Raw genomic sequence first — 72089 nt, forward strand, 5'->3', positions numbered from 1 at the left:
CGTATCGCTCGACGGGCCAAATCATATGTGATCTATGGTGAAGACAACGAGCTATATCGACGGAGCCCGACGGGAATCTTACAGCGTTGCATCACCATAGAGGAAGGCCGAAAACTCCTCGACGACCTGCACTCGGGGGCTTGTGGCCACCACGCCGCCCCACGGACCCTTGTAGGAAACGCTTTTCGGCAAGGCTTTTACTGGCCAACGGCCGTGGCGGATGCCGTCGAGCTCGTACGCTCGTGTCACGGATGCCAATTCTACGCCAAACAGACGCACCTGCCCGCCCATGCTCTTCAGATGATCCCCATCACCTGGCCGTTTGCGGTGTGGGGGCTCGACTTAGTAGGGCCTCTACAAAAGGCGAAAGGAGGATATACACATTTGCTGGTGGCTATTGACAAGTTCTCTAAATGGATCGAGGCTCGACCCATCACTAACATCCGCTCCGAGCAGGCCGTCCTCTTCTTCTCCGACATCATCCATCGATTTGGGATCCCCAATGTCATCATCACTGACAACGGCACCCAGTTTACTGGCAGAAAGTTCTTGGATTTCTGTGATCGGCATCACATCCGTGTGAATTGGTCCGCAGTAGCCCACCCTCGAACTAACGGCCAGGTCGAGCGTGCCAACGGCATGATTTTGCAAGGACTCAAGCCAAGGATCTACAATCGATTGAAGAAATTCGGCAAGAGATGGGTCGAGGAGCTTTCCTCGGTCCTATGGAGCCTAAGGACAACGCCGAGCAGGGCCACCAAATACACCCCGTTCTTTATGGTCTACGGCTCTGAGGCTATCCTTCCCACAGACCTCGAGTATGGGTCACCTCGACTCAAGGCTTACAATGAGCAATCGAACAAAGAAGCTCAAGAAAACGCGGTCGACCAACTCGAGGAAGCTCGAGACATGGCCCTCCTCAATTCTGCTAGATATCAGCAGAGACTCCGACGCTACCACGACAAGCACGTGCGCAAGAGGGACCTCAACGTAGGCGACCTTGTCCTACGACGCCGGCAAAGCAACCAAGGACGCCACAAGCTAACCCCACCTTGGGAAGGCCCGTATGTGGTGGCCGAGGTCCTTAAGCCAGGAACGTACAAATTGGCGGACGAAAAGGGGGCAGTCTTCACCAACGCATGGAACATCGAACAGCTACGTCGATTCTACCCCTAGAAGTCCTAGATTTACGATCCTACTTTTTGTACGAAGACTTTGTAAATGAACGCATGAATAAATAAAGTCTTTCCCTCGAGCAGTTTCTTTCTGTACCAAAAATAGTTACGAATTATAGTCTCGACGTTAAAGGGGGATGCCGACCATGACCCATCATAGTCCGCACCCCCTCGGGGGCTACCAGAGGGACGACCCCTCCCCAAGCGTCGAAAAAGCCAAAAAGTTTCTCTATTTCCTACTTAGTAAACCTTGAACGATCGAGTAGTCGAGGCGCCTCGAGCCCCTCGACGACCGGAGGATAGCGAGCCTGAGAACACCTACCGTACTCCCGCGGCCGACAACCCTACCGGGATGTACTCCCGCGGCCGGTCCGTCTTCCCCGTCTTCTGCACCAGATTGAGGCAACCCGCTCGCACGGGTTTCCTCACGCCCGTGGTTCCGGTGGAGGCGTGAAACAGCTCGCCCCTGTAGAGGTGGAGCCACAGCTCCCAGTGCGGCATCATCCCTAGGAAGCCCTCACACACGGCGGCGAAGACCGCCGCCACGGTGATGGCGTTCGGGGAGAAGTGCTGCAGCTCCACCCCATAATGGAAGCAGAGGGCCCGCATGAAGCGGCTTGGAGGCGCGCCCAGACCGTGGCGGTGGAACTTGGCGAACGACACCACGTAGCCCTCGGGTGGCTGAGGCGCCCTGTGGCTCGCTGGCGGCGCGATCCACTCTGGCGACGACAGCGAGGTGCGGCGGCGCAGCAGTCCCTCCTTCTCGAGCTCTAACAGCCGGCGCTCCGTCATCGACGACGGGCGCCAGTCATCGGCGGCGACGAGTCTTACAGGCATCTTGGCTAACGGGACGGTGGGTTCGCTACGACTCGAGGGGGCGTGTGCGCGTGAGATGACGAGAAAGCAAAGGCAGCAGAGGAACGAGGGCGAGAAGGCGGAAGGGAGAGGAACGGCGGTGACGCGACAACATATTTATAGGCAGCTGCCCGCCAACGGACAGATCCGAGAAGTAAGGTAACTCCCCCCATAAATGCGCCGCCTGACAGCTCTCTCTCTCTCTCCTCACAGGCCGGACTCTCCGAATTCCTCGCCGATACGGTGTCGTAACGTCATCCGCCTAAAAAGACGCGCCCAACGGGCAGAAATGCGAACCGCCACGACCGTTTCCTTCCCTCGTAAGCCAAGGGACATAACCGCAAAAGTCTCGGGAGGTCGATGGCTGGCCCGCCGAAAGGGTTCGACAGCCGATCTCGAGCGCCAGAGTCAGGGATCCCCAGCGAGTGGTCGAAAATCGAGGCCCGCCTCGAGGACTTGCTGGCGATGTTCAAGGTAGGGTCGAGACAGTCGAGAGGAATCCCCCCGAAGGGAGGCATCGAGCCGCTGGACTCTATCGAATGAGACCGGTATCCCCGACCACGTCGACCCTGCTTTATGAGGACGCCTCCGGGCTACAGCTGACCCCCTCGAAAGGGGCACAGGTTCTCACTTGGACTACCCGCTAGGAACTCAATTTGGGATGAAAGACGCTCGCTCTATCGAGAGTACGTCGAAACCCACGGGCAAAAACGAGCCAGTCAGAATCTTCCACCACTGGTGTCGAAAGCGTTTTTGCGAATTAGACAACATAACCCTCGAAGGAGTCAAAAAACTCCTCCGAGGGCTCGGGGGCTACCCCGCGGGGTCGCTCGCGCGCCCCCACGAAAATTCGATCGTAAATCAAAACCTCCAATCGAGCGCTAGCGCTCGAGTGAAGGCTCGGGGGCTACTGTCGAGGGTATCGGTTAGGGGTACCCTCAGTAAGGCACATTATGAGATTGCCCGTACGAAGGTCGAGACCCTTAATTCGACGCTCTCATCTTACGTACGTGCCGCCATCGACAGTCGCAGCCTCGAAGACGGAAATAGTCTCAAGCGAATCGGTTCAGGACTCGAACGACGACTGCCCTCGATGACGGAAGCGGGCTCGAGCGAACTGAGAGGTCCCAGGCGTGAGGACACTGTCCGCCGCCCGACGCGCGCACGCGAGCCGAAGCATTAAATGCACCTGACGCTTCCCCACCTAACACACAGGCCACGGAAGGCGTGATAGGGAGCAAGCTTCTGTCCCATCGTTCCTTTTGCAGCCTTCCCACCGAACGACCCAGGGCGAGTCAGGACACAGGAAACAAGGATGGAACGTCTAATCGGGACCCCCTCGAGACACCCAAGGTCAGCGCTCCAGATATCGGCATATTACGCGGCGCCCGACCCTCGACCGAACAAGGTCCCTTCCCAGGGACAAGTCGGGCGTCGACTGACAACGCCACAGCTACTCCGCCGGATCCGCCACCATACCATACGAGCGTGCGACCTCAGAACCAGCACAAGGCGGCTGGCAGGGCAGCACGAGGGAGCACGCGTAATCATCACCAAGCTATCAAGATGGGACGGCTCGAGGCCATGCCGTACGGAAGCCTCGAGTAGGTCAGCGCTCCATGCGGCTATCGATCCCTACTCTAACATCTATGCATGTACCCTGTGTCTCTCCTTGGAGCTATAAAAGGAGGGACTCAGGAATAGAAGAGGGGGACATCACAACGCAAAAACACACACACACACGTAGTAGAGCGATACATTTCATTCCACGCTTGTATTCGCCCCTGTACAAGCACTTAGGTGCAAGATAATACAAACTCTCTCCCCCCGCTGGACGTAGGGCCTTCTCTTGCCCGAACCAGGATAAATCTCTGTGTCTTCTTGCATCACCATCCGGAAAGGGGAGCACGCATACAAATTTACTCGTTGGTGTGACCCCCCCCCCGGGAAAAAAACACCGACAAGAACTGCATTCAGAACACCCATAGGCATGTCACCTTATCAACTTGTATATGGAAAAACTTGTCACTTGCCTGTGGAAGTAGAGTTTAAGGCTCATTGGGCACTCAAGAAATGGAACATGGATCTCCACCTTGCTAGCGAGAATCGTCTGATGCAACTATTTGAGCTAGAAGAATGGAGAGAGAAAGCCTACCACAATTCAAGGATCTATAAAGAGAGAACAAAACGATGGCATGATAAGAGAATCAAGCACAAGGAGTTTAAGCCTGGAGATAAGGTTCTACTATTCAATTCAAGAGTTAAGCTCTTTGGGCATGGTAAGCTACGAAGTAAGTGGGATGGACCATACAAGGTTATTGACACTTCCACTCATGGAGCCATTACTATCCAAGACAACATAGGTAACACTTTGAAGGTAAATGGTCAACGCTTGAAAATCTATCTTGAGCCACAAAACAACCTGGTAGAGGAACTTGATGTGATTGAGTTCATTGAATTCTCATATTAAGCTCTAGACAATTACCTAAACCTTAACATGTTCCACGAGTTTTGTTGTCTATTAGGGTTGTGCAGGATTTTGAGGCTTAAGAAGAGTGAGACCGAACATGCAGGCCACAAGTAAACGATTATGTCAACATCTAGCTTGGGGGAGGCACCCCCACGTGTATATAGATAAGTATTGCTTCTCTTTCCTGGTTTTATTTACTTGTATTCGGAAATAAATAAATAAATAACTGCATAATCACGAAACCAAACAAAGTTTTTCTTTTGAGTAATATACAATAGTTTTGTGTAATCCTCAGTTTTAAATAAAATAAAAATAAAGTTTGATCCAAGTCTAGGTAATTCACAAACATGATATGAGAAGGTTTGAGCTACTATTTAACTTGTTCCAAGTTTTGCTAGAGTTCTGGAGATTTTATCTTTTGAAAATCTAAAAATTCAAAAAAAAATGATGAGATCCTGTTTGACATACTTAAGATATGAATATTAAAACTGTGGGCACTTGCTTTTTTCAAGGCATTGTTAATTCTTGTAGTTTTGGTTGAGAGAATTATCATGCTCCCAAGATCAAGATCTTTTTGTTTTAAAAATATAAAAGGTTCACTCTTCCGAAGTATTATTGCGTTAGAGGCATGGGACTATGCAAAAATTTGATTCGAAAAAAAGAAGTGAGACGAGAGGTAAAAATGGACAAGTGTTCGAAGTAGAATTAGGGGTACAAAGATACCCACCTGAGTGGAAAAATGGACATGTGTCCGACAGTACAATTAGGGGTACTTGCTGCCCACTTGAAAAAAAAGAGAGAGAAAAAGAAAAAAAAATGATAGCACATGGTCCCTCTAATAAGCAATATGCCAGTAAGAGATGACAAACTTTTCAAAAAGGTCAAAGGTCTTAATCTAGGAGTATGACATCCCTCTCCCTTGCTTGGAGCATTGACATAGGAAAATGCAAAGTAAGTATGCTAAAACTTTTAAAGCTCTACTTATATATCTTTCAAGAAGAAGGCAAATGCCTCAGTTTTATTTTGGTAACTTACATAAAAACTCCAGAACAGAGGTAAGACAGAAGAACTTGAGACATAGTGCTTGACTTGATCGTTCTGTTTTTCAACCACTTAAGACCTTAGTGATAACTTTAAAAAGCCCTGTAGTAAGGAGCATAAAAGTAACCCATGTTTTCTTACTGATTTTAGCTTTGCTCAGGGACGAGCAAAGGTTAAGCTTGGGGGAGCTTGTTGACGGTCCTTAATGCTCACATTTAACCGTCAACTAATCATGGAAAAGGATCCAAATGCAACCAACACCTAGACTTAGGGTTTTATCTGACAGAATTCCACGAGTTTTGGTGTTTGTCTATTTCTGTAGGGGGTTATCAGGAAATATGGAAGAAAGGCCCACATGTGAGGATTACATAGATATATTAACGCAACGCGTAATTTTCCACCATCTAGAAGACTCCAGAAGCCACGGGAACGAACGGGAAGGCAATCAGGCTTGGAGGCAGGGCACTCGCCCTACTCTCCTAGGCGCCCGCCCTGGAGTTGTAACCAAACACGTCCAATCTCACGGATTACGTTCCACCGACCTAAAGGATCAAGGAAAACTGTGCGATTAATGTCTGTTTGATCCGACGGCCCAGATTCATCTGAAAAGACTATTTAAGCAAGGCCCCCTGGCCCTGGAGAGCATACCTCTTCTATAGAATCAAAGCTAGGGTTTCAATTCTTCATCCAAGTAGAGAGGGTCCCTCTAGTTCTTCTAGTTCTACCTCTATTTCATCTAGTTCTAGTTCTAGTTCATCTAGTTCTAGTTCTAGTTCCTCTAGTTCTAGTTCTAGTTAGTTCTAGTTGTAATCCAGAAAATAGGGAGAGAGAAGAGGAGAGCAGAGGAGGAGGAGCCAGATCTGTTGGATCTTCCTCAACATTGTACTTTTGCAGCAACTGGTTCGTTCTTCATCATTCTCCAGGTTTTTCAATTCATAATTCCTGAGTTCTTTAATTACTTTTATTTACATTCAAGTTATTTATTGGATTCCCGCTTGCATCAAGTGCTCTAATCTTTGCAACATTAGAGTAGTAATTAATAGATTAGACGTGGTGTTTAGTCTTGCAATTACCTGGAATTGCACCCAATCCTGCGGATTGTTGTGGTAGCCTTAGGGTAGTGACAGCCCTAACGGTTGACGTATTCCACCTCATTCGGATCGGTGTTTGTAGGACCGTAGTCAGACCTTCGTAGCCCCCTTCTCATCTCTTTTTGTTGTTAGTGCTCTGATGTCCCGATATAAATAATCTTTGAAGTAATTCTTGATTCTTAGATCAACTAGAGAACTCTCAGGAAACTTCCTCTCTTCCCACCAAAAATAATTATATAGTTATCCTTGGGCGATCTTGATTCTTAATTAGTACACTCACGTTCCCTGTGGAAAATCGATACTCTGGAATACTCCCGGGTGAAAGCTACATCGGTATCCGTGAGCTTGCGGATTTTTCTGTTTGCGCTTAAAATACCGAACAGGATCCAGAGCCAACTGAGCTATCTGATCGGGAAAATCCGCCTCCTCATCATCACTGAAAGGCGCAAGGAATTCCATCGGCAACATGAACACCATATTAACGTCTGTCGATGGACCTTTTCCTTTAGAATCTGACTACTACCGATCTTCAGTCTTAGCAGAATTCTCTTCTCTACTCAGCTCTTCTCGTCGTTGTCGCTGCAGCCTTCTTTTCGGTGTCCTAGTTAATCCCTTTGGACACCATGGAGGAAGTTGTGGCTGTCTAACCGACTAACGACGATTTTCCCTTGATTCCACCCGAAAAATATTAGCATCTCTGCAAAATATGAACTCATCAGAACTCGTGCATCTGCCATCTCTTCAAGTTCCTCTTGGTTTCTAGGAAAATAACCAACACGATCACCAAGCCTATCATGCACCCTGAGTCTGCCCCCCAACCGATCATGAACTGAGGCACTTCCCCTAATCGGCCCATCGAAACGCCGATCATTGTTCTGATACTGCCGATTTGGTCTATCGTACCGATTATAGCCATTGCATTCAGGGCAGTCTCTAACAGTTGGTAACTTGATGTTTTGCTCCCAACAGTGGATGAAGAACGGGTAGTTCCAGTGATCTTTATGCTGATTCCACTCCTGTCGGCGTCTTTCTTCTTCCCAACGACGATCCTCCTATTGGCGCCGATACCGATCTTCACATTGCTGCCAGGTCTCCTGATGCCTTCTATGAGTAATCACAATGCCAGATCAGGGAGGCCTTCCTAAACTGGTTCTTCCTGGATCAAGCCCTTACCTTTAGCATCATCGGTAGTAATCTGGTGCTAAGGATCAACCGATGCGCTTCTTTCAGCTGCCTCTGAAGTCAATACATTGGTCTTTCCCTTAGCATCCAACATGTTTGTACGGAAAGGATGTTGGTTGATCTTCATCGGCTTTTGAGTTTTGGAGCTATCGAATTTAATTCTCCCAGACTCTATAGCCAATTGCAGTTGTTGCCTGAAAACCTTGCACTCATTTGTACTGTGAGATGTTGCATTATGCCACTTGCAATATTTAATCTTCTTTAATTCCTCTGCCGATGGAATCACATGATTGGGCGACAACTTAATTTTCCCTTCTTGAAGTAGAAAGTCAAATATCCTATCGGCTTTGGTGATATCAAATGCAAACTTCTCTTGTTCTTTGTGCCCAAAAGGGCAAGACATCGGCTTCTTGTTTTCACCCGTTCTGCCAAGCCGATGACTGGTTCTTCATCAGAATCTGAACTTGTTGCCTCATCGACAAATGACACCTTTTTGTTCCATGCCATCTTAGGTTCAAAAGCTTTGATATCTTGGTCCGAAATCCTTTGCACTAAATGGCTCATACTTTCAAACTCTTGAGAAGCATACTTGTCTCTGATATGTGGCAACAATCCCTAGAAAGCCAAATTGGCTAGCTGCCGATCATCTAGAACCAGACTATAGCATTTATTCCTAACCTCTCGCAACCTTTGCACGAAGCTTTCAACCGATTCATCATTGCGTTGCTTTAGCCAGATTAAATTCGTAATCTTCTTCTCATGAACTCTAGAAAAGAAGTATTTGTGAAACTGTTTTTCTAGATCGGCCCATGTGATCACTGAGTTTGGAGGTAATGAAATAAACCAAGTAAAGGCCGATCCAGACAAAGATGACAAGAATAAGCGAACCCTTAACTCATCTCTGTTAGCAGCTTCCCCATATTGGATGATAAACCTGTTACCATGCTCCATGGTTGATGTATCATCCTGCCTAGAAAACATGGTGAAATCCGGCACATTGTACCGATTTGGAAGCGGAATTAAGTCATATGCGGGAGGATACGGTGTCCGATAAGAGTAAGTGTTGACTTTGCGTTTTATCCCGAATTGGTCCCTCATCACCTCAGCTATCTTATCAGCCCAATAAGCATCAGCATCTTGCCGTTGAGCTAGTTGTGGATCTTGCATCTGCTGGTAAGCTTCCACATGTCTATACGGTGCACGATCTCTAGGGAACATAGGATTTGCCACTGCCTGTTGGCCGCCAACTTGCTGGCTAAGATTCATCGGCTGGTTGATCAACCCCTGATTCTAAAATCCAGGTTGCATTAGTCCCTGTGGAAATCCCATAGCCTGATGATTCTGCTGAGGCATTTGTGGAAAAACAAACTGTCTTGTCCATCCATTGTTAACATTCATCGGCGTAGGCCCTGCCGATGGCTGATAATTGGGCATCATCATTGTGTTGACATACTCTGGCTGTGTCATGAACCTCTGTTGCGTCGGCATTAGATCTGCCGATTCGTTAGGCATCTGGAACGTTGGCATTTGAGACTTCCCAGTAAAAGGTCTTGCAGTTGTAGTTGTAGAATACCGGGGATTCTGATTCATCGGCGAGCTTGGGGGTGCCGATGCCATAGGAGCCTTGCCTGTCATGTTAGCCGCTTGAGACGTCCCAGAGCTATTTGCCATAAACTCTGGGGGCATACCATATCCCCACCAATTAGGAGGAACAGACCCTGACATTGCCGATGCCAATAAATCTGTATCAAGTTTGACTTGTCCCTCTGATGTTGATGGATTGGTCGTCATCGGTGTAGATTGCGCATTAGATATCCCTAATGTGCTTGGAGGAGAAGTAACTTCTGTACCCGCAATGGCCGTAGTAGCCGATGGAGCCATAACCAATGACGCTCCTGGCTGATGATAGGCTGGGCCCACATAAGATGGTGGTACTTGTCCTTCTTTGAAAGTTCTAGCCACAGCATTGAAAACTGTATTGGACAGCACACTAGATTGATTGATTAGAGCACGATTAATAGCATTGTGAACCATCTCTTGAAGTTTACCAGGATTGGCTTGAAAAGTGATTTGCCGAGGCATCGGCAATGCTTCCTTTTGGATCACCTCGCCACTTCTGTTGATGCTGAAGAATTTTAAGCATAGCTGCTTGTAGTCCTCCATAGGTTTTGCCATAGCTTGCTTCTGTTCATCCCTGAGATTGGCTTCCGTCACGGGGATGACGTTCTCCAAGTCGAAATCGGTGTTCGACATGTTGATCTTGATGTTGAATCTCTGTCCCACTAGGCGTGCCAAAAGATGTGTTGATGCAAAAGTGGATCTGCAAACACAAAGGGCTAATACCTGATTCAACGTTTAGGCGTGCTAGCCGATTTGACCTTACAATTGACAAAGGTGGTAACTCGAATATTTTGGTCCCGACAACAGCGATGCGCCCGGATGTCACGGCCAAGAGGTATTCACGTGGAACTCGAGAACTCACCGAGGTTGACTCGAAGAATTCCAAAGAATTCGTAGTAAAAGGAAAATATGCAAATTGATGAAGATGTCGAAAAAATAGATGCTGGAATAGATGTACAAACTTGTGTTTGATTGATTGTGTCTTACATTGCTACAGGGTCTCATATTTATACCCTGCCCAAAAGGGTTACAATCAGACACGACTAGGACTCGAATTCCAAATTAAACAGAATTCGTATACAAAACAAACTCTAATAACTATGGAAAGCATAAATTATCTTCCACAACCGATCGGTACACCACCATGAATCGATTGACAACCCCTGCGCTCTCCTTCATGACCATCGGCAAATCATCTCCCATAGCCATCGGCAGCCATTAGCACCAGTCATCGGCACGAATCCATCACTACTCCTGGACTTGGCCATACCTTGTCTTTTTTTCATCGGCAACTCTTCTACAGACTAGTCACCACATCTCTGCCTGCTGATCTACACCTCATTAACTCTAGATACACGTCCAAAGATACGTGTCCAAAAACTGTGTCAACAGGAGGTCCTTGGTGGTTTATCAACATGTGGCTCAACATTCATATGCACAAGCGCCCTCAGTGGGATTTCTTTGCACAACGGTTCCCACGAGATATTGCTGAGGACCATGAACTAGCAGAGGATGAATCAGCAACACGCTCGCCCCTCAATTACGGCGAAGCCATCATAGTTCTCCCCGGTACCAATGCAAATGTGAACCAGACCGGCCAATTCTTTCAAACATTGTATGACGGCCTCTCCAAAGATTAAGGAGCCTGGATGCCTTATGAAGATCCAGAGTCCAGATTTCCACTCACTTTCCACCCTGCCAATGATGCACTTAACAAGGATAATGATATGATGATGGCAATCATTACCCCAAGAGCAATCCCAGTGAACAACTTTGACAGCGGAAAGAACACCAACACTACTTACGAGTTCTACAACCCATCGGCACTAGCTCGCCAACTGGCTTTTGGTCAACTACCCATTAAACTTTGCTATGCCGATGTAATTAAGCCGAGGGAAGTGATAACCAGTGGACTCGAGTGGATCAGAATAGCTCAGCTCCAGCCAGATGCCGATACAACAGATATTGATCTATCGGCTTGGGTTCCAGCCCTTTTCATCACTCAGTCATACAAATAGTGGTCGGAAGAATGGAAAGAGCACTTGTTCAAGGTATCGGCTCATATGTACCGTAACATGATCGACCCCTAGCACGAAGTTCCCGATGATGTTGTAAGTCTCTTTTCCGATACTCGGTCTTTTCTGTTAACTTCAATTCTATCGGTAAATAACCCCTTTTACTTCAACAGGTTGATAACCCAGCGCCAACAGTAAGCAGAAGTGGGAGGCTGATCGACCTTCTCCCATCAGGCCCAATATCTCTGATTGGCCACAACGTGCCAAGCCTAGCAGTCCTGATGCACCGAAACATCCGCTTCAAGAAGACGACCACCAAATGGTCGAAAGTTTCTCCATCGGTAGCTGCTGCCACTCTGGCACAAGCTTTTAAGGTAAATTCTTAATTTTCCCTATCATACCGATTTAATCCCATACTTACACTATCCTTACAGGGTGCATCGGCTGCAACTGGAATGTCATTGGTAATTTTGTTTTGTACCGAGTATTCTACTCTTTCAAATTCCAACAATGTTTGTCTGCTTTTATGTCTAACCTGTAGAACCTTGATCTTTTGTAACAGCAGACCAGTGCATCGGCAAGAACCAAGAGCACTCAATCATCGGGTGCCGATGCCCCCCAGCCCAGTCAGGCTCCACCTAAGAGAAAGGGTCCAAGCAGTACCAAGACCCAGCCAAAGCGACAGAAGACAACACCATTGTTGACACTTGCTAACACCACTTGAATACTAGGTTGTCATCCCCAGCATGGCACTAGAGTGTACTATGGTATTTATACACACACAGATGAATCCGCAAGCGCACAGATACCGTTGTAGCTTTTACCCGGTTAAATGTTTTATCGTATCCACAGGGAAACAGGAGAACTGATCTACGCTCTAACTTAACCTAGATAGATAGGTGTAAATAGGAAAGATGGTAGAATTGAATAAGAACAATATTAAAGGTAAGATAACAATGGGTGATAATATGGGAATAGAGAGTAGAGCAATCTAGTATATGGGCGATGGTAGGAGAATAAAGAGGATAACTATGGTTTCTCTACTTCAAAGGGGTATGTCTATGTCTGGGATGAACCACGTGATAAGAATACATCACAAAGGATGCTTATCCATAGGCCGATAAACCCTACCCATCCTGTTAACAGGAGGTGGACTACATGGGACCAACGTAACTGTCACCTACGCGGCCTACCACACGATCCGGCTAGACACGGGATATCCACAAGTAATCTAGGTCTAAGCACCACGCTCTACCTATACTACAACTCTCACCTATAGCGTCCTATAGATTAAAGTACTCAAAAGAGTTGTGAACCAGAACATACATGGATAGTAATTGCATAATGAAATAAGAAGTAGATAACAAGAGTCATCCCATGAGCAAGCTTGATTAGAGCTTGATCATGGCGAAGTACAACTAGAGGAAGAACCGAGAGGCTGGCCTCTCCTCTAATCCTCCCTCGCTCTCCATCTCGCTACTATCTAGATCTACTCTAGTTTAGAGATGAGAGGAGAGCTCTCATCTCCAAACCCTAGCTTTTGCTCTGTCTATGTAGAGGAAAGGTTATCCTTCGAGGGCACCTCTCAACTCTATAATGAACTTGTTCTCCTCCAGGGGCAGGGGGTCTGCTTATATAGTCCCCTCAGGTGAACGTGGGCCGTCGGATCAAACTGACAATGATTGAACGGTTATCCTTGATCCTTTAGGTCGGTGGAGCATAATCCGCGAGATTGAACGTGATTGGGCACAACACCTGGGCGGGCGCCCAAGGGAGGAGGGCGGGCGCCCTGCCCCCGAGCCCGCTCGACTTCCCATTCGTTCCCGTCGCTTCTGGAGTCTTCTAGATGATAGAAAATTGTGCGGCACGTTAATATCTCTATGTAAACCCGACATGTGGGCCTTTCTTCCATATTTCCTGATAACCCCCTGCAGAAATAGACAAACACCAAAACTCGTGGAATTCTATCAGATAAAACCCTAAATCTGGGTGTTGGTTGTATTTGGATCCTTTTCTTTATTTATTTGATGTTTATATTTGGTACTTAAGGACCGTCAACAACTCCCCCAAGCTTACCTCTTGCTCGTCCGTGAGCAAGGATGGACTCAAGAGTTTCTACAGTGGTTTCATGCCTTAAAGGTACACATGCGTTCAAACAAGATCTCATCTCTGGGTTAGGATAAACTATTAAGATTTAAACTTACTCATATTACCTTCCACCATGGGGCTTGTAACCGTCACTTGTGTCTTGAGGAGTTAAAAGATAGAACGGTCAAGTCAAGCGCCATGTCTCTTGTTCTTTGATCAACTATAGCTCTGGAGTTTTTGCAGATTTTCAAAATAAAACTCAGAGATTCATTGTATGACTCTCTCAATTCTCTCTTTTGTGGTATTTCTGGATCCTTACCAAGGCAGTGATGGTATATGCCTTCTCTCAAAGTATGTGGTATTTGTGGTATGAGGCATAGTGACATTGTCTTCTCTCTCATCCTTCTCTAATAAGGTTTTGATATCTGGAGCTCATAGGTGGGAGATAAAGTATACATACTTACAAGACATTTATTGCATAGTCAAACCATGGATCCAGAGAAACAAGTCAATAAGTCAAATCAAGATGTGCATGTGTGGCGAATGAATGGTGTATGGTGATGATGGTGATAATGGTGAAAGCAATGGTGAAAGTCTAATTCTACTTTTGCTCTTTTGAGGGGATACATACCTTTCTTGCACTTTGAAGCTTTTTGAGGGGAATGAGATGCTCTATATTTTCTTTTTCTTTTCTCTCAAGTGGGTATCTTGTACCCCTAATTCTACTGTCGGACACTTGTCCATTTTTACCTCTCGTCTCACTTTTTCTTTTCTTCGAGGTTTCGGGCACTTGCCCCTCTTTTATTTCCTTGTTTTCAATTTTTTCAGAGCACTCACCCTCCTGGAATAATGTAGCAAGTGGTAGTAACCAAAATATCTTGAGCATTTATTTAATGGGGAATAACAGGGATAGGATAATGTTTTTTTGGCTATTCTCTCCTAGATAGGAGTAGAATAATTTTGGGTGAATCTGGAGATGGAAATGAATGGATGTATGTAGATGCGTACTTCTGGAGTAGAAGCAGCATGTATGAGTGAACGTGCAAGTGAATCTTGATTTTAACCGCATGACAAGCTCCTAAGGGTCTACACAGCTTGACCACACTCAATGCTCAAAAGCAGTAAAAAGTAAATGTATGGTTCATAGTCTAATAAGCATGTATATGTGGCTGTGGTAGGAATTTAAACTCTCATCATACAGGAACTCATCATGCAACATTTTTAAGATTTTCAAAGATAAAATTCTCCAGAATTCTAGCATCTCTAGGAACAGATAAATAGCAGCTCAACATTCCCATATCATATCCGTTAACGACTTAGACTTTAGATCAAGTACTCTTCCCACAAGTTCAGATTTAGAGCAAATCTTAATTCATAACAGTCATGCCTAAACTTGAGAGAGAGCTCAAATTTGAAAACTAGGTAATTGGTAGAGCAACTATTCATCATTTCTATGTGAGAGCTTATCATGAGGGTTCATAGCAAACTTCATTTATTTATTTATTTAGCAAACTAAGCAAAGATATATATATAAGTACAAAATCTTTATTTGAGTTTTTAATATTATGCATCTTTTTATTATTTGAGTAAAGTATAAACGCGAGTAGAAACACTTAGCTGGATAAATGGGGATGCTCTCCCCCAAGCTGGATTTTGACGTAATTTCTTTCGATGTAGCTAGCAGGTGACGGAGGTGCATTTGAATGTCAGCAGCACCCTGACAGTGATTAGGATGTCCTCCGTCTGTTAGTCTTCTTTGATCCTTGAATTTTGTGGAGCTCAAATAGACAACAAAGCTTTGTGGAACTAGTTAAGTGTTAGCATAAAATCTCTTAGCCAATATCATGTTGAGCTTCCTCTAATAAATATTACTCTCTTTGGTAGGATCATAAATTTATTTTTATATTTTCATTTCTATAAGACAGGAATATATTTATTTTATTTTTACGCCACCACAGTGAATGTACTTATGGGTTTTATGCCACAAGCATACTCACATGGGGCTTACTATTTTTAACATTTTTATTTTCTTTTCAAGATAGCATGATTAACTAACAAGCCATTTAAGGAAAGTAAATAATTTAAGGGAAAAGGGAATGCAGAAAGGATAAATATGGATAACTACCGATTTTTACATTTCGGCGAGCGATCAATGTTTTAAGTCTTCTAAACAAGACTTCTTACCGTGTTCACTCTTCAGGTGCGTCATTTGATTCAGGTGTGGACCTTGACGTCTGCACCTCTTGATACGGTGTCACCCATGTTCTTCATTTGCCCAGGAGTTCGAAGTGCGGTGTTGGCAGTATCTTGCTCAGTGTGTTTGTGCTCGTAGATCCAGGTCCTTCACTTGGTGGAGTCTGGGAGTTGCAAAACTCCTCCATATTTTGCTCGAAGTGTACCTGCTCATAGAGACAAGGTAGAGATCAAGTGCATGGGCCCTGTTGGTGGAAAACACCAACATAACCAAAAGTGTATTTGTTGTTCTCTAACCTTAAGCATAGGGAGAAAGACAAAGTTGATGGATAATAAGGTCATGAGTGAAGCCTTTAAAACATTTGTCAGATCAGATCGCTCAACCTTATGGAAAGGTAATCTATCTGTGTATATGTCTTATTGTTTATATCTTCCCAAAGATTGAATGTGCAACATTTTAGCTTGCATGATTAGGAGTGTGGGATCACAAAGGTGGAAGGACTAAACATGTTGAATCGATTGGGTTGGTTAACCTAGAGTTGTAAATCATATATGTTTGTCTCTTTTATTCATATGAACGCCAGAACCAAGGAGAAGCTTATAAAAGTGATAGTCAAGTACCTTAAGATGTTACCTTACTTGAAGAGTGATGGTACAGTATCACCTTGTGGAAGCTTTCCTTTCTTAGCGGTTGTGCATCGTGTTTGTGGCACCCTCCATGGATCATCTCTTACGAGCTACATCTTCCTTGTGTAAATTGTTAAACTTGATGTGTCTCTCTCTTTGTCTCCAATGTGAGTTTATCTCAGGACTTCCCAAATCGATATTGAAAGTTTTTATACAGGGGTTAGTCCGACAAAATATACCGATGTCTACACAAGCAGTTTTAAGTTCAATAACCGAACTAGACTCCATGTCTAATCAGATTAAGGAAGGCTGTTTAACATAAGCACCATGCTTAATTTAAAAGCCAATAGAAGTATATGCAGTACTTCCAAACTAACACTTACTAGGATAAACAAAGGTAGCGTGATGTTATTTATAGAGATCTACTCAAGTGGAGATGAAGTAGTGTGATTAGTATTTAACAAATTGAGCATGTCTCAAAGATAGGGACAATCAACATAGCAACATGGCAAATGATGTTTTTATGTAAGGTACTCCCCAAGCTTGAATTTTGCAAAATTCAAGTTTGGATGGATTTAATTCAGTGTTGCATGATGATTGGTTGGACATACCTTGTACTTGCTTGTCGTTCATCCGATCTTCTTGCTCCAATCCTGGAAAGGTTAGTGACAAGAATACCTGAAGGAATATTTTTACAATTATCCTTATGTGCTCAATATACCAGGTAATGTTGCAAATAATTAAAAGCTCATGTTACGATCTGATCAGTGCTTATTTTAGGACACTAAGCTTGTCCTTGGGAAACCATCAGTTTATGTTGGCGAAGTGGTTTCCCCTCCAACGGTGACCTATATCAAGATCAACTCAACGAGATCTGCAATATTTATTATAGACATATGAATCGACAACCACCCTTTTAAAGTTTTTATAAATAGAAAGGAAGAGGGGTTGGAGATCTCAAATGTGGTGATGTTGGAGAGACCAATAGATTGGGAAGATGTTGCATATGAGCATGGAGTAAACGAAGTGGCTATGAAATAAATTCCAAGCTCATTAATGTTATCTTCATCTCCAATCTGAATGTTCGGAGTTTCTCCTGGATTGGTCTCACCTATGTCCTCTTCTGTAGTTGGATGAATCTCATCTTCAAAGGGAGTCAAGAACTCACCATTTGAAATTGAGCCAAAGTCAGAATCCATTAAGGCTTCTTCCTTGTCCATCCATTCTACACATTCTAGCCATTTAGAACTTGTGATCAAGATAGGGGAGCTGATAGAATCTTCTATATGGCTTAGCACTCCTTCTATAGCATTACTTGACATGCCATCCTTATGGTCTTCATGACTCCTATGGTTTGGTCGTCTTGGTGAATTGCTAGGATCCTCATGAGACTGGAAAGGAGAGTGATTAGAGGGATCTCTAAGGTCAAGGATGGATTTAGAACTTGTGAACGTGGAAGGGGAGCCGATAGAATTTTCTATATGGCTTAGCTCTCCTTCACTTGATATGTCATCCTCGACTTCTTCGTAACAGGAACCAGGACATTCTGTAAGAGAACCATTATTGCAAGGATTTGAATTATCCCTACCTGAAGGTCTCTTATGGAACCAGAAGTCTAAACCATCAGCATCTGAAAGATTTAAGATTGGAATTCTTTCTCCCTTGGAGAATTTTGGGGTATTGATGGTTTAGGATTGATAGCTAAAGTTTGGGATTGAAGTGGTTGTGATCTAGCTATCGAAACTTCTTCTTCTTGTCTAGGAACTGGTTCTTTCTCTTTCTCAGGGATATAAATGCTAGGAAACTTTCCACTCAATGAATCAATTAAATCCCTAGCTTCACTAGCAGGTAGGTGATAGAATGATCCTTTAGAGGCTGTATTCAAGGTTTGTTTATTTCCCCTACTAAGGCCCTCAAAAAAGTGAATTAGAAGAACTTCTTCTGGAATAGAAAGCTTTGGACCAGTGAGAGTAAGGTTAATAAAGCGATCCCATGATTTGCCAAGAGATTCTTCTTCCAGTTGTCTAAAAGAAATAATCTCACGCCGAAGTTCCGCCACTTTGGAGATTGGAAAATATTTAGAGAGAAAACTATTGTATAGCTCCTTCCAATCTCCATGAGCACTTCCTATGTTGAGTTTATACCAATGTCTAGCTTTTCCCGTTAAAGAGAACGGAAAGAGCTTCCATTTAACGGTCTCATCAGACATGCCTTCAATGCGAAGGAGGTCACAGACTCGATAAAACTCTCTTAGGTGTGTGTATGGGTTTTCCTCACCTTCTCCTGAGAAAGGTTGTTTTTGAACAAATTCTATGTATTCGGGGTCTATCTCAAAACTAGATGCTTTGATAGGCTTTAAAGATTTTGGTGGTTCGAGATGTGTGCCCTTAGGTCTATGAAATTCATAGATAGACATGTTTGAATTCATGATAGACCAGAGATCAAGGATTAGATAAGAAGAAAGAATAGCAGAGATAAGGCAAAGGATAAAAGGAAAAATATATATTTTTTTTGTTTTTTAGAAAATGATTAAGCTAGTTCGTAGTCAACTCAGCAACCGTTTCCCCAGCAATGGAGCCAAAAATGCTTGTTGACACTTGCTAACACCACTTGAATACTACGTTGTCATCCCCAGCATGGCACTAGAGTGTACTACGGTATTTATACGCACACAGATGAATCCGCAAGCGCACGGATACCGTTGTAGCTTTTACCCGGTTAAAGGTTTTATCGTATCCACAGGGAAACGGGAGAACTGATCTACGCTCTAACTTAACCTAGATAGATAGGTAGGTGTAAATAGGAAAGATGGTAGAATTGAATAAGAACAATATTAAAGGTAAGATAACAATGGGTGATAATATGGGAATAGAGAGTAGAGCAATCTAGTATATGGGCGATGGTAGGAGAATAAAGAGGATAACTATGGTTTCTCTACTTCAAAGGGGTATGTCTATGTCTGGGACGAACCACGTGATAAGAATACATCACAAAGGATGCTTATCCATAGGCTGATAAACCCTACCCGTCCTGCTAACAGGAGGTGGACTACAGGGGACCAATGTAACTGTCACCTACGCGGCCTACCACATGATCCGGCTAGACAGGGGATATCCACAAGTAATCTAGGTCCAAGCACCATGCTTACACCTATACGACAACTCTCACCTATAGCGTCCTATAGATTAAAGTACTCAAAAGAGTTGTGAACCAGAACATACATGGATAGTAATTGCATAATGAAATAAGAAGTAGATTACCAGAGTCATCCCATGAGCAAGCTTGATTAGAGCTTGATCATGGCGAAGTACAACCAGAGGAAGAACCGATAGGCCGGCATCTCCTCTAATCCTCCCTCGCTCTCCATCTCACTACTATCTAGATCTACTCTAGTTTAGAGATGAGAGGAGAGCTCTCATCTCCAAACCCTAGCTTTTGCTCTGTCTATGTAGAGGAAAGGTTATCCTTCGAGGGCACCTCTCAACTCCATAATGAACTTGTTCTCCTCCAGGGGCCAGGGGGTCTGCTTATATAGTCCCCTCAGGTGAACGTGGGCCGTCGGATCAAACCGACATTGATTGAATGATTATCCTTGATCCTTTAGGTCGGTGGAGCATAATCCGCGAGATTGAACATGATTGGAAACAACACCTGGGCGGGCGCCTAAGGGGAAGGGCGACCGCCCTGCCCCCGAGCCCGATCGGCTACCCGTTCGTTCCCGTGGCTTCTAGAGTCTTCTAGATGATAGAAAATTGCGCGGCACGTTAATATCTCTATGTAAACCCGACATGTGGGGCTTTCCTCCATAGTTCCTGATAACCCCCTGCAGAAATAGACAAACACCAAAACTCGTGGAATTCTGTCAGATAAAACCCTAAGTGTGGGTGTTGGTTGCATTTGGATCGTTTTCTGTATTTATTTGATGATTATATTTGGTACTTAAGGACTGTCAACAACCATCCTCTCCGCCTCGTCTAGCATCCCTGATTCAAGCGACACCTTCTTCTCCACCTCATCCAGTGCCTCAAACGGAAACAGACCTGGCCGATGTGCCCGAACAGATCACTGCTGATCTAGGCACATCATCGGCCGTTCTCCCTAAACAGACAGTCGTCATCCCTCCTCAAGGTAAAGTACCAATCACAAAATCATTACCGATGACTTCCTTTATAAATACCATCATCACCCTTTTTAATTTCCAGTTGAAGATATTCCATCGGTAGCTCCAGCCGATCAAATTATAGTGCATGCTGCATCCCCACGCCAGAGACAAGAAATCACCTTGAAACAAGTAAGTCATCCGATCTATCAGATTTTGCATTATCGATACTTAATTTTGGGTAACTTATCTTCTTCTTTTTCTAGGAGCAAGATTCTCTCGATAGCTTGTTCTCCTTTGCCATCGACATCTCTGATGCCGAAGGCAAGGAGGCAAGCTCCTCAATGACGCTTGGAATCGCATCGGTAGAGATCAAGTCCAAGCTGGAAGATTTACTAGCTCTGTTGCATCAAGACACAACCCAGCTAGTGGATGATTCTGATCCAGCCAAAGCCATATTCAAGACTCTCCGTGGTTAGATTCCAGCCGATGCCGAGGAGATTCTTTTTCAAGCTGCCCACCTAGAAAGTCGCCAACTTTAGTATCAGAAGGCTACTCAATGCCTTGCCGATAGAGCCGCTTATGCCCAACTCAAAGAGGAGATGCTACAAGTGAAGCGCGCTGCCGATGAGAAACACAAGAGCATCGGCACTTTGCAATCCTCAGGTGATGAACTAAAATAGAAGATTTCCAATCTATCGGCAAGAAGAGAGGCCCTGCTTGCTGAACTTAAACAAGTAGAGGAAGCTCTGACCCAAGCTCAACAAGAAGAAAGCCAACTATCCGATGTGCTCAAGAATCTTCAACAAGAGAGGGATGCCCAAGCTCGTAAGGCACTTCTGTCACACCCGGTTTTAAAGAACAAAACCAGGCTAGCCATATGTGTGCCCAGGAAGTCCACACATACAACAACAGAAGCAATAATATCAAAAATAGTGTTATATAGCGGAAACATACTTATAATTAACACTTACATAAGAGAATCGTAACACAATAACTAATCTTCAGGCTCAATCTTCACAGGGACGGCTGACTGGGGGTAACATATGCCTAGCACTTCTTGTATTCTGAGAACATCCTTCATGATTCCATCGCTCTCCTCATCAACTCTTACTAGTAAACTGGAGTGGTGGGAAATAGCAAGAGTGAGCACATATCGTACTCAACAAGTATAACCAGGGATTCATGAGGCTCAAATGGCTGACACTGGTTTAACTGCATTTAGCTTTTAATAGTGGAGAGCATGTTCATAATTTAATAGCAATTGTCAAGGTAGCAGTAATAATCCATTAATCACATGATCAAGTGTAAGCATAATTAATTCTTAGCATAAACGATAATCAAATGAACATAACAACTTAACAAGCTCATCGTCGTCGCAGCAAGAACCCCCAAGGCCGCTCTTAACCGTGAGCACGGCTAGTATACTAGTTTTAACACTCTACAGAGGTTGTACATCTTTACCCATGAGTCATGATTTACCCTTTCGCCCGAGGTGATCAGCCTCTTAACCCACTCCCAAGGAAGGTCGGCAGGGATCACTATGAAGCCTTTCAAAAGTTCGTCTAACATGTTAGGGCCGCAAGGTTTCCTTTGCGAGCAGATATAGATACCCCAGGGGCTCGCACTATACCCGTGTCGGTTCAGCCCCTCCGCCCTTTCGGGTAACCTCTAACAAGCTAGAAAAGGTCTTCATACTAAGCTAAAGCCAGAGCCATTATAGCCCTCTTGGTTGCACTGTTATCCCGGTGATCACTTACAGACAAGATCTCATATAGTTATTTGTCATCTTTTAACGTTTATTGCATAGCTATTAATCATCTTACAAGATCATGGATTATATCAAGCACTAGCACATCTACACCAAATGCATATCAAGTAGGTAGTAAGGAATCCAGGATAACAAACATCTATGATTTTGCTAAGGTCGACAAGGTGATAGCATGCATATGATATATATGTGTAGTTATAAGTGAATAGGTAACAAGGATGATCCCAAGTTATACTTGCCTTAAACACTTGCTTACTCCTCACATCATCAGCTTTCTGTCATCATCTTCTGATCTTCAATGCCCACAAACAGTTCTCGTCTACTTGCATCAAGCACCACGCATAGGCAAACATACAAAGCAACAAATAAAAGCAACTAAGAACAATACACCACTCAAGACAAAACAATATACTAAAAGAGAACTAGTTCTACGGTCACAGGATCGCAAGAAACACTAATAACGAAGCCATCATAATAAATAAATGACATCAAGAGATTTATATTACATAAAAGAAACAACTACAAGCTTGATTTATTTTAGTTAAATAAAACCATAGAAAATTTACTTATTCAGATTAGATAAATTATATTTAAACTTTAAAAAGTGAAAGTTAATTAATCATGTTTTATTTGTAAATATTAATGTGTAGTTCATTTATCAAGTTAAAGTAGACAAGTGACAGCACGTGGAACAAGTTTACACTAACCAAATTCAATTTAAAAACACATTTATGTTGCTAATATCCAAATTTACAGTTAGATATAAAAGCTCGACATTGTCCTATATTGCTTTTGTTTAGCAACTAATTTCATGCACATTGATCCAATTAATGTTTAACTGTAAACACAAAAACTTATGGCCTGCTAAACGTACTGTATATTATATCAATATAAAATTAATCAACAAAAATAGACTAGCATAATTAAAATGTCCGTACGATGAAGGGTTAAAGCTGTAGAAATTTTGTGGGATTTACTAACAAGGAGAACCTGAGTTCACTAGAGATGTAGATACGTACTGTGCTTGGTCATATCGGACGGTTTCTCGGGCGGGCATGTCCCATACGTGATCTGCTTTGCTGCTTACTTTGCTTGAACTACAGGACAACAATGCTGTCATTTACTGAAGATACGTAGGCACAAAAGCTAGTGACTGTGCTGTAGAGAATAGATTATGTAGGGATACAAGGAGATTCTCACCAAGGCTGAAGATGAACGAACGACAGGCACAAACTTGTTGGATGAGAACCAAAGATCGATCATGGCAGCCTGGAGCGGCAAGAAGGGCGATGATCTGATGAGGTTCGTGGTGGTTATAGAGGTCTTTGATGCGGATCCAGCGGATCGATCGGAATCAAAGGCAGCTTGACCGTGTCCATCTTGATGAATCCGGCTTCTGGAGAGTGCACCACCGGCGGCTTGGACTTGCTCTTCCCATGACCAAAGCTAGGAGATTCAGAAGTCTAGATTGATCTATGGCCTTTACGGACCACCATCAGTTTGCCCAGAGCTAAGATTATTGTTGATGGCAGCGGCACTTATGATCAGCAGGGCCCTAGGGCAACGGGAGCTCACTATTTATAGATGGACTTGTATAGCATAATGGACCTAGTGTCCTTGTATGCGTGACACACAAAGATGGCCTTGGATCATTACGTAAAAGCATCGACCCAAAGATACAAAATAAAAGAATAGATCAATGTGAGAGAGGATTGCACACGGGCCTTCTTCCATGCATTAATGAAAGATTAAAGCAAAAAAATGTTTGGTCGAAGATGATTTAGGATTATGATTAGTTATGCTCGGAGTTATTTTATTTCATAGATAAAATAATTCTAGAAAAGTCCAGAATTATTATTTAAGCTGCGAAAAATATTTTAGGGAAAATTCTTAGAGACATTTTAGAACATAAGGAACTCAAATAAAGTATTTAGAGCTCATGAAAAGATATATAGGAGCATCTAAAAAAATTAGATTATACCCACAGAAAAGCAAGAAAGAATGCCAGAAAAGGTGGAAAAATTCTTGAGAAGTTTTAATAGGTCGATTGATGGAAGATGAACTCAACATAATGCTTTAGAGTGGAATAAAGGGATATGGAGAAATGTAGATGAAAGATTAAGATTAAGAAAGTAGAGGCTCGATTATAGAAAAGGATAGAGAGACATCGGATATAGATCAACGACTTACTAAGCGCGCTTCTAAAATTGTACCCACACACGACGCAAAGTCAAACAAAACAAAAAAAACAAGCATCATATCACATCACATCAAGCAAAGACTCATCAAATTAAATTTAGAAAAATTTAAAGAATGATATATTTCATATAACTAATTGACGCTATTTCAAACTAATGTTGGAAATTTTCCAGATTTCAAAATATTTATTTAATTAGTGTTTTCTAAGCACAACCTAAAATTGAAAATTTTGGGGTGTGACAATAGGGGCTGAACCGACACGGGTATAGTGCGAGCCCCTGTCCCTATGTGTATAGGCTGCGCGTCATTGTGCCATTCGGAAGGGGGTATCTATATCTGCTCGCAAAGGAAACCTTGCGGCCCTAACATGTTAGACGAACTTTTGAAAGGCTTCATAGTGATCTCTGCCGACCTTCCTTGGGAGTGGGTTAAGAGGCTGATCACCTCGGGCGAAAGGGTAAATCATGACTCATGGGTAAAGATGTACAACCTCTGCAGAGTGTTAAAACTAGTATACTAGCCGTGCTCACGGTTAAGAGCGGCCTTAGGGGTTTCTTGCTGCGACGACGATGAGCTTGTTAAGTTGTTATGTTCATTTGATTATCGTTTATGCTAAGAATTAATTATGCTTACACTTGATCATGTGATTAATGGATTATTACTGCTACCTTGACAATTGCTATTAAATTATGAACATGCTCTCCACTATTAAAAGCTAAATGCAGTTAAACCAGTGTCAGCCATTTGAGCCTCATGAACCCCTGGTTATACTTGTTGAGTACGATATGTGCTCACTCTTGCTATTTCCCACCACTCCAGTTTACTAGTAAGAGTTGATGAGGAGAGCGATGGAATCATGAAGGATGTTCTCAGAATACAAGAAGTGCTAGGCATATGTTACCCCCAGTCAGCCGTCCATGTGAAGATTGAGCCTGAAGATTAGTTATTGTGTTATGATTCTCTTATGTAAGTGTTAATTATAAGTATGTTTCCGCTATATAACACTGTTTTTGATATTATTGCTTCTGTTGTTGTATGTGTGGACTTCCTGGGCACACATATGGCTAGCCTGGTTTTGTTCTTTAAAACCGGGTGTGACAGATTGGTATCAAAGCTGTGTTGACTGTAGGACGTATGCCTAGATAGCACTGGTCGATTTTTGAAACAATACTTTACTATAAAACTATTTTATGATCCCTTGACTCTTTGATTTTGATTATTTCTCAATCCTTGTCTCGTTGTATCCTCTCCTTGATGGCTTCCTTTGAGCAATTACTACTTACTCCCTTGATTTTTATTGTATGTAGTTTTACAAAAAGTTTTCTGATCCTACCTCATACAAAAGTTTGATGGCCTTTCATCATCTCTAATCTACCCTTTAGGATGACCACCATTGTTGAAGAAACACGTGTAGTATCGATGTGTATTGTGTGCTTGTCTTGTTTGGTGTGTTGCTTGTGTGTCATCTCTGTTCCAGTGTTTTGAAGGATGTTCTCAGAATACAAGAAGTGCTAGGCATATGTTACCCCCAGTCAGCCGTCCCTGTGAAGATTGAGCCTGAAGATTAGTTATTGTGTTACGATTCTCTTATGTAAGTGTTAATTATAAGTATGTTTCCGCTATATAACACTGTTTTTGATATTATTGCTTCTGTTGTTGTATGTGTGGACTTCCTGGGTACACATATGGCTAGCCTGGTTTTGTTCTTTAAAACCGGGTGTGACAACTTCAAATGAAGAAAAAGCTAAAGCCAGTAGAAGGTTCTGCCGATGAAGACACCCGAGAGATTTTGAGGAGGTCAACCAAATTCGTCTGCGCACAATATCGGCCATCCAAACCTTGCTGAACCTATAAACTCTTCATCGGCAGCTTGTTTAACTTCTTTCTCAAAAACTTTAATCATTTGGTCTAGCCGATAGGACTGTTATCGGCACATAAACTCTTTATGCATGGCCCTTGTCCAGCCGATAGGATTGTTATCGGCATATATACTTTCATGCATCAACCTAGATACTAGGGTAGTATCTTTTTATGTATTTTCCATTTAATGCCCTAGGAAATTCAACTCCTTCGAGAGTTTCTAAAATATAAGCATTGCCAGGGGCAGATCGATTTATCCGATAAGGACCCTCTCAATTAGGAGACCATTTTCCAAATTTTGAGCTTTTAGTCCTAATCGGTAGAATCAGCTTCCACACCAAATCCCCATTGGCAAACTCCTTGGTCTTTACCTTTTTATCATACCACTTAGCCACTCTCTTTTTATTCTCTTCTATGCTAATTAAAGCACTTAACCGATGCCCTACCAAATCATCCAACTCATCTTTCATCAAAGTAGCATAGTCATCGGCAGTTAACTAGCCCTGAGAAAACATTCGCCTAGAACCAGTTTTAATTTCCCAAGGTAGTACTGCATCATGTCCATACACCAGTTGATAAGGTGACACTTTGGTCGAACCATGACACGCCATCCGATACAACCATAAGGCTTGATTTAATAGAGTATGCAATCATCTGGGATTTTCCTCAATCTTCCACTTAATGAGCTTAATAATTCCTTTGTTAGAAGCCTCGGCCTGTCCATTGTCTTGAGCATAGTAAGGAGAAGAATTCAACACTTTAATCCCCATACCGATTGCAAATTCATCAAACTCTCCTAATGTACTGAGCGGTAGTAATTGTTTGGGGAATGCCAAATCGGTAAACAATATGCTCTTTTACAAAATGAATCATGTTGGTTGATGTAACTTTCTTCAAAGGAATAGCATCAACCCATTTAGTGAAATAATCAGTGGCAACAATGATAAACTTATGCCCTTTACTCGATGGCGGATAAATTTGACCGATGAGATCAATAGCCCAACCTCGGAACGGCCAAGGTTTAATAATAGGATTCATAGCCGATGCTTGTGCTCTTTGAATATTACAAAACTTCTAACATCCTTGACACCCTTTGAAATACTTGAAACAATCCTCAAGTATTGTTGGCCAATGATATCCGTTCCTTCTAATCATCCACTTCATCTTAAAAGCTAATTGATGTGCTCCACATACTCCCTCATGAATTTCACCCATCAAGCTTTTGGATTCATCATCACCTAAACATTTAAGCAAAACTCTATCTATTGTACGATAATATAGTTCTTCTTCAAGGAGTACATACTTTGTAGCTTGAAACCTAACACGTCTCTCAACTTTTCTGGATGGATCTTTTAAATAATCAATAATTTCTTTTCTCCAATCATCAGCACTGACTGCCGATAATATTTCCAAGATGGATTGATATTCTGAGGCATGTTGAGCCAATCGGTTAGCTTCTTCATTATGCAACCGAGGAATATGCTCTAATTGGAAATCTCTGAATCCTTTCAATAATTGTACACACCTTTCAAAATATGCTATCAAAACTTCACTTCGGCATTCATAAGTCCCAGCCAACTAATTTATAACGAGCATAGAATCATCGAAAATTTCGACAACATCGGCATGATCTTCCTTTAATAATTCTAGTCCTTTGATTAGAGCTTGGTACTCAGCTTGATTGTTTGTCGATGCAGCAACAATCGGTAAAGAAAGCTCATATTTCTTTCCTTGATGAGAAATCAATACTATACCGATACCTACCCCTCAATCACATGTAGATCCGTCAAAGAAGAGTGTCCAAGGGAGAATTTCCAAAGCACCCACTAAATCACAATGCTGAGTTACAAAATCATCCATGATCTACCCTTTAACAGCCTTAGCCGATTCATAGCCGATTCATAACGTAAGTCAAATTCCGATAATGCTAATATCCATTTGCCGATTATACCACTCATAATCGGCATCGATAACATGTATCTGACTACATCATCTCTGCATATGACACTGCATTCGGCTGATAGCAAGTAATGTCTCAATTTGATACAAGAAAAGTACAAGCATAAGCATAATTTTTCAATTGCCGAATACCATGTCTCAGTATCCACCAATCTTCTACTCATATAGTAAATTACACACTCCTTCCCTCCAAATTATTGAATAAGAGCCCAACCGATGACCGCATCATCGGTAGATAAATATAATCTGAAGGGCTTTCCATGCTGAGGTGGAACCAATACTGGAGGATTTGCCAAATAATTCTTGATTTCATCCAAGGCTAATTGTTGCTCTTTTCCCCACACAAACTACTGACCAGCTTTCAATTTAAGAAAAGGGGTGAAAGCATGAATCTTACTCAACAAATTAGATATAAATCGTCTGATAAAATTAATCTTGCCGATCAATGATTGAAGTTCAGTTTTATTGGTAGGAGCAACTACTTTGCCGATCGCATCAATGGATCTCCTACTAATCTCAATTCCTCTCTGATGCACCATGAAACCTAGAAACTGGCCTGCCGATACACCAAATGCACATTTATTAGGGTTCATCTTCAAACCATGCTTCCTTGTACATTCCAACACTTTTCGCAAATCGGCTAAATGTTTTATGAAATCCCCAGACTTAACCACCGCATCATCAATATAGATTTCTACCAACTTGCCGATGAACTCATGGAAAATAAAATTCATGGCCCTCTGATAAGTAGCACCAGCATTTTTCAAGCCAAAAGTCATGACTATCCATTCAAACAATCCAATATGACCAGGACATCTAAATGCAGTCTTGGGAATATCCTCCTCAGCCATGAATATTTGATTGTATCCTGCATTGCCATCCATGAAACTAATAATTCAATGTCCAGCTGCAGCATCAACCAACAAATCGGCAACCAGCATTGGATAACCATCCATTGGCGTAGCTTTATTGAGATTTCTAAAGTCGATGCAAACGCGAAGTTTTCCATCCTTTTTGTAGACAGGAACAACATTAGAAATCCATTCGGCATACCGACATTGCCAAATAAACTTAGCTTCAATAAGTTTGGTTATTTCGGCCTTAATATCAGGAAGAATATTAGGATTACATCGGTGTGCTGGTTGCTGATGTGGCCGAAATCTAGACTTAATAGGCTACCGATGTTCAACAATTGATCGGTCTAAACCAGGCATCTCGGTATAATCCCAAGCAAAGCAATCTTTATATTCCTTTAACAAATCGGTCAATTGCTGCTTACATTCAGAATCTAACTTAGCACTAATAAAGTTAGGCCTTGGCCTATCGCCACTTCCTATATCTGGTACCTCTATTAAATCATCAGCCAATGTAAACCCCTGTCCTAACTTTCCGTCATTAGCGAACCTATCCATTAAAACTCTTCATCAGAACCGACTACTTGGATCGGTGGAATTTCATAATCGGCAACCTTGAGAAAATCTTTCTCCCAAACTTCTCTTGATATACATCTAGTCTACTCATATGTATCTGACTCCGTTGATGCAACGACATATGAGGAATCTCCTGGGACAATCTCAATCTTGTCACCTACCCACTGAACAAGGCATTGATGCATTGTAGAAGGAATACAACAATTGGCATGAATCCAATCTCTCCCCAGTAGTAAATTATATGCACCTTTTCCATTGATAACAAAGAAGGTCGTCGGCAAGGTCTTCCTGCCGATGGTTAATTCAATGCATATAGCTCCCTTAACTGGAGACACATTTCCTTCAAAATATTTCAACATCATATCGGTCTTGGTCAAGTCCTGATCTCCTTTGCCAAGCTTCCGATACACCGCATATGGCATAATGTTAATTGCGGCTCCCCCATCAATAAGTATTTTGGAAATCGGCTGCCCATCAACCCTGCCTTTGACAAACAAAGCTTTAAGATGTTGTCTTTCATCATCGGAAGGCTTCTCAAAAATAGGGATCAAGTGCCAACTGTAACATCTCCGATGTTACGGTTACTAAAAACGGATCATGTCATCATAAGCATTGCAAAGCATAGTTGTTAAAGCACATTTGTATGCATCAACTTAAAACAAGTTTATTTTTATTGCTTGAGCTTAGGGAGGTAGAGTGTGTTTATGTGGAATGTTGATGCTTGTGTGGTTGCTAAAATCCTAGGGTGGAAATTTTCCGAAAAGCTAAGGGGGGAAAAACCCTGATTTCTGGATCCTAGATTTGCCCCCTTTTGCATAAGTCAAAAACTAAGCAAAATTTGAGGTTGAGTTCAAAAGAAAAGTTGTAGCTCTTGGCAAGATGTACAACTTTGGTGTTTTGAGTTTTTGAAGTTTCAATACAAAATTCAAAGTAATTTTGAAAATACAGATTTCCGAAAAGTGTCCCCTTTTCCAAATTAAACCTCCAATTCAAAATCCAGTGGGAATTTTGAGAAGTGGTCAACATGAAAGTTGTAGAACACAAAAAGTTGAGCAACTTTCATGTTGGGAGTTTTTCAAGTTGTTTAGGAAAAACAAAAGTAATTTTGGAAATTCTAATCTGCCCCAATTCAAAAATTTGAATCCTCTCCAATTGAATTTTGATTTCCAAACTGTTTTGGCCAAATTCACCCTGTTACACTCAAAATCAGCTCTGGTCACCGAAACATGTTTTGTAGCTTATAAAATTTGGAACAACTTTTGTTTTGACACAAATTTGACTCCAGTTCAAATTTCGGCTGAATTTCACAAAGTTCAGAAAAGAGAGGATAAGGGTCTGCTACAGTGACCCGATAGGGATCACCGGCTCCCTGTCCAGCTCGGCCGCCGCGCGCGCAGCGCCGCGTGCGCGCGCGCAGGCACGCAGCCTGCCTGCCTGCTAGCGTCGCCAGGCGACGTGGATGCCCCAGGCTCGTTCCCCTCTCCCCTTGGAACACCAGCGTAGGCGCCGCCGCGCGTTTCCTCTGTTCTGAGCCAGAGAACCCGACGAGCTTCTCTCTTCAATTCACCGCAACCAATCCTTCCCGAGCTGAATTGACCGGTCCATAGCATCCGCCACCTCCTTGCGAACCTAGTGCACCTCCGAGCTCACTCCCTAGTCCACTCAATCGCCGGAACACCCCCCCCCCCTCTCTTCTCCAACTCCGGCCAGGGGCGCCGCCGAGAAATCCTTCACGTGGACACGCTGCTCCAGTCGGTACCACGCCTTGAAGGCGGTCGTTTCGAGTTCTTCTTGTTTCCCCGATACTCATGCGCTCGCTATTTCTCACTGGACGCCAACAGGATCGCCGGAACAACCTCGCCGGAGCCGGAGCACCCGCCCGACTACTCGGCCAACGACGCCAGAGTCTTCTACTGCTTCTCCCGCCGTGGTGACGTGAGCACCGTACTCCTTAACCCTCCTGGAAGCTCCCGGTTCCATTCGTGTGCACTCTACCGGGCTCTAGCGGCCGGCCGAGGGTCGGCCATGGCGGCCGCCCGCCTTTCTCGTGGCCGGGGTGGTGGAGGTAGGGTAGAGCGTGGATAAAGGGTATCAACGTGGTCGCGATTTCGAGGCGAAGCGTTTGCGCACGCACACGCAGGCTAAAAACCTCGCTATCGGCGGCCGGAAGCGCGGCAAGGCCGTCGTGCACGAGGGAGGCGAAGCTGACAGGCGGGACCCGCCTGTCAGCGTTCCGCAGCGTGAGGAGAGGGGGCAGCGCGCGCCGTCCACGCGGGGGAGCGCCCCCGGGCCGAATTGGGCCGTGTCCAAGCGGGCCGTCTGCGCAGCAGTGTGGTTTTTTTTCCTTTTTCCTTTTTAATTACAAATGCTTGAAGTTTAAAATTGTGTAGAAAACTGTGTGGTGATCCAAAAATGATAAAATTTTTTGTGTAGATTCCCTGAAATAAGTAGAACCCAAGAAAAATATTAAGTTCTGCTTTCTAATAGTTTGCAAGGATATAAAAATTGGCCCTTTTAATTAGCAAATAAAATTTGTATGATTTTTAATAATTTATTGGTATGTCCAAAAATCACCAAATTTTGTGAACAGCCTCTGAATATTATTCCCTGGCTCCACACAAAATTTGGTGGCATTTGGGTAATGTTTGACTAGAATACTAATAAACCCTTATTTAGTACTTAAATAATAATTCCAAAACCATTAAAAAAAATAAAAAATAAATAATAATTAATTAAATTCTCATGATTAGGGTTGAGTGATTTTGGGATTGTGTGATGACCTGAGGTCATTAACCCTAATGACCTTTGGCATTTAATTATTGTTTAGCCTTAATGCTTAATTACTGTCATTAGTAATTAATTAAGAATTAATTAAAGTAAATAGGATTAATAATCAATTAATTTAAGATAATTATGAATTAAGTAAAGTCTTAGTTTACAGATGCAACCTCTTGGGTAAAAACATTAAGATGTTAAACAACTGTATTTACTGATTATTCTGTATTGCATTGGGAAGGCAAAATTGTACTTGATTTGGCCCTTCTTGCATAATTGTCATACGCATATCATGAGCATTCATCATTCTGCGTATAGTGTCTGTGACCGAAGGAGCGCCCGTTGAACCGAACCCCGAGGTCGGTGCTCCGTTCGAGGAAGTCGGATCCGAGACTTGGGAAGTCTCCGAGGGTCCCTCTCTGCCCTGCAACCAAGGCAAGCCCCGGATGCATTAACCCCTCCTTGAATGTTTTAAAGCTTTTATCACTTGTAAATTGAAAATGCTGCATTAGGTAGTTAAGAATTGGGTTAACCTACTTGCTGCATTTACTACCTTGATATCTGTTATCCTGTCCTTGACACCTGTTTTATTTTAAAACTGCGTAGCGATGCTTAGCCCTGCTACTAGATAGGTTTTCAAACAAGAAAGTTTGAAGGGTTGTTGTGGGATACACTTATGATCAATGATGTTTCAATTTGAGACCGGTCGGTGGACTTGCTCTAAGAATGGAGTCTTAAAGTAGTGTCTCCGACTGTGTTGATTAAGGACCGTTCCGTTGATGGCCTGCTGGGTTGAGAATTTGTAGTACTAGCCACTTGCCCTCGGTAAGCCCGGTCTTGTGATCCCTCGACGCGAACAGCTACTCGCGCACTGGGAGTGGAAAGATGGCGAGAGTAACGTGTGCCCACCTTACGGATCGGAGATGACCGGAAAACATCTAGATCGGCTGTAGGATGGTGGGGTACTGTGCTCTCGGGTGCCGCGAACCTGGTCAAATTTGGGGAGAGCTTGATTTGGGTTGATGTATGCAAGATTTGGTTCTACATATGTCGGGTGGTTAGGAACTCCAGCTGGATTGCTAAGCGATTCGAATCGTCATTGCTCCCCGATTGGGAGACTCAATTCCTTCGACCCTCATCGTAGTTAAATATGCAACTAAGTGATAAAATGAGGAAAGGGAAAATGTCCCATGAGGTTCGGATCCCAATTCCCGGACTCATAGCGACATGAAGCTATGGCCATCGATAAATAATACTTTGTGATGGGACTAGGAACTCACGGATTCGTCTGTGGGGAACAACTAGTTAGACTGTCCTCGAACTCCTCAGCCTCTGCGAGGGAGGAATTCGCGGGTAAAACTTGAAAATAAGGACGCACTACTAGTAAGCTTTTTAAGCAAAACACTTTGGGCTCCTTGCTCAGCCACCCCTTGTCTACCCTAAGCCTGCATCCCTTAGTTCTCCTCTTTTCCCATCGGGTAAGACTTGTTGAGTACTCCCGTACTCAGGGTTTCGATACCCCTATTGCAGGTGAAGCGCAGGAGCCGACTTGTTTCGGTCCCTGCTGTGTGACCGTCGTCGAGGTTGACGACGAAGAAGAGTGAGCGTGACCCATGGGCAGGGTCTGTAAATTTGTACTCTCTGTATTAAAGTTTAAGTTGCTCCGCTGGACCAGGCTTGTAATAACACTCTACTATTTGGAAGAACTCCTTTTGTAAATTAAGTTATGTAACACTTCCGTTGTTTCCCTCTGAAATATTATTTTTGGTCTTGTGTCGTCGAGTTACTGCTTTATCTTCGCAGCGAATGATCCTGGTGTTAAGGTGGCCACTTGCTATCCTATAAAGGCGAGAAGAAGCAGTTCTCGTTGTTTGACCATTCCCAGTGGTCAGGACGAGCCAGCTTGGTACGCCACAGGTAGCAGTGGAATGAGCACCCAGCGATGCTCATCGGACTTCTAAAGTGGGAGGACTCCCAGCATCACCGTCAGAGGTCCTTAGGACAATGGCAGGTGCCGGTGGGTCCAAACACTTAGGGGGTTCTGCCACACCAACTGAGCTATCTGACCAGCGAGACTTATTTCCTCATCATCACTAAAGAGCGCAAGAAATTCCATCGGCAACATAAACACCATGGTAACATCTGCTAATGGCCCTTTTCCTTTGGGATTTGTTTGCTGCTGATTCTCAGACTTAGAAAAATTCTCCTCTCTATACATATCTACTTGGCGTTCTCACTGCATTCTCCTTTTCTGCGTCCTTGTTAACCCCTCTAGGCATTCTTAACGTTATTACCAAAAGTAGACTTAGTTTTCTAATTCTGATAACGGCGCCAAAAATGCCAAACCTATCCCTCATGTCACTTAAGCCAAGTTGTCATCCCTAGCATGAAATGAGAGACGCGGTATTGAAATATGCAATTGCTCTTCTGAATGAATAATAAATGAGATCTGCAAGCGCACAGATTAATACCGATGTAGCATTTTAACCAGGAAGTATTCTAGGTATCGATATTTATATTTTTACCACCGGGAAGGGATTGCTAATCATCAATATTGATTATGGAATGAAATATGGAATTGAGTATCTATCATTGCATGTGTAATAGAGAGTATTTATCTATCTCTTTCATACAGGGATAAATGTCACATAAAATATAGATAAAGTATGAATGGTGACAAAGATAATTAATCTGATCAGCATAACTAGCCACATATAGTAAGGATAAGCACCTCAACAGATATCCTAGTAAGTAATTAGCATGGAATTAGGATGAACTACGAGAATATTTCCTAAGTTATCCTTAACTCTAAAGTCTAGCATATCATAGTTAGTGCAATTATATTTGGCAATCATTGCGAGACAGGACTACGCCCATGCATAGTGATATTACCAAGGAAGATGAGAAACATAGCAATCACTCCCCTCTAATAATGTTGCTCTGCCTGCCCTATACACAGGAGGGGGACTATATAAGAATCAATGGAGCTGTCACCACCACGAACTACCCCGCGATCCGGCATATAGGGTACAATCGCAGATAAATACGGTATAGGCACTACGCCTACACAATACTTATCATTTACCCACTGTACACATGGATAAACGCTATACGATCCTAAACATGTATATAATTCCAATCTAACTAAGCCAAGCTTATAACTATGATAAACTAAGAACGATATAATTGCAAATATAAACAAGTAGAGCAAAGTCATAATCAATATATTGAAGTAGAACAAAGTCATATTCATAATATTAAAGAACAATGATGAACAAATGAAGAACAGTAGAGGAATTACTAAGAATCCTCTTGATAGATCCGGAAACCAATCGAAGATTGACTCCTTCTAGTTCTAATCCTATGTAGCTATGCTAAATTAGAGATCTAGTTGATGTGGTGGCTCTAGGGCTTGATCAGAGACTTCTTCTCCCGAGATGAATGAATGAATTAGGGTTTCAGAGGTCCTCTCCTCTAGGGACCAGGGGGCCTGCTTATATAGTCCTTCCAAATGAATATGGGCCATCGGATCCAACCGACCTTAATCGCACGGTTTCCTTAATCCTCTAGGTCGGTGGAGCATGATCCACGAGACTCAGCCTAATTAGCTGCTGAGCCAGGGCGGACGCCCAAGGGGGGAGGGCGGGCGCCCTGTCCCCAGGCCCGCTCGGCCTCCCGCTCGTTCCCGTGGCTTCTGGACTCTTCTAGGTTAGGGAAAATTGCGCGGCACGTTAATATCTCTATATAAACCTGACGTGTGGGCCTTTCCTCCATAATTCCTGATAACCCCCTACAAAAATAGACAAACACCAAAACTCGTGGAATTCTGTCAGATAAAACCCTAAGTCTGAGTGTCGGTTGCATTTGGGTCCTTTTCTCTATTTATTTGATGATTAAATTTGGTACTTAAGGACTGTCAACAAACTCCCCCAAGCTTACCTCTTGCTCGTCCCTGAGCAAGGATAATCTCAGTGATGGATCAGAAGTTGCTGAAATGCCTTTGAGTTTTGATGGTACACATGCTTTCAAATAAGGTCTCATCTCTGAGTTAGAGTAAACCGTCAAGACTTAAAACTTACTCATTTTACCTTTCACCATGGGACTTGTAACCGTCACTTCTATCTTGAGCAGTTAAAAGATAGAATGGTCTAGTCAAGCGCCAAATTTCTTATTCTTGATCAGCTATAGCTCTGGAGTTTTTGTAGATTTTCAAATAAAACTCAGAGATTCCTTATATGACTCTCTCAGATCTCTCTTTTGTGGTATTTCTGGATCCTTAACAAGGCAGCGATGGTATATGCCTTCTCTCAAAGTATGTAGTATTTGTGGTATAAAGTATAGTGACCTTGTCTTCTCTCTCACCCTACTTTCATAAGGCTTTTGATATCTAGAGCTCATAGGTGGGAGATAAAGTATACATACTTACAATACATTTATTGCATAGTCAAACCATGGATCCAGAGAAACATGTCAATAAGTCAAATCAAGATGTGCATGTGTGGCGAATGAATGGTGTATTGTGATGATGGTGATAACAATGGTGAAAGTCTAATTCTACTTTTTGCCCTTTTGAGGGGATGCTTACCTTTCTTGCTCTTTTGAAACTTTTTGAGGAGAATGAGATGCTCTACATTTTATTTTTCTTTCCTCTCAGGTGGGTATTGCACCCCTAATTCTACTGTCGGACACTTGTCCATTTTTTTACCTCTCGTCTCACTTTTTCTTTTCTTTCGAGGTTTCGGGCACTTGTCCCTTTTTATTTCCTCGTATCCTTTCTTTTTTAAGCACTCATCTCCTAAAATAATATAGCAAGTGGTAGTAACCAAGATAACTTGAGCATTTATTCCACAGGGAAAAACAGAAATAGGAGAATGTTTTTGGCTATTCTCTCCCGAATTAGGAGTAGAATACTTTTGGGTGGCTCTGGAGATGGAAATGAGTGGATATATGTGGATGCGTACTTCCAGAGTAGAAGCAGCATGTGTGAGTGAACGTGCAAGTGAATCTTGATTTTAACCGCATGACAAGCTCCTAAAGGTCTACACAGCTTGACCACACTCAATGCTTATAAGCAGTAAAAAGTAAATGTGTGGCTCAAAGTCTAGCAAGCATGTATATATGGCTGTGGTAGGAATTTAAACTCTCATCATACACGAACTCATCATGTGTTATTTTAAAGATTTTCAATGATAAATTCTCTAGAATTCTAGCATCTCTAGGAACAGATAAATAGCAGCTCAACCTTCCTATATCATATCCGTTAACAACTTAGACTTCAGATCAAGTTCTCTTCCCACAAGTTCAAGTTTTTAGAGCAATCTTTAAATTATAACAGTTATGTCTAAACTAGAGAGAGAACTCAAATTTGAAAATTAGGCAGAGCAACTATTCATCATATCCATGCTAGAGTTTTATTAAGATTCAGTTTAGCATAGCCACTTTATTTATTTATTAAGCACATTAAGCAAAAGATATATATATATATATATATATAAGAACAAAATCTTTATTTGGTTTTTCATGGTTATGTATATTTTTTTTTAATATAGTGTAAGTATAAATGTAGATAGAAATACTTAGCGGGATAAATGGGGGTGCTCTCCCCCAAGCTGGATTTTGACATAATTTCTTCTCATATAGCTAGCAGGTGGTGGAGGTGTATTTGAAAGTCGGTAGCACCCTGACAGCGATTAGAATGTCCTCCGTCTGCTAGTCTTCTTGATCCTTGAATTCTGTGGAGCTCAAATAGACAACAAAGCTTTGTGGAACTGATTAGGTGTTAGCATAAATATCTAGCCTTTATCATGTTGAGCCTCCTCAATAAATGCTACTTTCTTTGGTAGGATCACAATTTTATTTTTATATTTTCATTTTTATAGAGCAGAAGGATATTTTTATTTTATTATTTTTTTATGCCACCACAGTGAATGTACTTATGGGTTTTATGCCACTTCTATACTCACATGGGGCTTACTGGTTTTAACATTTTTATTTTTCTTTTCAAGATGTTATGAACCTGATTAACTGAACTAGCTATTTTTAAGAAAAAGTAAATGATTTGAAAGGAAAGGGATAACTACCGAGTTTACCTCTTGGCAAGGCGTTCGGTGTTTTTAAGTCCTCCGAGCGGGACTCTCTGTTTTCTTAGTTGTCCTGGGATTCGCTGGATAGCGTAGTCGGTGGTTCCGGCGGCGCCTCCTCTTCGTGTATAACTATCTTCTCTCTCCACACCTGACTCGGTGCTACAGTCTCCTCAGGACAGTTCTGTTCAAGCTGTATGTCTTCAGACCTTACCACTTCTCCTTCGTAGTCTGCCCATCCGTCCTTGATGATTTGCATCCTCTGGTTGCGGTTGTGTCGTCTTCTTCTTGTCCTGATCTGCTTAGAGTCTTCAACTATATAGTTAGGGTGAGTAAAATAGCGGCGTACCTTCTCAGAGGGGAAGTGCATGTGGACTTCTCCGGTTCCAATGTAGATGATTTCTTTAACGGTGCTGAGGAATGGTCTCCCAAGGATGATGGGTGGATCGTACTCGTCTTCTCCCATGTCAATAACCTGAAAGTCTGTATGGACAAAATGATCGTATATTTTGAAAGGGACATCAGTTACTATACCTTCAACCTTTTGGAATGTCTAATCTGCCATCTCGAGCTGAATGTATGTCGGTTTTAGGGGCATGGTTCCGAATAGGAGCTGATAGGTGACTGCGGCCATTATGTTGACGCCCGACCCGATGTCGCAAAGCGTCTTGTGGAAGTTGTATCCATTAATGGAGCACTGGATGCTTGGCATACCTGGGTCGTCCTTCTTGGTCAGGAATGGTGACTTGAGTCGACGATCTTGACCTCTTTAAACTACAGTGACCATCTTAGCTGACTTGGTCCACACTTGCTTGTTCCTGTTCCTCCTATTGGTCCTCTTCCTTGGTTCATGTCGGTATTGCTCTGGGATTTGTGTAGTCTTGTTCTTGAAGGAAAACGTCTCCTTCCTCCCCTTGATGTAGAAACTGATATTGGCAGCACTAGCGTAGATGACAGCTCCCGAGGTGTTCAGGAATGGCCTCCCTAAGATGACGGGTGCCCTCTCATTAGAACCGGTCTCTATCACCACAAAGTCTGCTGGGGCGTACAAGGTGCCAACTCGGACGCAGAGGTTATTCAATATTCCCTTGGGGAAACTTAGCGTCCGATCTGCAAGCTGCAAACACATGGTTGTTTCTAGCAAAGGATGTGTAAATAATTTTTCATAGAGTACCCTAGGCATAATGTTGACGCTGGAGCCAAAGACGCAGAGTGCTTCTGGGAAGTCCACCATGTCGATGGAGATCGGGATGACGGGGTGTCCTGGATCGCCTCTCTTGACCGGTAGAAGGTCAGTAGTTACTTCCGCAACGGGGTTACTCCAATAGTCACCTGTATCAAACATGTCTACAAGATTTGCAGATTCTAATCCTTCCGGTTGTGATGGTATACCGGGGTTAGTAGCAGGAACAACAACAGCTATTTGATTTAACTGAGATTGATGGCAGTAGAGAAATTTTCCATTCTATTATTTATATTTTCTAACATTTTATCATTAGATGCCAATTTCTTAGATAGGTTATCCATTAGCTTTCCTTAATTAGACACTAACTCTCTCAGAGGTGGAAAATTATTATTATTATTGTAAGAATTCCTACCTTGATAATTACTTGAGTAGTTAGGCCTCTGTTGATTCCAACCTTGATTTTGTTGAGGACGGTTGTAGTAGTTGTTGTTGTTGTTGATGATTATGTAGTTCACGTCCTCAAGCATCTCAGGGCAGTGATTGCGTGAGTGTCCAGTATCTCCACACCCCTCACAAGTCATGTGAGAGTCGTAGACGTGCATGACTTCCTTATTATCTCTAGCTTTATCATCGAGCTTCTTCATGAGCAGGTCTCGCTTGGCAGACAGGATGTCTACCTCCTTGAGCTGGTGCATACCTCCACCTCTCTTGCGTGTCTGGGTCCTTTCTTCATTCCAACCTTGGTTGGATGCCATTTTCTCCACAAGAGCTGTGGCTTGTGGTATGGTGAGTGATAGGAATGCTCGTCCAGCTGTAGCATCCATGGTCTCATGGGCACTATTGCCGAGCCCATGATAAAACGTCTACATCAGTAGCCAGCTCTCCATTCCATGATGGGGACATTCTAGGATGTAGTCTTGGAAGCGCTCCCATGCTTCTGGAACGGATTCATCATGTTGTTGCTAAAAACTTGTAATTTTCCCACGGAGAGCATTGGTCTTGCCCATGGGAAAGAACTTAGCCAGAAAGTTCGTGGAGCAGAGTGCCCACGTAGTATTCTTCTCCTTTGTAGCATAGAACCACTACTTCGCTCTCCCCAACAGTGAGAATGGAAAGAGGTGAAGTAGTATAGCATCTCTGGGGACTCCTAACATGGTGAATGTGCTGCAAATCTCCAGGAAGTGTTGGAGATGAGCACTAGCATCTTTGTGCACCATTCCACAGAACTGGTTGGCTTGCACCATGTTGATGAGCCCAGGCTTGAGCTCAAAGTTGCAGTCGATCTCCACAGCAGGTCCAGTGCGGATGTTGTCCATAGTGGGAGGTGAGAACTCATGGATCAACTTGTTCGCCATGACTTCAAACTCTGAAGACAAGTTCTTGAGCTTGGCTCTTGTTTTTCTGAATAATGCTTCAGGATCGTCAACAAAATTTCCTGGAAGATGTTTTCTATTCATACATTACCCTGCATAAAATAATCAAAATAGAAAAATACGGGGGTAAAACTGTATGAGAGAATTGATAATCTCAATCACATTAGTGATGCTAATGATGACTCCAAATTTCGTATTCATTCCTTATTAGTAATCAACCTTCCCCGGCAACAGCGCCAAAAATGCTTGTTGGGCATTCTTAATGTCATTACCAAAAGTAGACTTAGTTTTCTAATTCTGATAACGGCGCCAAAAATGCCAAACCTATCCCTCATGCCACTTAAGCCAAGTTGTCATCCCCAGCATGACATGAGAGACGCGGTATTGAAATATGCAATTGCTCTTCTGAATGAATAATAAATGAGATCTGCAAGCGCAAAGATTAATACCGATGTAGCATTTTAATCGGGAAGTATTCCGGGTATCGTTATTTATATTTTTACCACTGGGAAGGGATTTCTAATCATCAATATTGATTATGGAATGAAATATGGAATTGAGTATCTATCATTTCATGTGTAATAGAGAGTATTTATCTTTCTCTTTCATACAGGGATAAATGTCACATAAAATATAGATAAAGTATGAATGGTGACAAAGATAATTAATCTGATCAGCATAACTAGCCACATATATTAAGGATAGGCACCTCAACAGATATTCTAGTAAGTCATTAGCATGGAATTAGGATGAACTATAAGAATATTTCCTAAGTTATCCTTAACTATAAAGTCTAGCATATCATAGTTAGTGCAATTATATTTGGCAATCATTGCAAGACAGGACTACGCCCATGCATAGTGATATTATCAAGGAAGATGAGAAACATAACAATCACTCCCCTGTAATAATGTTGCTCTGCCTGCCCTATACACGGAAGGGGGACTATATAAGAATCAATGGAGCTGTCACCACCACGAACTACCCCGCGATCCAGCATATAGGGTACAATCACAGATAAATACGGTATAGGCACTGTTGGGTATTCTTAACATCATTACTAAAAGTAGACTTAGTTTTCTAATTCTGATAACGGTGCCAAAAATGCCAAACCTATCCCTCATACCACTTAAGCCAAGTTGTCATCCCCAGCATGACATGAGAGACGCTGTATTGAAATATGCAATTGCGCTTCTAAATAAATAATGAATAGGATCTGCAAGCGCACAGATTAATACCGATGTAGCATTTTAACCAGGAAGTATTCCAGGTATCGTTATTTATATTTTTACCACTGGGAAGGGATTAGCAATCATCAATATTGATTATAGAATATAATATGAGATTGAGTATCTATCATTGCATGTATAATTGAGAACATTTATCTAACTCTTTCATACAGGGGTAAGTGTCACATAAAAGATATATGAAGTAATGAATAGTGACAAAGATAATTAATCTGATCAGCATAACTTAGCCACATAATAAATATGATAAGCATCTCAATTAGATACTCTAGAAAGTCATTAGCATGGAATTAGAACGAACTACAATAATATTTCCTAAGTTATTCTCAACTATATAGTCTAGCATTATCATAGTTAGTGCAAGCATACATAGCAATCATTGCGAGACAAGACTACGCCCATGCATAGTGGTATTAGCAAGGTAAATGAGAAACATAGCAATCACTCCCCTTTAATAATGTTGCTCTGCCAGCCCAATGCACGTGAGGGGGACTATATAAGAATCAATGAAGTTGTCACTATCACGAACTACCCCACGATCTGGCATATTGGGTACAATCGTAGATAAATACGGTATAAGCACCACGCCTACACAATATCTATTATTTACCTATTGATCCGATGGATAAATGTTATACGATCCTAAACATGTATATAGATCTAATCTAACTAAGCCAAGTATATAACCATGATAAACTAAGAACAATATAATCTTGAATATAAACAAGTAGAGCAAAGTCATAAGCAATATATTGAAGTAGAACAAAGTCATATTCATAATATTGAAGAATAAAGATAATTAGAAGAACAATTAGAAGCACAATTAGAGAATTACCAAGAATCCTCTTGATAGATCCAGAAACCAATCGAAGATTGACTCCTTCTAGTTCTAATCCTATGTAGCTAAGGTAATCTAGATATCAAATTGATGTGGTGGCTCTAATCTTGATCAGAGGCTTCTTCTCCCTTGAGAAACAATGAATTAGGGTTGAGAGGCTCTCTCCTCCAGAGGCCAGGGGGTCTGGTTTTATAGTCCCTTCAAGTGAATATGGGCCGTTGGATCAAACTGACATTGATTGAACGGTTATCCTTGATCCTTTAGGTCGGTGGAGATCTTTCCCGAAAGAGAGTCCTGTTCCAACTCTGTGAGGGGGCGGGCGCCCAGGTCAACTAGGCGGGCGCCTAGTGCCTGGCCCCGTTCGGCCCCCGCTTCCTTCTCGTGGCTTTTGGATTCTTCTAGATGTAAGATAATTGCGCGGCACGTTGATATCTCTATGTAATCCTGACGTGTGGGCCTTTCTTCCGTATTTCCTGATAACCCCCTGCAGAAATAGACAAACACCAAAACTCGTGGAATTCTGTCAGATAAAACCCTAAGTCTAGATGTTGATTTCATTTGGATCCTTTTCTTTGTTTATTTAATAATTAATTTTGATACTTAAGGACCGTCAACAAACTCCCCCAAGCTTACCTCTTGCTCGTCCCTGAGCAAAGATAGACTCAGTGATGGATCAGAAGTTGTTGCAATATCTTTAAAATTTGATGGTACACATGCTTCTAAATAAGATCTCATCTGTGAGTTAGAGTAAACTGTCAAGACTTAAAACTTACTTACTTTACCTTTCACCATGGGACTTGTAACCGTCATGTGGCAGAACCCCCTAAGTGTTTGGGCCCACCGGCACCCGTCATTGTCCCAAAGACCTCTGACGGTGATGCCGGGGATCCTCCCACTCTAGAAGTCCGATGAGCATCTCAGGACGCTCATTCCACCACTACCTGGGGCGTATCAAACAAGCTCGTCTTGACCACCAGCAATGGTCAATTAACGAAAATTTCTTCTCCTCGCCCTTACAAGATAGCAAGTGGCCACCTTAACACCAGGATCACTCGTTGCGAAGACATTGCAGTATCACAAACGACATAAGACCAAAATAATATTTCAGAGTAAAACAGCGGAAGTATTACATAACTTAATTTACAAAAGTAGTTCTTCCAAATAGTAGAGTGTTATTACAAACCAGGTCCAGCGGAGCAACTTAAACTTTAGAACATAGAGTACAAATTTACAGACCCTACCCATGGGTCACGCTCACTCTTCTTCGTCGTTAACCTCGACGACGGACACAAAACAGGGTCCGAAACATGTCGGCACCTAAGCTCCACCTGCAACAGGGGTTATAAAACCCTGAGTACGGGAGTACTCAACAAGACTTACCCGGCGGAAAAAGAGAAGAAATTAGGAATGCAGGCTTGGGGTAGACAAGGGGTGGCTGAGCAAGGAGCCAAAGTGTTTTGCTAAAAAGCTTACTAATAGTGCATCCTTACTTTCAAGTTTTACCCGCGAATTCCTCTCCTTAAGAGGCCGAGGAGTTCGAGGACAGTGTATCTAGTTGCCTCCCACAGACAAGTCTGTGAGTTCCTAGTCCTAAATCAAAGTATTATCTATCCAACGGCCATAGCTTCATGTCACTCTGAGTCCGGGAATTGGGATCCGAACCTCATGAGACATTTCCCCATTCCTCATTTTATCACTTAGTTGCATATTTAGCTACGATGAGGGTCAGTGGATTGAGTCTCCCAATCGGGGAGCAACGACGATTCGAACCGCTTAGCAATCCAGCTGGAGTTCCTAACCACCCGACATATGTAGAACCAAATCTTGCATATGTCAACCCAAATCAAGCTCTCCCCAAATTTGACTAGGTTCGCGGCACCCGAGAGCACAGTACTCCACCATCCTACAGCCGATCTAGATGTTTTCCGGTCATCTCAGATCCGTAAGGTGGGTACACACTACTCTCGCCATCGCTCCACGCCCAGTGTGCAAGTAGCTGTTCGCATCGAGGGATCACAAGACCGGGCTTACCGAGGGCAAGTGGCTAGTACTATAAATTCTCAACCCATCAGGCCACCAACGGACCAGTCCTTAACCGACACAGTTGGAGACACTACTTTAAGACTCCATTCTTAAAGCAAGTCCACCGACCGGTCTCAAATTGAAACATCATTGATCATAAGTGTATTCCACAACAACCCTTCAAACTTTCTTGTTTGAAAACCTATCTAGTAGCAGGGCTAAGCATCACTACGCAGTTTTTAAAATAAAACAGGAGCAAAGGACAAGATAACAAAGATCAAGGTAGTAAATGCAGCAAGTAGGTTAACCCAATTCTCAACTATCTAATGCAGCATTTTCAATTCATAAGTGATAAAAGATTTAAAACATTCAAGGAGGGGCTAATGCATCCGGGGCTTGCCTTGGTTGTAGAGCTGAGAGGGTTCCTCGGAGACTTCCCAAGTCTCGGATCCTACTTCCTCGAACGGAGCACCGACCTCGGGTTTCGGTTCAACGGTCGCTCCTTCGGTCACGTGCACTATACGCAAAATGATGAATGCTCATGATATGCGTATGACAAATATTTAAGAAGGACCAAGTTAAATACAACTGGCCTTCTTGGTGCAACACAGACTAATCAATAATTAAAGTTGTTTATCATTTTAGTGTCTTTACCCAAGAGGTTGCATCTGTAAATTAAGATTTCTCTTAATTCATAATTATTCTTAATTAACTAATTATTAATCCCTTTTACCTTAATTAATTCTTAATTAAGTATTAATGACAGTAATTAAGCATTAATGCCAAACAATAATTAAGTGCCAAAGGTCATTAAGGTTAATGACCTCAGGTCATCACACAATCCCAAAATCACTCAAACCCTAATTTTGAGAATTTAACTAATTATTATCTAATTATTCTAGAATTACTATTTAATTACTAATTAAGGGTATAATAATATTTTATCCAAATATTATCCAAATGCCACCAAATTTTGTGGGAAGCCAGGGAATAATATTCAGAGGCATCCCACAAATTTTGGTGATTTGTGGACATATAAATAAATTATTAAAATTCATAGAAGTTTTATTTACTAATTAAAAGAGGCAAATTTTATAAACATGCAAATTACCAGAAAATAGCACCTAATATTTTTCCTGTGTTCTATTCATTTGATAGAACCTACACAAAAAGTTTCATTATTTTTGGATCAAAACATGATTTTCTATTCAAATTCAAACATCAAGCCTTTTCAAACAAAAAGGAAAAAGGAAAACACACTGTGTTACGCGGCCGGCCCGCTCGGCCTTGGCCCAAGCCGGCCCATGCGCTGAAACCCACCCCCTCTCCCCTCTGTAGGTCGCTGACGGGCTAGTCCCACCCGTCAGCTTCTCCTTCCTCGCGCGCGGCGGCTCTGCCGCAGCTCCGGCCGTCGCTGGCGAGGTTTGAGCCAGCGCTAGGGTGCGCATCAGCTCCGCATCGACCTTGCGACTCCATAGCTACTACTCGCGGACGCTTTACCTCTCTCTCTCTCTACCTCAACCGCACAAATGGCGGACGACCGTGTCGGTCGCCCGAAGACCGGCCACGAGGGCTCGGTAGAGTACAAATTGACGCGCTAGGGAGCTTCCATGGAGGGTAAGGAACATGGTGCTCACATCACCATGGCGGGAGAAGCAGTAGAAGGCCTTGGCGCCGATGGCCGTGCGGTCGGGCGGGTGCTCCGGCTCCGGCGAGGTCGTTCCGGCGATCCTGTTCGCGTCTAGGGAAAAAGAGAGAGCGCATGAGTTGTAGGAGTTGAAGAGGAACCGGAAACGACCGCGAGCAAGGTGTGCCACTCACTGGAACAGCGCGGCCACGGAGGGAGTTCCACGGCAGAGGTTTCTGTCGGAGTTGGGGGAGAAGAGGGAGTGCCGGTGATTGGGCGGGTTAGGGAGTGAGCTCGGGGTGCACTGGGTTCGCAAGGGTGTGGTGAATGCTATGGAGTCCTCAATTGAGTTGGAGAGGGATCGAGGGAGGCGAATTTGAGGGCGCAGCCGGGTCGTCGGCGTCGGGCAGAAAAAGGGAGAAGCGAGGCGGCCGTGCAATGGGATCAGCAGCGAAGTGGATGAGCACGCTGGGGGCTCGTCCACATCACGGCGGGCTCGCGCAGCCAAGCAGCTGCGTGGCCAGGCGCGTGGCGGCGCCAGGCGCAGCGGCTCTGCCCCGGTGGCAGAGCATCCCCCCCTGCTCAGCACTGTAGCAAGCTCTATCCACTCAGTTTTGTGGTTTTGCAAAATTCGCCCAAATTTTGAACTGAAGACAAAATTCCACCAAAATGAAAGTTGTGCAGAATTTCAAAAGCTACAAAACATTTGTTGGTGACCAAAACCAATTCGGAGTGGAAATTAGTGAATTTGTCAAAACAGTTGGCAATTCAAATCCTAATTCAGGGAAATTCAAATTTTTGAATTGGGGACAAAACAGAGTTTCCAAAATTACTTTTGATTTTCCATAACAACATGAAAAACTCCCAACATGAAAGTTGTTCAAATTTTTGAGCTCTACAACTTTCATGTTGGTCACTTTTCAAAATTCCAAATAGATTTTGAATTGGAGATTCAAATTGGAAAAGGGGTCACTTTTTGGAAATCTGTATTTTCAAAATTACTTTGAATTTTATATTGAAACTTCAAAAACTCAAAACACCAAAGTTGTACATCTTGGCAAGATCTACAACTTTGTTTTTAACTCAACCTCAAATTTTGTTTGGTTTTTGAATTGCACAAAAGGGGGCAAAACAAGGCTTTTAAAATCAGGGTTTTCCCCCCCTAATCTTTCGGAAATCTTTCACCCTAGGGTTTTAGCAACCACACAAGCATAAATACACAATGTAAGCACACTTTCATTCCCTAAGCACAACCAATCAAAATAAACTTGTTTTAAGTTGGTGCATCAAGTTGTGCTTAAACACTATGCTATGCAATGCTCATGATGACATGGTCCAGTTTTAGTAACCATAACATCGGGGATGTTACAGCCCTTCCCCCTTAAAGAAATCTCGTCCCCGAGATTTAAAGCCTTAGGGTACGTAATGGAAAAGGAAATTTGTCAAACTATTTCATCTTCAACCTTTTCAGAATACAAGGAGCTGGGGAAGACTACTCAATTATAAACATGTATGTACATTAAGTACATGGCTTTGGCTACCCTTTTCCTCCACTCGATTACACTTCCTATTTATCAGATGTTGTCTTGAAGAGAAGCGTGGAATTCAGGAAAATTCTCCATTAGGTAATCTTCAGATTCCCATGTGGCTTCCACTTCAGAGTGCTGGCTCCACTGTACCTTGTACCACTTGGTAGTTGTTCTTCGAGTAACTCTATTTCTTTGGTCCAATACTCGGATAGGATATTCCGCATAAGTCAGATCCGGTTCAAGTTCCACATTTTCGATATCTTGAACTTGGTCTGGTACCCGAAGACACTTTTTCAATTGAGACACATGGAATACATTATGTATCCCGGATAATCATTCGGGCAGTTTAAGGCGGTAAGCTACCTGTCCACATCGGTCAATGATTGGAAATGGACCAATGTAACGGGGCGCTAACTTGCCTTTAACGCCAAAACGATTTACTCCTTTCATTGGGGATACTTTCAAATACACATGGTCACCCTTGGCGAACCTTAATGGTCGACGTCTTTGATCGGCATAACTTTTCTGTCGGGACTGAGCAACTTTCAAGTTATTTTGGATTTGTCTAACTTTGTTCTCAGTCTCTTTCACTAAGTCAACCCCGAAGAACCATCTTTCTTCGGGTTCTGACCAATGTAGTGGAGTTCGACATCGTCGGCCATACAGTGCCTCAAAGGGAGCCATCTTAATACTTTCTTGATAGCTATTGTTGTAGGAAAACTCTGCTAGAGGCAAGCAGTCATCCCACTTATCCGGAAAATTCAGGGCACAAGATCTTACTTGATCTTCTAGGGTTTGATTTACCCTCTCTGTTTGCCCACCTGTTTGAGGGTGGTAGGCTGTACTGTATAGAAGCTTGGTGCCCAAAGATTCATGTAAGCATTTCTAGAATTAGGAGACAAATTGTGTGCCTCTATCTGACACTATTGTCTTTGGCACCCCATGCAGACTTAGGATACGATCAAAATAGATCTTAGCATAGGTGGAGGTATAATACGATTTCTTTATAGGTAAGAAGTGTGCTATTTTGGTGAGACGATCCACAATGACCCAAATAGAATCAAAGCCTCTGGCCATCTTGGGCAACCCTACTATGAAATCCATACTAATATCATCCCATTTCCATGCTGGAATAGGCAAAGGTTGCAACTCTCCAGCGGATTTGAGATGAACAGCTTTGACCTTTCGGCATGTGTCGCATTGGGCTACATAGCGGGCTATTTCTATCTTCATTTTTGTCCACCAAAACCTTTGCTTTAGGTCCTGATACATCTTATTGCTTCCCGGATGAATAGAATACCTCGTGGTATCAGCTTCATCCAGGATTTGCTGACGTAGTTCAGGTACCTTTGGAACCACTAACCGGTTTTTGAACCAGATTACGCCTGCATCATCTGCCTTAAAATCTGTGGGTGCTCTATTAGAAATTTTCTCTTTAAGATATTTCATGCCTTTATCCTCTTTTTGTGCCTTCATGATTTGAGCTTCGAGATTGAAATCAACCGTTAGATTGGCAAGGCTTCCTTGGGAAATCATTTCTATCCCTAGGTTCTCTAGCTCTTGGCACAAAGTTACATCTTTAGGCGTCACTGTTAAGCAATTACAGTGAGCCTTACGACTAAGGGCATCAGCTACTACATTTGCCTTGCCAGGGTGATAATGCACCTCAAGGTCGTAATCTTTAATCAACTCTAGCGACCTTTGCTGGCGCATATTCAATTCAGCTTGAGTGAAGATATACTTCAGGCTCTTGTGATCTGTGTATAGATGACAAGTGCTTCCCAACAGGTAATGGTGCCAGATCTTTAATGCATGTACTACGGCGGCTAGTTCAAGATCATGGGTCGGGTAATTCTCTTCATGTGGTTTAAGCTGTCTGGAAGCATATGCAATTACTCGACCCTCCTGCATTAGCACACAGCCTATCCCTATTCCTGATGCCTCACAATACACATCAAAGGGTTTTTCAATATGTGGCTGGGCTAAGACAGGTGCAGTTGTTAATAACCTTTTTAGAGTCTGGAAGGCTTGCTCACATTCAGATGACCAAACCAATTTTGCTTGATTCTTGAGCAAGGTCGTGATTGGTTTGGCGACTCTTGAAAAGTTCGAGATAAAGCGACGGTAATATCCCGCCATACCCAGAAAACTACGCTACGGACCTCATGTACCGTAGTCGGGGGCTTCCAATTCAACACTTCTTCTACATTACCTGGGTCTACAGCGACTCCCTCCGCTGATAATACATTGTAACACCCCAGGTGTTTGCCACTAGTTAGACCCCAGGTTTTGAGCTCAAACATGTCATGATAAGTGGTGATGATCATGTTAAGGTTAATCCATGAAAGTAAGCCCCAATTTAAACTTGGATAATGCACCCTTGCTTACATATATGCCCTTTTCAAAGTGCATGCTTGGGTGACATTAATGAAACCTCTCTCATGTGTCCCACATCTATCACTGCCTATAGTGATCACTCAAAAAGTTTCGAGAAGTTTGGAATCAAAAGGTCACATGAAATGATAAGTTAAATGCTTGTTGGAATGACCTCATTAAGTGAATAGAACCATAAGTCATCAACCAATCCTTGAAACCTTGTCCAAATGACTCTAGATGAACTCTACAACAAAAGTCATGAAGGGTTCATGTCGAGCTTGTGCCCAGAAAGTGCTTCAATTAGCCTAAAACCTTGGTGTGAGCTTTATCAAGTTGCTGTATTGACCAAAGTGAAAATTTGACTTCTGTACTAGTTCTGAGGTTTAACCTTAAATGAAAGTTGTAGTTTAGATTTTGTAGATCAAACTTTGTTTAATGGTCAAGAGCTAGTTTGGTACCCAACCTAGTCAAATTGAGCTGACAAGATTCAATGCAGTGCTGTTTTGGAACTCCAGAATTTTTGGCTAAGTCCTGAGGTGCTCAGTTTCGGGTACACTAGTTTGGAGCCTTGTATCTTCCAAATAATACTGAATCAGTACAAGGTCCTTTTGTAAAAGTTGTAGTATAGTTTGCATACTACAATCTTTATTAAAGTTACTAAGTCTGAATCATCTTCTAAGCATGTAAAATAATAGTCACAAAATTGAATCTGCTATAATTTCCAGCACTTAGAGTTTCTAAGTCTAGGTTTGCAGTTCATCACGTTGGCATCCCGCGTTCTGCAAATTTTACTAAACAACTTGCTTGGGTCCCAAAATAAAAGTTGGAGTACATATTGTGGGCTAGAGCATGCCAAAAGATGACACCAGTTTGACTTCGTTTTGGTCATCAATTTTGAGTTTTGCTAATCACTATCAATTCGTTGACACTCATAGATTGGCATCAAATTCTCTATTAATCTGTAATCCTAATGACCATAACACTTTAACAAAAAATGTAGAGCAGCACGAGTTTGACAAACTATATTTTTGGCCCATCTCCAAATTCGGCCCGTAGCTAGCCCATATTTGGATCCCACGTTGACCACTCTGTTGCCCGCCACCTGTTCGGCAGAATGCCTCAAAGGCCAGCACGTGTTCTGGACGTGGCGACCATGCACGAGTTCAACCTCTCCATTGCTGCCACCTCCACCTTGCCCTGTCCTCTCTCTGCGCCATTGTGGACGAGCGCCAGAGAGCTCTCCCTGTCCTCCTCCACTCCCTCAACGCTCTCCCACCCTCAACTCGCCTTCTTCCCTCTCCACTCTCTCTCTCTGTCCGCCATGGACAGGCAGCCTCCATGGGCACCGGTGCTGCTACACTGCAGCTTCGTGCAGCGGCCAAGCCGTGCACGTGGGAGTGCGTGTGCGCAGGCCCATTCCCGTCGTGGCCACGCCTTTCCTTGCAGCAACCGTCGGCCGGGCCGGATTCTCCGTCGGGTTCCGTCTCTGCTTTGGTAAAGAGGATGAAGAAAGGACCTTGGTTTAGAACAAGAAACAACCCAGGGTTCCAGATGCGAAGCCAAGACTCATATAAATAGTATTTGTGGGCCGTGGCGTGATTCTTGGAAACTCCAGGGTCCCCGGTGAAAGATCTATTTTCCTTAAATCTGGGTGAACTTTGGAAATCTATAGTAATTCATAGAAAAGTCGTAAAATAGCAAATGTGGACTTTTTGGAATCCTTGTGAAATTTTGTATGCAGTAGATCTATAATATGGCATGGTTTAGTTTGCAGTTGTAGCAGTAAAAATAGATTTATGCAGTTCGGTTTTAATTGCTTGTTATATTTGTCTTTTTCATAACCATTGTATTATTGGTCAAATACATGTGTAAATATTACGACAAGCTTTTCATATGATATTTGATGTCTGGTAAAAGTTTCATGAATTTAGGCATGACAGATTAAGAGTTATAAAAATAACAAATGCTCTTTGTTGCCTTGCTCCTATTCTGAGTGGATCTGCATGTTTATATTGTTTGACAAAGTTAGGTTGTGAATCATGCCTGGATGAAAACATATGAGTTGTAGTACTTTTCATAAGCTTTCCATCAAGATAAATAGCATAATTGTTGGTTAAGCATATCTTTAGTTATAGTAGTTTAAAGTACTATTTCAGTTTCTGTCTAAACGCAGACAGGAATACATTGTTTGTTATGTAAGACCTTGTTAGTGCTAGATTCAGCTCTAGATATTTATAACAAAGTTGTTCAAAATTTAGTAAGCTTTCTAGAAAGTACATAACCATAATTTATGGGCATGTGAAACTCAAGTTATGGCTGTTTAATGTGACATGATAGATTCTGTCCATGTTTTGGACAAAGATGTCTTTATGGATCTTGATAAATGGTTTATAATTATAAATAAAAATGTAAAAATGGAAAATGATGTTCCAATACAATCCTATGATATTGTTGTATCATGTTTATGTATGATATGGCCATGTGTTTGAAGAAAATATGATTTGTGCATTTATCTTTCTCTCACATGGTTAACTGCAATAGCAATTTGTCTTTTTCATAGATGTTGATATGTTTATCCAAATGCAGTGAAATTTATACAGTAGACTATGGATGGTATGTAGAATCTACTGTAATTGTTGTAGAATTTACTGTGCATGTTTGGTATATGTTCTTTAATTCAACTTATAATCCAAATAAATTAAGAAATGCATTAAATAAATTTATTTGGTAATGACCACTATGTTTTCTGGTGTTCTTTAGATATGTGCAAACTGTTGGTAACAATGGTTTTGCTCAAATGCATGTTTGAAACATAAGTTATTAATTAATTGTTTGTAATTGTTGTTTCTGGATAGTTTGTGGAACTGTTTGGATTACAATATGTAAATGATGTTTTCTGGGAATCTTGTTTGTAGCAAAGTTGTAGATAATTCATTTATCTAGCTGGTGTTAAAATTTGGTAGTATTTGGTTATGTGGTTTGTATGTTATGGCTGTTCAAAGTTGAGTTTTAGAAATGGTTGCTCTCTGTCTTGTTAGGACCTGATTCTGTAATTCTAATATTTCGACCTGCCAAACTTATGAATCATGCTTTGATATATAAATATGAAATATAGATAATTTCCTAAGCTTTCCAGAATGTCTTCTTTCATGTCTTTTGGAATTGTGTAACTCCAGTTATGATTTATTTTCTCAGCTACTGTTAACAGTCCTAAAAATAACAGATTCCTTGTATTGCTGTTGCTTGGTATATTGCTAGGTGTGACTCATGTCTTTGATAATGGCCATGTTATTACACCTGAAATCTTGTGAAACATGTATGCCATGCCTGATATACTTGGTTGCATTCTTTTCTATTTTAGTATGTAGGTTTGTGTGATGTTTAAGTAATCAATGAGAAGTGCTTATGTATGTTTAGTGTAACCACGCTCTTGACATACTTCTTGTGTGTGATGCTTTGTCTATTGCACTTCTATGTGTTCATACACTTGCATCTTGCATCTCATTTAGGTACGCTAGATGAACTACGTGAAGGACTTAGCATCTTCGTGTGCCTTCCCACAGAACTAGGTGGCTTGTACCATGTTGATGAGCCCAGGCTTGAGCTCAAAGTTGCGCTCGATCTCTACAACAGGTCCAGTGCTGGATGTTGTCCATAGTGGGAGCTGAGAACTCGCGGATCGACTTGTTCGCCATGGCTTCGAACTCCGTCGACAAGTTCCGGATGAAACTTCGACGATCTTCTGGTTTGGATGAAGCTTTACGCTAAAGTGTTGACGATCTGAGCTTGGCTCTGGTTTTTCTGATTAACGCTTCGGGGTCATCAACAAAATTTTCTGGAAGATGTCTTCTATTCATACATCACCCTGCATAAAATAATAAAAAATAGCAAAATACAGGGGTAAAGATGTACGAGAGAATTGATGATCTTAATCATTTTGTGATGCGAATGATGACTCATAATTCCATATTCATTCCTTGTTAGTAAATCAACCTTCCCCGGCAACGACGGCAAAAATGCTTGTTGAGCATTCTTAACGTCATTACCAAAAGTAGATTTAGTTTTCTATTTCTGATAACGGAGCCAAAAATTGCAAACCTATCCCTCATGCCACTTAAGCCATGTTGTCATCCCCAGCATGACATGAGAGACGCGGTATTGAAATATGCAATTGCTCTTCTGAATAAATAATAAATGAGATCTGCAAGCGCACAGATTAATACCAATGTAGCATTTTAATCGGGAAGTATTCCAGGTATCGTTATTTATATTTTTACCACTAGGAAGGGATTACTAACATCAGTGTTAATTATGGAATGAAATATGGAACTGAGTATCTATCATTGCATGTGTAATAGAGAGCATTCATCTATCTCTTGCATATAGGGATAAGTGCCACATAAAATATAGATAAAGTATGAATGGTGACAAAGATAACTAATCTGATCGCATAACTAGCCACATATAATAATGATAAGCACCTCAACAGATATTCTAGCAAGTCATTAGCATGGGATTAGGATGAACTACAAGAATATTTCCTAAGTTATTCTTAACTATAAAGTCTAGCATATCATAGTTAGTGCAATTATACTTGGCAATCATTGCGAGACAGGACTACGCCCATGCATAGTGATATTATCAAGGAAGATGAGAAACATAGCAATCACCCCCTGTAATAATGTTGCTCTGCCTGCCCTATACACAAGAGTGGGACTATATAAGAATCAATGGAGCTGTCACCACCACAAACTACCCCGCGATCCTGCATATAGGGTACGATCGCAGATAAATACGGTATAGGCACCACGCCCACACAATATCTATCATTTACCCATGGATCCGATGGATAAATGCTATACGATCCTAAACATGTATATAATTCCAATCTAAGTAAGCCAAGCATATAACTATGATAAACTAAGAACGATATAATTGCAAATATAAACAAGTAGAGCAAAGTCATAATCAATATATTGAAATAGAACAAAGTTGTATTCATAATATTGAAGAACAATGATGAACAAATGAAGAACAGTAGAGGAATGACCAAGAATCCTCTTGACAGATCTGAACACCAATCGAAGATTGACTCCTTCTAGTTGTAATCCTATGTGGCTATGCTAAACTAGAGATCTAGTTGATGTGGTGGCTCTAGGGCTTGATCAGAGACTCTCCTCTTGATGAATGAATTAGGGTTTGAGGAATGAGACTGAGTCGCCTCCTCCAGGGGCCATAGGGCCTGCTTATATAGCCCCTCCAAATGAATATGGGTCATCGGATCAAACCGACCTTAATCACATGGTTTTCCTTAATCCTTTAAGTCGGTGGAGCATTATACGCAAGAAGGAGCCTGATTGGCTGAGAGCCTTGGGCGGGCGCCCAGCCCCCAGGCCCGCTCGGCCTCCCTCTCGTTCCCGTGGCTTCTGGACTCTTCTAGATGTTGGATAATTGCGGTGCACGTTAATATCTCTATGTAAACCCGATGTGTGGACCTTTCCTGTATATTCTCTGATAACCCCCTACAGGAATAGACAAACACCAAAACTCATGGAATTCTGTCAGATAAAACCCTAAGTCTGGGTGTTGGTCGCATTTGGATTCTTTTCTTTATTTATTTGATGATTATATTTGATACTTAAGGACCGTCAACACCTTCCTTTAGGATACCCCATCGAATTGAGCACCCTCCACAACAAGGTATGCATCCCAAACTCTCCTAGGAACTTGCTCTTATGACACGAGCTCCTAGGGGCTAATTTGTGGGGAGGGCCTCGCCCACCAGTGGACTTGCGAGCGATGAGCCTAGTGCGCGCCATCTGCTGAAAATAGAATACCTTGGGTAAGACTGAGGATTATCCTTTATCATTTTAATCAAAATTGGGACAGATTTAAATAAGGGGAGGAATTAAGTATTGATATGAAATGAACATGATGCATGCACGAAACTTACAATCTCACAAACTTAGAAACAAAAGTTAATACTAATCGGTCTATGCGGTGGCACACAACGTTCTCTCATAACGTAACTAGCGTTCTATGCAAGAATGTGGTTAGCATACCTGCAGAAAACTCATTTCAGCCCAACCACAGTATGAACATGCAGAACAAGAATTTAAAACTATGCACCCCACACACACAGGTACCACACCTATGCATGTGACATGCCACTACCCACATCATCGCCCTAGTGACGGCATCGCCTCTCAGGACAGAATCACCCAACATGTGGTACTGTTCCCAGGCACACAAGATATGCGTGCGTGACTCAGCACCCTAAAACACTTCCCTAGACCAGTAGTGTATCCGATCATGCTCTCACACCTCCCACATACTGAGGCGTAGAGGAAAATAATCCATTCATTACCACTCAAATGAATGGCACTCATACTATTACACACCGTATGAGCGACGAAATAGAAATATGATGCATAACCCCCAAGTCAATACTTAACTAGCCACCTTAAAGCCTTAACAGGGCATAAAGGATATGACCAATGGCACACTGTGCAGTTTTCCAAAAACTCGTTTTAACACATTGATTACCATTAATAGGTAATTAGCTTTTATTAACCGGTTTAAGTTTTCTTTAGAACGTACTTACGAATAGTAATCTGCTAAACCTTGCTCCGATACCAGCTGTAACATAACTGCCCAAATTATAAGACATTAAGCCTGGTAGCGACCATTTGCACGGTTGACCCGCCAAGCTTGAGCCCATATAATCCCGGTAGTCCGTGAAATCTCGAAGGATTTTAAACCACATTCATATATACAGCCAAGATCGTAATAAGTCCAACATTCACCATTCACAGATACATTCCGTCCACAATATTCAAAGGATACATCGGAGTTCAAATATAGTTATTACAAACCAAGTTCAAGAGTAGCGGAAGCATCATAAAATAACACACACACACTTAGTCTAATACAGTGCCATAGTTCGGTCATTCCCACAACAGCAAAAGAAGAGGTAGTGTGACCATCACCCTTGGTCTAGTCACCACCCATTGCTGGGTACAAGCAGTGAATGCAATAACCATAGTACATCTGATAATCTGCAAAACAACATGGGAATGGAACCCTAGGTACGAGAATGTACTCAGCTAGACTTACCCGACATAAACTAAAATAAAAGACTCTTCAAGGATCATGAAGGTTGTATGGTGGGGTAGCTGAACCCTTTTTGCATAAAAGCATAGACCATCTAGAAGTGTATCCTAACATACCCTTTTCCTTTTATTTAGCCCAAGTTAGGTACTTATTACCTATCATCTAGATTTGCACCTGTACTTTTGCAAAGAATCATTGTGATATGATAGTACCTTATCATAGCATTCTCAAATCATCCATTACTGTAACCATAGTGTTTCATAGTCTTTACTATGAGGACAGGGCTCTTGTCAAGTGCTCACTATCCAAGAGCGATGGCGATTTGAATCGATTTCTGACCAGCTGGCAAGTTTATTCCCCACACAAACCACACTCACTGATCAAGTGAGCTACAGGTCACCGTGTTACACTATCCAGGACCAATTTGTGGGTTCGACAGACACCGTCCGTACCCGAGGACCGTTCCGACGACTGAGGTATCCAAGGTATACCAAGGTTGCGCGTCGCGCCCTCATCGTTCTCCTCAACCAGCGGCAGCCGAGGTATCCAAGGTATACCAAGGTTGCGCGCCGCGCCCTCGTCATTCTCCTCAACCAGCACCAATACATCACGTACATCGGGTCGATTCCCGGCCCGGATAGTGTTCAGGCTTCGTGGTCGAAACGACTTCCTTTTAGCTAAGTGTGGGGCATGCATTCAACATGACGAGAGGGCCGTCAACGATCGGTCCTTAATCGACACAGGCAGGGGCACTACGGTCAACACCACCATAAGACCCCGCCCAGTCTCAGTTTCTTTCCCACACTTGGTTACTTTTCACCATAGCATTGACAGCTAAACAATCAGGTATCCGCCTATATCTCGCAGGTGATGGGAAATCACCTGACTTCTATTGTGCTAAGTAAGCTAAGCATAGACTCCAAGCCTATCTACTTAGGACAAGGTAGATAACAAGTGGTGATATCAAGGAGTAAATATGCATCAACGGTATCAAGCAACTCCTATAACTTAGATGCAGCATAATAAAAACAATCTTGATATAACAAGTTAAGTTAGTGAGAATAGGGAGACTTAGAATGCTCCGGGGATTGCCTCTCTCGAAGGTGCTAGTCCTGTGTTCCGGGCACTCCTACAGATCTTCTTCTAGCTCTGGTCCTCCCGGAAGTTCCTGCTTTGGTGTCTCCTCCTGCTCCTCGGGTCCCACCTCATTTTCCTGCGAGCCTATATGATGCATGTGTGCTCATGAGTGGAGTGCCAGATGCCTGAATTGTAATGCTAATGCAAGTTAAGACAAGATGATCATGGCCTGGTGCATAGGTGAGTATGTACAAACCCCATCTCCCGAGGAGATGAGTTCCAAAGGATGAAACAAGAAACTACTTCTACAAGATAGTCAACATCATCCAAGAACATGTAACCAAGGTAAAGCATCTATTGCATTCTCTTCTACAAATTATCACTAACCATTAAGTTACCATGATGCTTCAAAGATACACCAAACACAAATGCATTCTATTCATCTCATGTATAACAAGAGTTTATTTATTTAACTATTATTAAGCCTACAACAATAGCATCTACTTTTGTGCTTCAATGAATTCTATAAAAATTATAGTAGGTTACTGGTTACTTATAAAGTTCATCACCAAATTTTCATAGCATTTGGGCAAGTAACATAGCCCACACAATAATTACAAATTTAATCAACATAATTAAGTGTAAATACCCTACTAGTGACAAAGTGTCAAACAACAGATTTCATATTTTTATAAATTGCTTCTTAACATAAGAAATGTCCACAAAAATTTCCAGATTAATTGCATGATCCAATTATTTATTAAAAATCATAAACCACTGCCATGCAAGCAATTAAATCATCATAAATTAATTTATACAACAAATATTAGGTTACATATTTTTCCCAGAGGCCACATATCCATGCAAAGCTAGCAAAACAAGAATTTTATTTTTCTGAGCTATATTCCATTTACTAGGCATTTTCTAAATATCAGCAAAAACATGGAATAATTATATTTACATAGAAAAGTTGTTACAACATAACATGCAAAGGTACCAAATTGTAGATGTTGAATTATAGAACATTTCAAGTTTTATTTCATCATTTTTGGAGCTGTAGATCTCAAGATATGGATTAAATACCAATTAAACAAATTTCTAGAAAATGTTTATAAAACAAAACATATTCAAAACCCTAAGTGCACCCGAAATCCATCCCCTAGAGGCAGTGACAGGCGGGACCCACGGGTCAGCCGACCCCACCCGTCAGACACCTGTTGATATTTGGGAACGCAATAAGGAATTGATCCGCAAGCGCACGGATATCGGTGAGCACTTCACCCGGGAGGTTATCCAGAGTATCGTATTTATTTTTTTACCACTAGGAGAAAGAGTGCATCTGACTAACCGGTCTATTACTACTAACCCTTTAGGCAACAAAGAATGTTCTCGATGTGAGTGATAAATAGAGAAGACTGCAACCGTAGTCTCCTTCTAACCTTGGCAAGGATGATCTACTGTTCTATTGGGGAGGCTAACGGAATCTATACACCACAAAGGATGTTCAACCTGCACCTATAAACCCTATCCTTCCTGCTAACGAGATATGGTCTGCAAAGGCAACTCGGAATTGTCACGTTCCTCACTACTACCACAGTCCAGCTAGTTAGGGAATATCTATGAGTACCCCAGCCTAAACAACACGTTTACGCCAGCAATGATTACTCTAAACTCTACGCGAAGAGATTAAAGTAAACTCATAAACCAGAAGAACAATAAAACAAAAACTTACTAGAATTTAGAAGTCGAAATACTGAAGAATCCTAGGAGCAAGCCTCGGGTTAGGAGAACTTGATCCCGCAGGTACAAGCTTGGAGTAGACACCGACAGGCCGGCCTTCCTCCAATCTACACCTCCACTGTATATCTCTCAATCTAGTAGAAACTAGAAGATCTATTTCTACTTACATTGGTTGCTAAGCCTAAAAAGAAATATTAATTAGAGAAGAGGTTTTCCTTCGAGGGCACCCCTCAATCTCTATGATAACTTCTTGTCTCCTCCAGGGGCCAGGGGGGTCTCCTTATATAGTCCTCCTCCTCTATGCGTTTTTGGGTCGGTAGGCGAGGTGGTACTACGTTATCTTTGATCCATTAGGTCGGTGGAACATCGTGTGCGAAGAGAGTCCCGAAAGACTTCCAGCAGGGGGCGGGCGCCCAGGTCCTCAGGGCGGGCGCCATGGGCCTGGCCCCTTTCGGCCTCTGCTTTCTTCCCGCGGCTTCTGGAGTCTTCTAGATGGTAGAAAATCACGCGGTGCGTTGATATCTCTATGTAATCCCGACATGTGGGCCTTTCTTCCTTATTTCCTGATAACCCTCTGCAGAAATAGATAAACAACAAAACTCGTGGAATTCTGTCAGATCAAACCCAAATTCTAGGTGTTGGTTGCATATTGGTCCTTTCCCTTGTTTATTTGATAATTAAATTTGGTACTTAAGAACCGTCAACAAATACCCCCATACTTAGGCTTTTACTCGTCCTCGAGAAAAGGATGGTTAAGAACAATATCTGGGGTAAAACATTTAAAACATTCTCTTTATAATTGCAGGGTGTTAAAAATCCACTGTGTACCATGGTCAGGGAAGTTTATGGTTAAGAGTAAAGATCCTTTCTTCTCAATCCTGTCACTTGGAGTTTTTGTTTATTTTTGAAAGAAAATTAGCATACCTTTTTATCCTCATAGGTTTTCTCAGATCACTCATTATCTTTTATATATCTCACTGAGGCTGTTTTAATTCGCAAAAATTCTCAAGCATACTTACTTTGTATTTATTGCTTGATCAAAACGGGATCCGAGGAGGGGAATGTCATACTCTTAGATCAAAGACTTTGGAAATTAAAATCTTTGTCAACTCTTGCTGGCATATTGCTTATTAGAGGGACCATGGGCTATCATTCTCTCTCTTTTTTTAAGTGGATACCGAGGTATCCCTAATTCTACTGCCGGACACTTGTCCATTTTTTTCTGCGAGGTTGTCGAGCACTTGCTCCTTTTTATTTCCTCAAAATATCTTTATTTTTTGCATAGCCCATGCCTCTAATGCAATAATACTACGGAAGAGTGAATCTTTCTGAATAAATGTCTTGATCTTAGGAGCATGATAAATCTCTCAACAAGGGTCTAACTCATTTTGAACAAACTCAATACAGAGTAGATAGCTTTTATAATCATAATTAATGTCGGTGTTTTCCCCCACGGGGGGTCACACCAACGAGTAAATTTGTATGCGTGCTCCTTTTTCCGGATGGTGATGCAAGAAGACACAGAGATTTATCCTGGTTCGAGCAAGAGAAGGCCCTACGTCCAGCGGGGGAGGGAGATTTGTATTATCTTGCACCTAAGTGCTTGTACCGGGGTGAATACAGGCGTGGTATGGTGTGTGTGTTCTACTACGTATGAGCGTAGTCCCTTTCTATTCCTGAGTCCCTCCTTTTATAGTTCCAAGGAGTGACTTAGGGTACATGCGTAGACGTCAGAGTAGGGGTCGATAGCAGCATGAAGCACTGACCTACTCGAGGCTTCCGTACCGGCATGACTTTGAGCTGTCCTGTCTTAATAGCCTGGTGATGATTACGCGTGCCCCTGCATTCTGCTCTGTGCGCCGTCTTGTGCTGGCTCAACGGTCGCATGCTCGTATAGTAGAGCGGCGGATCCGGCGAGGTAGTTATGGTGTTATCAGTCGACGCTCCACACGTCCCTAGGAAGGAACCCTGTTCGGTCGAGGGTCGGACGCCGTGTACCGTGACGATACCCGGAGCGCTGACCTTGAATGTCTCGAGGGGGTCCCGATTGGACGTCCCATCCTTGTTTCCCGCGCCCTAACATGCCCTGGGCCGTTCGGCGGGAAGGCTGCAAAAAGATCGATGGGACGGATGCCTGTTCCCTATCACGTCTCCCGTGACCTGTGTGTTAGGTGGGGAAGCGTCATGCGCATTTAATGCCCCGGCTCGCGTGCGCGCGTCAGGCGGCGGGCGGCGTCTTTGCGCTCGACGCCTCCTGGTTCGCGTGAGCCTGTTCCGTATTCGACGGTAACCAGCGCTCGATGCTATTTCCATCTTCGAGGTTGCGGTCGTCGATTGCAGCGCACACGTAAGACCAGAGCGTCGAATTGAGGACCGCGACCTGCGTACGGGCAATCTCGTAATGCACATCGGTGAGGGTACCCCTTACTGATACCCTCGACAGTAGCCCTCGAGCCTCCATTTGAGCGCTAGCGCTCGAGTGGAGGCTTTTGTTTTGCGGTCGAATTTCCGTGGGGGCGCGCGAGCGACCCCGCGGGGGTAGCCCCCGAGCCTTCGGAGGAGTCTTTGACTCCTTCGAGGGTTATATTGTTTGATTCGCAGAAGCGCTTTCGACACCGGTGGTGGAAGGTTCTAACTGGCTCGTTTTGCCCGGGGGTTTCGACGTACTCTCGATAGAGCAAGCGTCTTCCACCCCAGATTGAGTTCCTAGTGGGTAGTCCAAGTGAGAACCTGTGCCCCTTTCGAGGGGGTCAGCTGTAGCCCGGAGGCGTTCTCATAAAGCGGGATCGACGTGGTCGGGGATACCAGTCTCATTCGATAGAGTCCGGCGGCTCGATGCCTCCCATCGGGGGGATTCCTCTCGACTGTCTCGACCCTACCTTGGATATCGCCAGCGAGCCCTCGAGGCGGGCCTCGATCTTCGACCGCTCGCTGGAGATCCCTGACTCTAGCGCTCGAGATCGGCCGTCGAACCCTTTCGGCGGGCCAGCCATCGACCTCTCGAGACTCTCGCGGGTACGCCCCTTGGCTTACAAGGGAAGGAAGTAGCCGTGACGGTTCGCCTTTCTGCCCGCTGGGCGCGCCTTTTCGGGTGGATGACGTTACGACCCTGCGTCGGCGTGGAATTCGGAACGCCATGCCTGTAAAGGGGGGGAAGACTGTTAGGTGGCGCATTTATAGGGGGACGTTACCTCATTTCTCGGATCTGTCCGTTAGCGGATCGTGGCTTATAAATACACCGCGGCACCGCAGCCGTTGTTTCTTCCGCCTCCCATCTTCACTCTTTCCTTAGCCTTCTTGTCGTCTTAGCTCTCTCGCCGTCTCACGCGCACACGCCTCCTCGAGCAGTAGCGGATCCCCCATCCCTCCAGCCGAGATGCCTGTAAGACTCGTCGCCGCCGACGACTGGCACCCGTCGTTGATGACGGAGCGCCGGTTGTTAGAGCTTGAGAAAGAGGGACTGTTGCGCCGCCGTACCTCGCTATCGTCGCCAGAGTGGATCGCGCCGCCGGCGAGTCACAGGGAGCCCCAGCCGCCCGAGGGCTACGTGGAGTCGTTGGCCAAGTTCCACCGCCACGGCCTGGGCGCGCCCCCGAGCCGCTTCATGCGGGCCCTCTGCTTCCACTATGGGGTGGAGCTCCAACACTTCTCCCCGAACGCCATCATCATCGCGGCGATCTTCGCCGCGGTATGTGAGGGCTATCTGGGGATGATGCCCCACTGGGATCTGTGGCTCCACCTCTACAGGGGCGAGCTTTTCAACGTCCCCACTGGAACCACCGGCGTGAGGAAGCATCGGGCCGGGTGCCTCAACCTGGTATTGAAGACGAAGAAGACAGAAAGGCCACGCGAGTACATCCCGGTGGGTCTGTCGTCGAACCACGCTGGGTGGGACTCCCAGTGGTTCTACCTGTGGAACGACGACGGTCTCTTCCCCGCCTACACGGGCCGTCTGATCACGGAGTGCCCGGACAACTGGACGTACGGCGTCGTCCAGGAGCACCAGTCGCGGCTCGACCCCCTCCTCGATGCCATGAAGAAGCTGCGCCTGGACGGCCTATCCGCCGCTCTCGTCCTCTCGGTCGTCCATCGTCGAAGGGTCCTGCCCTTGATGTCTCGGCCGTTGAGGATGGACGAGATGGGGCCGGGCATCTCGTCCCGAGATCTCGAGGCTTGCCGGATGTCCAACGTGGCTCTGGCGGACGACGAGGTCGCTGCCCGGGTCAGGGCGGACATTGCCGGCGACTTTAAGCTGGAGCATGTCAACGGCTTCCCCATGAGGCCCGACGAAGGCTTGGTCGATCTGGTATGTTTTCTTCTTCGCGCGTAGCCTTGACTCTGGGATCCTTTTCCTCCCTTTTTTCTAAGTTCACTTATATTCTGGCAGGGGCGGATTGACGTCCGGTCCTCGAGGCCCCCGGTAAGGGAGGACGAAGTTGATCGCGACACGCGGCGCCGGTCCGCCGAGAAGATGAAGTCCGCCAAGGACTCTAAGAAGAAGGGGGAGAAAAAGAAAAACCTTGACCGCCAAGCCTTAGAGGCGCGTCGGTCCAAATCCAGGCAGAGGGGGGAGCCTGAGGAGGAGTCCCCCAGCGACGAAGACGACGATGATGACGAGGACAGTGACGACTCTGAGGGGATGGCATCACGCCTCGATCGAATCCTCGCGGGTCCGCCTCGAGGCGACGCTGACGCCCCCCGGACAGAGACTCCAAAGGAAGGTCCAAGCGGATCTCACCGCCCTCGGGCCGACACCCCCCGCCGCCGCGCCCAAGGTTGGTCAGGTCGCACCGCGTCCTCTCCCGGCGCCCAAACAGGGCAGTCATGCTAGGCCCCAGGTGACGGGGCCACTTACTCGTGGCCGCGCCGCGGCCTCCGAGAAAGGAGAGGCCGGCCGCAGGAGTGCCAGTCCCGGCGCCCGCCAGGCGGGAACTGACGCGCCTAGGACCGCGCCCGCCCTCGAGGGGCCTGGAGCCCTGACGCGGGGTGGCTCGAGGTCCACCATTCGGGGCGGCGGGAGGCGAGCTATTCTCCCTGTGGGGTAAGCCTTTTCGTTGTTGTGGCCTTTGTCTTCCTGCTCCTCCGCATTTTCTCATATGCCGATCTTTTCTCAGGCTAAAGCGGACCCTCGAGCAAGTCCAGCCGTCCATGGCAAAGAGGCTCAAAACGGGAGCCGCCTCCAAGGAACCAGGTTCGTAGTTTATTTCTGGGCCTTGTGATGTTCTTGTGTCGGTTACTATAGCGTCTGACCTTTACCCTTTGCTTTGTAGGCTCCTCCGACTCCCAACCTCCAGCCGGCGTCGAGAGGGCTCCACCTCGTCCCGTGCCTACCGCGTCGCCGCCGACTTGTGGTGAGGCGCCCCAGACGCAAGCGTCAGAGGGAGCCCCCGAGCCCCCTAAATTGGGGGTCGAGGGGGAACCCATCACTATCAGCGATACGTCTGATGGTAACGAAGCGTCTGGGGGTGCCCGCCCTATGGAGGAGGAAACGTCGACCTCTCACGTCGTGGGACGGACTCCCTGGCCTGCTGGCCTTCGAGCTCTCGAAGAGCAAAGGAAGATGGAGGAGGAGGAGGAGCGGGAGCGCGAGGCGACGCGGCCGTCACTGGAGCAGCAGCAACAACAACAACCCCAGCCGGAGGAGCAGCAACAGCAGCTGCAGCATCAGCAGGAGGAGCAGTAGCAGCAGCAGGAGCAGCAACAGCAACAGCAGCAGAGGGGCCAAGAGGACGAGCCACTCGAGCCCCCGCCTCAAGGTTTGGCCCAAACGGCGCCATCGGCGCCGCAAGAGCCCGGCGATCAGGAGGAAAATTTGCCGGTGTACGGCCCTCCCACCCCAGCGTGGCTCCTCCCGGGGGCGCGTGCCGCGATCCGGGCAGAGTTGGGGCGAGCGGACGGAGTGGTGGCGCTCGCCTGTATGATGCGCACCCCCACCGACCCCGAGTCCGAGATCAAGAGGACGAATCTACGGCATGGACGGGATCGCCCCAGGGTTCCTCCGGGAGCATCGAGCGTGGGAGGACAGCTTTCCCTCTAAGGAGGATGAGATTGGGTCGTCAGGGAGCAAGGACGGTACCTGGAAGACGGTGGACGACGACGGGCGGTTCCCTTGCCTCGTCGACCTGTTCTTGCGCCACGGGGGTTCCCTCGAGACCGTCGAGAACCTTATCCGCGGCGTCAAGGCGCGGGCTGATCGGGAGATGGAGAACTGGTGTCCCGATCGGATTCGTATCCGAGCTTCCACCGACCCGTCCGAGCCCAATATCTTCCTCGACGACAAGAAGGAGGCCGAGAAGTGGGAGCATGTCGAGGAGCTCCGCCTTTGGATGAAGCACGTGGTGGGGCTCCTGTCGGACATCATCAACAATGGGCTCGGGCCTACTTATTTTGTAAGTGTTTTTCGATCTTCGGTCTTCGTGGAGCCTTTTGGTTTTGTGCTCTAACTGTTTGTCCACCGGCTCGTAGGATATGAAAGAGACCTCCTGCATCAAGTCGAGCTTCATCCATGCCACACGAGGCGGCTGGGAGCAGCTCCCGTCCTCAAGGATCAACTCCTCGAGTCACAGGAGAAACTCCTTAAGGCCTATAAAGATCTCATAGCGCTCGAGGAGGAGAAGAAGGCGAGGGAGGCTGCCTTGGCGGAGGCTCGAGAGGCCTCGAAGAAGGCAGAGGAGGAGACGACGCTGCTGCGGGAGCGGGCTCTGACGGTCGAGGAGGCTGCGTCCAGAGCCCGGGAGGAGGCCCTGTCCTACAAGAACGTTATTGCGGATCTGGACAAGGAGAAGGGCCCTCTCAAGACCGACCTGGACTCCCTTCGCGATTCCTTCCAGAAGATGAAAGTGGCGTATGTGGATAGTGAGGTTGCCAGGAGTGCCGCCGAGGACGTAAAGAAGAAGGCCCTCGAAGACCTCGAGGCGGAGCGGGCTCGATCCCGCAGTCTCTCTGACGACGTCGAGCGTCTGAGGGGAGAATTGCTGGAGAAGAGCGGGGCCATTGCTCAGGCTGGCAAGGTGATCGAAGATCTCCACGTTGCCAATACTGAGCTGGCGTGTTCCAACAGAGAGATCGAGAGGGCCAACACCAGATTGGTCGGTGAGAACACGGCACTGGAGGAGAGCGTTCGAGGTATGTTTCCTTTGCCGGGTTACTTTTTCGAGGTGTGCTTGGTTTTTTCCTAGAGCTTCTTGTATTGGCGTTTACAGGGCTTAAGGACGAACTCCTAGCCGCCCAAGTCGAGGCCCGTAATGCTAAGGCCCAGCTCGAGGCGGAGGTCGCTTTGAACCGTCGCGTGCAGACGGTGATAAGCGACCTCTCGACCTCTTGGGAGGTCGAGCCAATGGACGAGTCGAGGGAGGGAGCTCGAGGCGACGCACTGGTCGACCAGTTGTGCTACTTAGGCGCGGCGCTGAGAGACCGAGTGCGGGACGCCCTCCACATCGGGGTGAAGCGGGCGATGGCAGTTGTCTGCTCGGGCTTCTCCTATGACATGGAGGTGGTGTCCCACGGCTTCGTCACCGACATCTCCAAGACCGACGCGGAGAACGAAGAGAGGCTCCACGCCTTGATCGACTTCGCGGAGGCTCCTGGGGAAAGGCTGGCTAAGTTTTTTGAGCCTGAGGTGCTTCCTCCTGAGACTGGCTCGGGCGCAGGCGAGGGTGGTGGGGACCATACCATGGACTGAGGCCTGCGAGCCTGCTCAGGGTGCCCGGGGCCCCTTGTATAATACTTTGTAAACTCCGTTTTTAAGCGACACAGTATCTTTTTGTAATTGTTGAATGTTTATTTGTCTTTCCGCTCGAGGTTCTTTTATTCCTTCTTATTCCTACGTTTGTATTTCTTGTTCGATCTTTCGTCAAAACAACCTCGATCACCTCAAGGGTAAGGAAGCGAGTAGAGTTTCCGTAGCCCGGGGGTGTAGGGGTTCTCAGGCTCGTTGTCCCTCGGCTTTTGAGGGGCTCGAGGTGCCTTGGCTACTCGAATCGTGCAAGGTTTACTAAGTAAGAAAAGAAAATTTATTGGCTTTTTTGACGTTTGGGGTGGGGTCGTCCCCCTGGTGGGGTCGTCCCCCTGGTAGCCCCCGAGGGGGGTGTTGACTATGGTGGGTCATAGTCAGCGCCCCCTTCTATCGTCGAGATCATGACTTGTAAAGCCTTAGTACAAAAAGAAGTTGGATGCTCGAGGGAAGGACTTCATCTATTCATACATTCATTTACAGGGTCTTGGTACAAAATATACGTAAGAACATAAGTTTTGAACTTCTAGGGGTAGAATCGACGTAGCTGTTCGATATTCCATGCGTTGGTGAAGACCGCCCCCTTCTCGTCCGCTAACTTGTACGTTCCTGGCTGCAAGACCTCGGCCACCACGTACGGGCCTTCCCATGTCGGGGTCAGCTTGTGACGTCCTTGGTTGCTCTACCGTCGTCGTAGGACAAGGTCGCCTACGTTTAAGTCCCTCTTGCGTACGTGTTTGTCGTGGTAGCGTCAAAGCTTCTGCTGGTATCTGGCAGAGTTGAGGAGGGCCATGTCTCGAGCCTCCTCAAGCTGGTCGACCGCATTCTCTTGAGCTTCCTTATTCGACTGCTCGTTGTATGCCTTGAGTCGAGGAGATCCATACTCGTGGTCCGTTGGGAGCACGGCCTCAGAACCGTAGACCATGAAGAACGGGGTGTATTTGGTGGCCTGGCTTGGCGTCCTCCTCAAACTCCATAAGACCGAGGAAAGCTCCTCGACCCACTTCTTGCCGAATTTCTTCAAGCGATTGTAGATTCTTGGTTTGAGCCCCTGCAAGATCATGCCGTTGGCACGCTCGACCTGGCCGTTAGTTCGAGGGTGAGCCACCGCGGACCAGTTCACACGGATGTGATGCTGATCGCAGAAGTCCAAGAACTTTTTGCCGGTGAATTGGGTGCCGTTGTCGGTGATGATCACGTTAGGGATTCCGAATCGGTGTATGATGTCGGTGAAGAAAAGGACGGCTTGCTCGGAGCGGATGTTGGTGATGGGTCGAGCCTCGATCCATTTGGAGAATTTGTCGATGGCCACCAGCAAGTGGGTGTACCCTCCTTTCGCTTTTTGCAGGGGCCCCACTAAGTCGAGTCCCCACACCGCAAATGGCCACGTGATGGGGATCATCTGAAGAGCGTGGGCGGGAAGATGCGTCTGTTTGGCGTAAAACTGGCATCCATGACATGAGCGTACGAGCTCGATGGCATCTGCTACAGGCGTCGGCCAGTAGAAACCTTGTTGGAAAGCATTCCCTACGAGGGTCCGTGGAGCAGCATGGTGGCCACAAGCCCCCGAGTGTAGATCCTCGAGTAGTTTCCGGCCTTCTTCCACAGTGATGCAACGCTGCAAGACCCCCGTCGGGCTTCGTCGGTATAGCTCATTGGCTTCGCCGTAGATCACGTATGACTTGGCTCGTCGAGCGATACGGCGGGCCTCACATCGATCTTCTGGCAGTTCGCAGCGGATTAGGCAGTCGAGGAACGGTGTGCGCCAGTCAAACGGTCGACCGGGTCCCTGTTCCGCCTCCATCACCTCTGCTGCCACCAGCACCGTGTCGACAGTGTCGGTTGGCTGGGCGGGAGCGGCATCGACGCTAACCCCCGAGCCCAAGTCGACGGATGGCTCGTGGAGATCTCTCGAGAGCGCGTCAGGTGGTACCGTGCCTCGGGTCGACGCGATTTTGGCGAGTTCGTCAGCTGCTTCGTTGTAGCGTCGGGCGATGTGGACGAGCTCGAGGCCATGGAACTTGTCCTCGAGCCGACGGACTTCTTTGCAGTACGCCTCCATTTTCGGGTCGTGGCAGCTCGAAGTCTTCATCACCTGGTCGATGATGAGATGGGAGTCACCTCGGACGTCGAGGCGTCGGACTCCTAGCTCGATGTCAATCTTGAGACCATTGACGAGGGCCTCGTATTCTGCGACGTTGTTGGATGCGGCAAAGTGAATCCTGATGACATACCTCATATGGACGCCCAAGGGTGAGATGAACAACAGGCCAGCCCCGGCCCCCGTTTTCATGAGTCACCCGTCGAAATACATCGTCCACAGTTCCGCCTGGACCTGGGTCGGGGGGAGCTGGGAGTCTGTCCATTCCGCGATGAAATCCACCAGGGCTTGCGATTTGATGGCCTTGCAGGGCGCGTACGTGAGAGTCTCGCTCATGAGTTCGACCGACCATTTAGCTATCCTTCCCGTGGCCTCCTTGCTCTGGATTATCTCGCCCAAAGGGAAAGACGAGACCACCGTGATGGGGTGGCCGAGAAAGTAGTGCTGCAGCTTGCGGCGGGCGAGGATTACGGCGTAGATCAGCTTCTGGATTTGGGGGTAACGTACCTTGGTTTCCGAAAGCACTTCACTGACGAAATAAACCGGCCTCTGGACTGGCAGCGCATGCCCCTCTTCCTGCCTCTCGACCACCACCGCTGCACTGATGACCTGGGTCGTCGACGCAACGTAAAGGAGCAGTGGTTCTGCAGGTTGAGGCGGGGCCAAGACCGGTGCTGAGGTCAGCATTTTCTTCAGTCTTTCGAGAGCTCCCTCGGCCTCGGGGGTCCAAGAAAAGCGCTCGACCTTCTTCAGGAGTCGGTACAGCGGTAACGCCTTTTCCCCTACTCTCGAGATGAAACGGCTCAGAGCCGCCAGGCATCCCATGACTCTTTGGACACCCTTGACGTCCCGGATCGGCCCCATTCTCGTGATGGCCGAGACTTTATCGGGATTGGCCTCGATACCGCGCTGGGATACAATGTAACCCAAGAGCATGCCTCGAGGTACGCCGAAGACGCATTTCTCGAGATTGAGCTTGATCTGGTTGGTGCGTAAGCAGCTAAAAGCGATCTCGAGGTCCTGGATCAGGTCCCCTCGCTGCTTTGATTTGACGACAATGTCGTCGACGTAGGCCTCGACCGTCGACCCTATGTGTTCGCCAAATACGTGGAGCATGCAACGTTGGTACGTGGCTCCCGCGTTTCGAAGCCCAAATGGCATGGTTACATAGCAATACATCCCAAAAGGCATGATGAAAGAGGTCGCGAGCTGATGGGACTCTTTCAATTTGATTTGATGGTAGCCAGAATATGCATCGAGGAAAGAAAGGGTTTCACATCCCGCAATAGAATCGACAATCTGGTCAATACGTGGTAATGGAAAAGGAACTTTCAGACATGCTTTATTTAGACTTGTATAATCGACACACATCCTCATTTTCCCATTCTTTTTCTTAACTAATACAGGGTTTGCTAACCAGTCGGGATGATGAACCTCCTTGATGAATCCAGCCGTCAAAAGCTTGTGGACCTCCTCGCCAATGATCTTGCGCTTCTCCTCGTCGAATCGGCGCAACTGTTGCTTCACTGGCTTGGAACCGGCTCGAATCTCCAAGGAGTGCTCGGCGACTTCCCTCGGTATGCCTGGAATGTCCGAGG

The sequence above is a fragment of the Sorghum bicolor genome, chromosome 7 (genome assembly GCF_000003195.3).
Source record: "Sorghum bicolor cultivar BTx623 chromosome 7, Sorghum_bicolor_NCBIv3, whole genome shotgun sequence".
Classification (NCBI taxonomy): Eukaryota; Viridiplantae; Streptophyta; class Magnoliopsida; order Poales; family Poaceae; genus Sorghum; species Sorghum bicolor.